The sequence below is a fragment of the Miniopterus natalensis genome, chromosome 1 (genome assembly GCF_054644295.1).
Source record: "Miniopterus natalensis isolate mMinNat1 chromosome 1, mMinNat1.hap1, whole genome shotgun sequence".
Taxonomy (NCBI): Eukaryota; Metazoa; Chordata; class Mammalia; order Chiroptera; family Miniopteridae; genus Miniopterus; species Miniopterus natalensis.
The window spans coordinates 60,812,869-60,884,957 of NC_142081.1; positions in this window are offsets into that span (position 1 = coordinate 60,812,869).

Here is a 72,089-nt window from a genome sequence, read left to right on the forward strand (position 1 = left end):
GAGTAAATATTTTAGGCTTTGTGAACTACAATACCACCTCTGTTGTATATTTATCATCTTTTCCTTTTCACAATCCTTTACTAATGTGAAAACAATTCTTAGCTCTCTGGCAGTACAAAACAACAAGACATGGACTGGATTTAGCCCCATGGTGATAGTTTGCTGATCCTCAGCTAGATTATCCACACAGTAATAGTAAGATTATTTCATTTTTCCATGCATTTGATATTTTCTCATAGCAAATGTAGTTCAGTGGGGAAGGGGGAGGAATCAGTTATTTGTTCCCCACTGAGAATATATCCCCTCCTTTACTACTGATAAGAGAGCCTAAATCCCTAAGTATGAGAAGTAGTGCTTTCTACACTTCAGTCCTTCTGTGGCCATCTAATATTAAAACATGTAAAGGGAGAGTTGAATTTTAATTTGGTTTAGTTAAAATTTATGACAGAGAGCTTAACCTAGACAGGAATCAGGAGGGCCTCTGGGAGGAGCTACCACCCCTATGTCATCGCGAAAGAAAGAACTACAGGAAGAGTTCTATGGTTGCAACAGTCTCTCCCTTTGACTTTCTCTCCCCTCTATAAAAAGGGCTTCCTGTTTCTTCTTGGCCCTTGTTCATGCATGTGGCTTGCCATGTCCACACTACTGGATTATAATCCTTTCTTTTTCCTGAATAAACCCTTTTGATGATGAAATGCCTAGTTGACTTTTGCTTAAGAATTTTAGTCTCATTTGCTCCCTTCGCTGAGCACTCTTGTTCAGGGATATGAACTTGAATAAGAGGAGATGAGTTTGAGAGACAATGTGGAAATATCTTTGGGACTGGGTAGCCAATTAAACCTAGATATCAAGGATTGCTCCTAACTCCTGGCTTTGGTGACTATTGTTTTGTAACAATATCTGATTTATTGAATCCTTCAGAAAAATCACAATAATTAGTATTTACTTTTGAAAATCTTTGGTGTGGTTAAAAAAAACAAAATCTAAGAAAAAGTATTGAAAGAGGGAAGCAGTGGCAATGATAGGAATGGACAGGATGACCACTACAAAGTAGAAACCTGAAGGACTTACCAGTTCCTCTTTGTGTGTGTGTGTGTGTGTGTGTGTGTGTGTGTGTGTGTGTGTGTGTGTGTGTGTGTGTGTTTATTTGGAGGTGTCATAGGCATGAATCCATAGTGCTCCCTACTGCCTCACAGTGGGTCTGTGCCAATATGGAACATCTTGGTCTATTGTCACCTCACAGAGAATGTTTTAATGCCAACTTTATTCTAGGTGGACTTGGAGGATGATGCTGGGAAGCGGGAAGCATGGCTGAGTGAATGTGCAGGGAGATGCTTCTGTGGGCACAGGGGAGTGCGCAGGGAGACCAAGCAGAATTTTGGCCTGGTGACCCCTCTGTCATTTCTCAATAGAAGCAGATAAGGATATTTATTTTGGACTGAATAATTACTAGGTCTTGTAAAATAAAGATGACAGGAATATAAGACAACTAAAGCAATATTCTTCATCCTTAAATGAAGAGAGCTTATGCCAAACTGGGGGGACAGAACACAAATGCAGCACACTGAGAACACTTTAGGATGCAAGCACGGGGAAATTAGTTTATTGCCAACTGGACATTGGGCAGCCTTCCTACAGTGAGAACACATCATTCTGTCTGTAGGAGGAGTGCCAAGTACAGACGAAATCAGAATGTAGGTGGGGGGGTGGGAGTGCACGTGGGCATGTGCGTGTGTGTATGTGGGTTCTGCTGCACTGGAGGGTGGTGAGTATTAGCTTCCAAAGGGACATTACAAGAGGATAAATTAGGTCCATACTTTTGAGTATGGGGAAGAGAGGACAGGGAATGCTTAGTGGAAAGGAGAGAAAATTCAGAGACAAGAATGAACAAGTGGAGTTCAAACATAGCAAGAAGAGAGGTTAACTATATTTCCCAGCTGGCAAAATACTACCACTCTCTTACCAAGTGTTTCCATACCAGAAGCCCCAAAGTACTAAGAGCAAGGTAGTGTACTGGCCCATTAGTGGGGGCTTCCTAAGGTTGAGCCAGGCTTTTGCTTACTTGATGTCTGATTGCTATAATACTTTGTCTAATTCTTTTCATCTTGCTCCCACAGGCTTAGGCAAAGCTGAGCAGCTGGTGTGTATTTTTGTTCTCTTGTGTTGGTGAACACTTTAGCTATTAGTGTTTAAAGCCTAAAAACACATGGCAATAGCTCTCAACCAATGTCCTGGAGCTCTCAATCAAGTCGATGTTTTGTTTGGCTGTATTGCAAAGAGATTTAAGGACACTTTGCATGGCATTCTTTCTCTATAATTGCAGATGTTAAATGCAGCCCTAGACAAAGTGTAAAACATCCTTGGAGACAGTTTAGTGATGAATTGCCAGGTCTGTCTGACATTAATAGGCTTTGGTGGGATTAGGTTAGTAATAGTTATACATATAATGTGTGATTTGTAGCAATGAAAATGCTAAAAGGGCCAATTACTGCTTCATAATGGACACACCTTTAACCTAATGATACATCTATCTCTTTGCAGGGTACATATATATTTAAATGAAGGATACTAATCATCGTGGCAACAGCAAGACTAGCTGTCAGGGATCATGTTGCAGCTCTGCCTCAGCCAGTGAGGACACGAGCAGCGCTGTGTAAGCAAGCCCGTGTGCCTTGGAGTCAGTTTGCCTGTTTTCTTAGTTCTACCACTTGCTGAGCAACCTTGGGCAACACTGGGCAACTTGCTGACTTAACTTTTCTCTAAACCTCAATTTCTTCATTTTAAAATGGGGTCATACTTGTTCGTACCTATTATGATGGGGGTCAATAGAGATAACATGTAAATCACATGCAAGTGTTAGAGATAAAGTAAGTGGAATATTAGTTCAACCTGTTACTCCCTTGCCCTCTGTCTGAAATTTAATGGGGAAATAATGCTTCCCAGAAATGTTTTAAAACTTATAGAGCCGAGTTCTTTCTGGAAGACAGAGTAAAAGGACAATATTTCAGAATAATTAATATATCTTTCTTAGAAACCTCATACCTAAACCCTTCTATTTCTGCTGCCCAACACACATTCTATATGCCTCCAAGCTTTCCTGCTCCGCCTCAAGGAACATCTCTACTTGGGAGCCCTCAGGTGGAGCTGCCTTTATCTTCCTGCCCGGGCCACCACTCCAATTCCAAATTCAATACACAAATTCTTGGTCCAGAATATGTGTTGAAGCCTTCCTAAATGAATGAAGGCCAAATCTAAGACACTTGTGCATGCAGGTTATACTGTCTAAAGTGATAATTATCCTGGATTGTTTAGGACACTTGGTCACATCCCATCCCGTTCATCGCTGGAGCTCAGCACGCCTCTGTACCTGTGGGCAGAGCACACCTTCACCGAAGGGCAGCCAGCTCCTCTGCCTGCACCTGAGCTGACTTGGCATCTTGCTGATTCTGAGTGCTTAAGGAGCTGGACGTTAGCCTCCTGAACCCTCTTGGCCTAGGATCCCCTCTCTGTGAGCCCTGGAGCTCAAATGTTCAGATGCCAGAAAGATGAGGAAGAAGCAGCAAAGGGGATTGAGACGGGTCAGTCAGCTGAAGTAGGACAGCAGTAACCCAAAAGAGCACAGTTCCCAGGGGGCCAAGTGACGAAAGTTTATCAAGAGTGACAGAGGAGCCAGCGCCATCTAAGGCCGTTAGGAGATAAAGTAGGTGAAAACTAAAAGCTGATCAGAGGCTTTGGCAATATTGATTAGGTTGCTTTAGTACATAATTTCATTCTCTTCAATTCTTATAAAATCACTGTGATGATAACTTTTTTATTTTATTTTTTATTTTATTTTTGAAGGGTGCAGCAACTTTAGAATACTGTAGTCGAGAGCAATGGTGATAATCTGTTACCTGTACCCATGAGAGGATTGTTCTAGGGTAGTACCAGAGAGCTCAGGGATCTCCAAAGAAGTCCCCTAACCCCCCACACTGTGGGTTCTGGGTAAGGTTACTAGTTTGTCCCCTCAGTGTGCTGGGCCACTTGCCATCACCTGCCAAAAGGTAGGGCCATAGCCTTTTCCCTTATTGTATTTCTCCAGGTGTCCTGGGGTCAAAGATGAGAATGGAGACAGGGATAGGATGTGTGGGGGTGTCTTATTTATTTATTTTATTTTTTGAGTCTTTTTTATTGAATTTATTGGGGTGACATTGGTTAATAAAATTATATAGGTTTCAGGGGTACAATTCGATAATACATCATATGTATATTGTATTGTATGTTCACCACCCCAAGTCAAGTCTCCTTCCATCCCCATTTATTCCCCTTATTTTTTATTCCTTTGCAAACAATCTAAAATTCAGAATACATAACCTGCCCATATTCACATAGATAAAAAGTAGCAGAATTGAGGCTTGAATCCAGGTCTTCTATCCCTAACTCCCATTATCTCTGATATCAGATATTTACATTTTTGTTTGACTTTAAATCATAGGTTTTTCTTTTCTTACAAAGTTACATTTCAAAACTCATTATACACTGAACATATAAAATTTTGTTCTACTTTTATGAATTCTAAGTATTAGGAATCTTGTGGGATAGTGTTTTTAGGAAAACCCTATTCTACCTGGGAATCGAGCTAGACTGAACATGATCACCTTTAACATTCAGCCCTCTGAGCATCCCAGAATATTCTGTGGAAAGTAGAATAGGAAGAGGAAACTGTAAAGAGTGAGAGTGGATTCATGCAGCTTCAGTGAATCCTTTCCCTAAACAGCCAGCTGGCCTCCCTGAAGGGACTTCTGTGTGGGTCATAGTCATTCAGTGTTCTAGGTAGTACCACAGACAGTAATTCTGGAACAAAGGAGCTTCAAAGATTCTTGAAGACCTGGGCATAGAGTCTGTCTTAATTGCATCTGTTTTGCTGTAAACAAGCACATATATGCAAACTATATTCAAGGTCATCTCAACTCTGTCTACTGCCTCTTTAAGTTTATCCTAAGCATCTTTAAAGAGTCATGTACATGCAAAGAATTGAACATTTGTGAACGATTGAGCACAGCATCAAATTACTATAATTCAGGCGCTAGCATCAAGTAATTCTTTTGCAACTCAATGATTAATGCCATAAAAATGGAACTCTGAGCTGAGAATGTGCCTATGGCTTTGGAACAATGTGAATAGCACTTCTATGCTAAGAGACGAATGAATATTTTTGTCTATTCATGGGCCCAAGTTGTTGGGTGGATTGAACAATGCCATAGATATTAATTTCTTGAGGATAAGAGAAGAATAAGAGGGCAATTGATTGGGCTGACTCATTATTTGTTCTCCATTGCTTTTGTCCAACATAAGGATTTCTAATTATTCATTTTCTATGTGTGAAAAAAAAATCACACATAGTAATATTAAAATATGGTGATGGTGCAAAATGACAGGAAAAACAACCTGCAGATAACTGGAATATGCACGAAAGTGGCTTGCTTCTCACAGATGTCAAATTTACAATTACCCACCAAATAATTTCAGATCGGATGTCCTTTTTTTCCTGCATTTCTTTTGCTTTTTTACAAGCCACAAAAGATAGCTGTCATCATGAGCTTCATCAAATCCTGAAGAAAGTCACACTAAAAATGTGGCACCATAGGCATCAACAGTAACTTTTAGGATACTAAAGACTGGAAAGAATCTCGTAAAACTTAACTTCGTTTTGAGACATAAGGTAACGGAATTCTAGAATTACATAACGCTAACAAACAGGGAATTTGCTAAAAACCCAAGGTTAATTAAAACAACCCCAGTCATGGGCAGTTTCTGTTTTACAGGGCTGTTTTGAATAATTTTAAAGCAGAGACTTCTGCTAAGTCCAAGTGTCTGGTCCATCCAGAACCCCATGAGTGTCCAAGACAGCCACAAAAATGCTGCAGAGAGTCCATAGCCTTGAATTTAAAGCCTTCATGACTGTGCCTATTGTTTGTGAGTGTGGCTGGAAAGTAGAGTTCAAGTCTCAAAGAAATGAAAACTGCCTGATAGAGAAAGTAGCTTCTGAAATGGTAGAACCCCAAACAGATTGTGCAGGGTTGAAAAGGTTCCAGGATATAATATTCAAGAATAGATGTTAGGGTCCTGGCAAGGTAGCTCAGTTGGTTGGAGCGTTGTCCTGATACACCAAGGTTGAGGGTTGGATTCCCAATCAGGGCACATACAAGAAGCAACCAATGAAGGCACAAGTAAGTGAAACAACAAATCAATCTCTCTCTCTCTCTTCCTCTCTCTCTTTAAAAATCAATGAATAAATTAAAAAAAAAAAAATAGATGTTAGGTAGTTTATCTATTAGTGCTTAATGTGTTGGTCTAGGGTAGGTGGGGCAGGTCGTAAAGACATTAGCTCAAGTAGAACCAGGAATTCATCCACCATTCTGCTATTATGTAGCTGCACATAGTCTTGGCTCACTCTGAATCTCCCAGTGGTTTTGTTTCCTTATTGATAAAATGTGGAGAGAGTGATTGTCGCTGCCTCTTCCAGGATTAATGAGGTGGTGTTCACAAAGAGCATTGTACTCTTAGGAAGGAATGCTCTGTGGCAAGACATTATAGGGCAATAACATTAAGCATGTTTAAAACATGTGCCTCCTGTTACCAAATGGATGCTACGGCTGAGCAGTCTTGTATCCCAAATATAAAACAATGCATATGGAACTGCTTATGGGGAACAGATGACAGGCTGAATAAGTGAGATAGCTGATTATTATACAGAAGGTAGTTCATGCTTAAAAAATGCTTTATGCCTGCTATTTCATCCTTAATACACTGAAGACATACTTGAGAAATCTCATTTAGATAATCACTGGCCGTTGATGGAGGAAATTAGAATTGGAGGAAAGGATTGGGTCACTGGGTCTGTTTCCCTGGAGACAACATGGAAGAAACAATTCCAGTAACAATGCTTGGATGCCCCTGCTGTGCACGAACCCAACCTCATAAACTCTGCAACTGTGGCTGCGATAAATACCAGACTGAGCCCAGGATGGTGACCCCTGGACTCTCCCTTCATAGTTGCTTGAAATCTTTTGTGCAAGAACCACATTGGAAACCTCCAGCATCCACAAGTGAATAGCAAGGCTCTTTAATCAGAGTGGCACCTGTGAATGCCCCACTTTGTTTGTGCAAGTTATTCTGACACATTTCCACCCATCAGGACAATCATAATCCAGCTGCTTCCTAAAGAGCACCTTTTTCTGTGTTTGGAGCTTTGGGGATTCATTTTATGATCAACTTGCTGAAATCAGGTAACTCCATTCCCCTAACTAAGACCCTTTAGTGGATTCCCACTGCACTTAGGAAAAAGATCCCATCTTTTTACCACAGCCTCCAACCTGAGATGGCCTCTAATCTCCTCTTCGACCAGCACCCCCTTGTTTGCCATGGTGTGCTTCAGGCTCATCCCTACCCTAAGCCTCCGCCTTGCTGCTCCTCTGGTTAAAGTGCTCTGCCCCAGCTCTCCATGTGCTGGAAGCTTCATATCGTAGCTCAAATGTCACTTTCTCCAAGTGACTAACCATCTGATCTCACATCTGCCCTTCTCCTCTCCACTCTTCATGGTACCTCCTCACCTTGCTTTTCAAGGCACTTGTAGTAACTGCAATTATCTTACTCACTTGTTTATTGTTTCTTACTCATGAAAATAAAGAGCTTGACTGTCTTCATCACTCTTGTAGTCCTGGTGCACGGACGAGCACTTAGATTCTTCCTAGATATGACTTTGGTGGGTGAGTCTATGGGCAACATTTACAACTTAGATTTCCAAATTCTTTCTGAGATATTTACTACTAGTCATTGTGACTAATTCCTCATGGTGATATATTTGCTCTGAGGAAGTCTTTTGTCTAAAGCGTCGTTAAGATAGTCGGGAATCATTCCATTCATCATGGCTTAGCTTTAAGGGCAAGAGAAGACTTGTCAAGTATGAGATCTAGGGATACAGATATTTTTGGAGTGGCCAAACATGATAAGACTTCTTACTAACTTACTTTTAGTGTTCTTGATAGATAGAAGGTGTCAGCAGAGACCCCATCTCTCATCGCATTTCTCATTCTTATTAGCAGAAGGTTGAAAGGAAACTCAACCTTTCTGACTGTGTATGTTCATGCATTGCCTGCCTGACCTATATCTAAAAGGTGTTATAAAGACGAAGTAGAATAACATGACCCGAAAGACTCTGAAACCTTTAAAGGCTCTGAAACCTATTTGGTTGTATGATACTAGTTTTTTTACATATGAGCATCTTGAGTGATACATCTGTTGAGTCCTGTCTTCCTCGCCCAGTGATCACCTTTTACTCCTTTCTGTATCTAGAGTCCCCAGTGTGCTAAGTATTCAATATGTCATGGCATGAGTGAATTCTAATATTATTCTTATCTTTCTCTTCGTCAACTTTTACCTCCTCATTGTAAACATTACTGGCTTTGTATTTGTTTTCCCCTTTCTATCATTTGTAAGCTATTGGCCATTAAATAGAATAGTTTCATAGGAACGTCTCTCACTTATTAACTTCAGTGTGATTTTCTGTTATTATTGTCACTGCATATGATTTGGACTTGGTTTTTAGCACCCTCAGTGACTATAAGGGGGAGAGGGCATCTATCCAATAAACAAAGTAAAAGGAATGGATCGTGCTGGCTATGGCCTTCTGGGGTATAGACTCAGAATATTTGAGACTTTTTACTAATCACAACCCCAACCCGCTTCAACTTATGTCCTGTGGCCATTGAAGAAACTGAATTCAAGGCCTTAGCGAATCATGTCCTAGATGTTGGGCAATGCCTTTATTTTGGGATTTGGGTTATTTGTAGGTTGCCCTTTTTTGGTATAAATGAGCTGCACTGTTTATTTCCATTTTGCAATAAAAAGCTACTGGCTATTTAGTCAGAAACCAAATATTTTCACTTTGAATTGCTTTCTGGACATTTTTCCAACAGTGTTTGATTTGAAGCTGTGAAACACATTACTCCCTTTCCCTCCTCCCCTTCTCCCACCCCATTCCCCCCATGTCCTTTTAGGTGTAGCAAAACCATGCTTCAAAAAATAAAGCCAGTATTGTGTGATTGCTTCTTTACTATATGAAAAGATCAGAGAGGCTGAAATAAATGCCTATTTGGTCTCAAAATGCAGCCAAGGAAATTCTCAAGCCAACCAGGTGTTCCTGAATATTTTGCCTTAGGTCATCCTGCCCAGGGACTGGCATTGAAATATGTCTAGGCTTTGGTATTTTCTGTGTAGCTCAGAATGCTATCTTTGGGCACATTTATTGGGCTGCTTAAGAATATTGTACAATCTGCGTAGTGATGAAGTTATGTATGTCTTAGACATGTTCTCCAGTCATAGAATATTCCTTTTACAGACCTTTGGATCCCTTGGGTTGTTTTTAAATTTAATTTTCAATTTTTCCATCTGGATGCACTCTCCACTTTCCATTTATTTTAATAATATTTTCCAACTTGTTTGTTTCTTTATCCACTGAAAACCTCACCTCCAAACCTATGCCCTTTACACAATTACACACACACACACACACACACACACACACTCCAAAACAAATTTTAAAAACCTTAAATTTAAGAGTTCAATTTCATTTCCAGCTGTGATTTACTATTGGTAGCCTGGCTGTCCTTTATTTTAGTCATTTCCACCTCTGCTTGGTTCAACTCAAGGCACTCAGTTCCCAGTTGACTCATAGTCTAGGTATTTAGCAGATTTGTATCTTTCCTTTTCATTGACACTGCTTAGGTATGCCCTGCCATTCTTGACATAGCTGATAAAAGAAAGCCTTCAAAAGACATTTTTCTTTTTAAAACAGCAAGTGACAACAGTTGAATGAAAAAAGAATGAAAGAAAAAGAAAGATAATTTCAAAAAGAATCAGCATAAACAAAACAGCAATGACTTGTAAATTTTCAGAAATAGCTTGGGTATTAATATTTTAGATTCCTCAAAAGTAGGTGAACTATTTCCTTCACATTTTTCTATAGTGTCCTTTAAGTAGAAGATAAAGGATGCTCTGCAGAGGTGAGTAAAACACTGCTCCATTATTATGGAGGGCTGACTCAAACTTTCAAATATTTTGAGTGGTAGAAAAAAAATAAACACAAGATAATTTTATGAGTTTTTAAAATGTTGTCTGAACCCCAGGGACAGATCCAACTGGACCAAACCTGCTTTATCCCTTCTGGATGCATACTACACATTGGCAAATTAAAGGCTTTGAGAAGTCCCGCATTAATGAATCCTATTTAACTCGATATTTCCTACATTTATTAGACTCTTCTCATGCAGTAAGAATTAATGTCTCATAGAAAGTGCCCACAGAACACAGTTAAATTCTAAAAGCAGAGGGTGGGCGTTTTGGGGGCACTGTCCCTGCTGTGTGGTCAGCAGGAGAGACAGAATCAGGAGAAGCAGCAGAGTTCTACGGCTTCCAGCTGGAACCTAGGGTGAAAGCACAAGACTGGTGAGTCTCTGCTCACAGAGAGAGCAAGACTGAGAGAGAGAAGATAAGCAGCGGTGTCTACATGCCCCCGAGCAGCCAAGCAGAAAGCTCATCCTTCAGGTAAGCCATGCTTTTCCAACTTGGTTGGATACCCGAATCACACAGTTACTTTATCTTGCCTTGAAGATAATTGACTGAATTTCTATTATTCAACATATATGGAGAAAAACAAACATTCTGCTGTCACTAATTCAATAATTATTCAGCATATCTCTGGTGAGTATTTATAATCATATTTTTGAAACAGGTTCAAATTATTTGTGATTGTTTTCAATTTAAGCCACATCAATTAGATTTCCTACAAGTTTGACACACACATACACACCCCACTCACACTCACGTATCTGTTTCTCATTCTGTGTAATGAAGGATTATTGAGAACCTGGTCTACATAAGACAGCTGCCCTGCAGATGTTCCAGAATTATATTAAATGCTCTACACACTAACGTTGGCTTATAGGAGTCTGAAGCTCTCACCCCAACCCCAAGCACTTTAACTCCTGATTCCTCTTTGATTTACCTTCAGACCAAGTGACTAAGCGGCAATATGAAAAACACATGTAAAATGCCCACTGAATTTTCTTTTCTTTTCCTTTTTTCCCTTTTCATACATTAATACAATGGGGGAAAGCCAATGTAGAGATACCGGGCCAACCAGTGGTTTACTTTGAAGCTTACCAGGGACACTAGGGAAGTCTGCCAGTACATGAATCAAGTTTGAAGAGTCAGATCAAAGAAAGAAATATAGAGTGTCAGAGCCTGGCACCTCCTGGCTTTGGATGTCCAAAATTCAGTGTCCAAAGCAATTTTCATTCCTTGTCCATTTTGCATTTTGTGTCACTCTCTTCTCTTCCAAAGAGTCCTCAAAATAGAAAGGCATGTGCTCTGTGCGACCAAAGTTGTAAACTATCACATTTTAAAAATGGAATTGTCAAGTCGCCTTGAATTTAGATTTCATTTGGGGCTTCGCTGATCCCTGGAAAGGTTTAAATCACTGGTAGTGGAGAATTTTATGCCCTCCACTCTTTCTAAGATGTCCTCTAATTTCATTTCACTTAGAATTCTTTTTCAACCTAAACTTTCAGGGTCCCTATAAGAATACTTGCCTATAATTTTACCCTTCCTGGAGGCTTTGGAAGAAAGGCCAAAAAGACCTCTCTGGTGACAGTGAGTCTGAGAAATGGACAGATGCACAGGTGGCCTCGACTTTCTACCGCTAAGATGTTACACTTTTCAGGGTGATACAGGGGCTTGTGGCAAACCCGTGATCTTCTGAAGTTCAGCGTGGACGCTCATGAAGGGCTCCTGATGGCAGTACAGTAATCCTCCCTTATTCACGCTTTCACTTTGTGTGGTTTCAGTTATCCAAGGTCAACCATAGTCCAAAGATATTAAATGGAAAATTCCAGAAGTAAATAGTTTGTAAGTTTTAAATTGTGCGCTTTTCTGAATAACGTGATGAAATCTCACACTGCCTTATCCTGCTTTATCCTGCCACCCAGGTCGTGAGTTACCCTTTTGTCCAGCATCTCCACGCTGTACATGCTACTTAACCACTTAGTGGCCTGCTCGGTTGTCATAGCCACTGTCTCGGTACCGCAGTGCTTGTGTTCAGGTAACCCTTATGTTACTTAATAATGGCCCCAAAGCACAAGAGGAGTCATGCTGGCAATATGGATAGGCCAGGGAGAAGCTGTCAAGTGCTTCCTTTCAATGAGAAGGTATAAGATGCAATACAGTAAGATATTTTGAAAGAAACTCCATCTAACTTTTTTTACAGCATATTGTTGTACTCTATTTTATTATTAATTATAAATATCTTAATTAGCCTAATATGTAAATTAAACTTTATTATAGCTGGATATGTATAGGAAAACACATAGTACAGCAGGTCCTTGAATAATGTCCTTTCATTCAACATTGTTTTGTTATCACGTTAAAGAGAAAAATCGATGCCAGGCTCGGGCCAGTGTCTGTGTGGCATTTGCGAGTTCTCCTCATGTCTGCATGGGTTGTCTCTGGGTATGCAGGTTTCTCCACATGCTAAGGGTGTGCGTGAGGGGCCAACAGGCCCGGCCAAAGGGTCCTGGGCTGAGCGTGGGTGTGAGCGTGAGGGCGCCGTCTAGGGTGGGTCCAGCTGGTGCTCTGAGCTGCTGGGATAGGCTGTGGCCGCCTGCAGCCCTGAAATGGAATAAGCTGGTTAGAAAATAATTATCTCACTTGATTTTATTAAGCTTCAACGTATGTATAGTTTATATTTATTTTAGTTTAATATTAGAAGTGTTTGCAGGTCTTTATTTAGAAGTTTGGTGACACCAGAAATATGCTGTAGAAAATTAACTCTTGTTTGTATCGATTAGCTTGTGGTAAATTTGGTTTAATTACACATGGTTTTGCTTGAAGCCACAGCTTCCAAGAACCTATTGACGAAGTCAAGTGAGGGAATGTTGTATATATAGGGGTTGATACTACAATTTCAGGCATCCACTGAGGATCTTGAAACATACCCCCCATGGATAAGGCGACTACTGAATTTCATGGAGAGTGTGATTAATGTTCATACTCCAAACTCAAACCTAGCAAGGCATTTGAGTGTGGTAAGACAGGGACAAACATCTGTGCCATGATCATCCATGATTTTCTGCCCTTCTGACAGACCTCAGATCTGTGAAAGAGTAGATCCACTTTATTTTGCCCTCTTTAAAGATTCTGGAAGGAGTTTCTAACTCTAGTTAAGTAAAAAGGGGGGTGGATAGTACATGTGCTTCTCTGTCTTTGATTCTTATGATGTTATCCTCCAAGATTTCCAAAAGGCCAACACCTTGGAACAGTATGTCATATAGCTTCGTTTTTGTTTTCTGAATGTTTTAAATGCTGAATGCAGCTTTGGTTGGTTCAGGAAGTATGTTTAGCATTTCATTAGAAACCAGTGCAGTGATTCTTTCCCACTTTATTTTCTAGAAGAAAGTTTAGCATTAGACAACCATGTTTGCAGAGCTGGGGTGACTTTCAAAAAGGAAGCATAGGGCCAGGCTTTGTTTCTATTTAAGTACCAGGGCAAAGCTCTGGCCTCACTCAAATAAGTTGTGACAAGCCCATTTCTGGCTGTGTATTTGGACCCCGGAGTATCATTTCCCCTTGTATTTCTTGATCTGTCACTGCGGGGTTGAACCACTCATTCTAGTACCGTCTTAGATGTCAGTTTCCATAATGGGGCCATCTGAATTCCAGCATCAGTTTTCTTTTCCCTGGGGGTAAAAACACAAAATCATTTGTTTGACCCCTTTGAGTTGTCAGTTCATCAATAGTCCAGGCTCTGTGCTTTGGGATAGTTCAGCAAACAGTTTTGCCACTGAGCACAGAGTTGGACAAAATGACCCCTTTCTGCAGAGAGCACAGGGGAGGATGCAAGTCAGGGCATATGGGGAATCATTTCTCTTGCCATATGCATTTTACATAGGATCGTGTAACCACCGGACCCATAGGCCCAGTCAGTTACCTTGTCAGCTCCAAATAGAGCAGATTTCAGAAAAAAATATGTAGTTAAACCCAAACAAAGCAAATAGCATATGTTTTCTCTAGTCTTCACATCCTTGGATCTTAGGCTTTAAAATATTTTATTTTAGTAAAAACCTCCTTAGATCTTTTCACTTTGAAAATTTCCAAAGCTCACAGTGTGGCAGCAGAATCTCCTTGTATGTTGTTCTTTTTTAAGAACTAAAAAACAAACAAATGAAAAAACCTTCCCCTTCACCCAGTTTAAATTCCTTATATTGCCAAGCTTGTGTTTTTACCCTTTTCACTAGGGTTCATTTAAATTAATCCTCAAAGGTTTGGAATAAAATGAACATGTGTATGTTAAATGTCATGCCTATGCACAAATCTGTTTGACTGTTTTGACTAAATATATGAAACTACCTGGTAAATGAAATGAAAGTTTGCCACTCTTTTAAACAGTTATTTGGGGGTATATATCTTGTTCAATTATTTGGGTGAAACTTCTACTTTTCTGCTAGGTATTTTGTTCCGTAAATAAATGAACTAAATATAGAACTAAGAAAGAAATTCAGCCCGGCTGGGCGTGGCTCAGCAGTTGAGCTTCGACCTGGGATCCAGGAGATGAGGGTTCGATTCCTGGTCAGGGCTATGTCCGGGTTGCGGGCTCGATCAATGACTCTCTCATCATTGATGTTTCTGTCTCTCTCTCTCCCTCTCCTTTCCTCTCTCTGAGATCAATAAAGATATATTTTTTTTAAAAAAAGAGAGAAATTCAACTAAGAATAATTGCAGATTTGTTTCCCCAATGACTAAGAAACATGATGTGGTGAGAATTATTTGCTGAACTCAGTTCTTCTCATTTGTGTTTTGTTCTTTCAGGATGCTTAATACATTGCTCTGGTAGGTGTTCTACTCATTAATACTTCACTTGGTACTCATAGGTTCCTTCGAAATGCATTCTCATTGTGACAAAGCTGACTTCTGGTGGTGGTTGACAGTGAGAGAATGAGTCATACATATAGTCTTTAGCTTCAACCTTCATGTATTCTAATGTGTCAAAGTACAGAAGAGCCATAGGAAACAAGAGTGAGTGGGAAAGATTATTGGAAAGATTTTGCCTGCTGCTGCTCTGTAGTGTCACACAGGTGGCCCTTCTGGCCTGGGGTTTTAACTGAGGCTTCACTTATCAGTGTGGGAAACCTCAGGATGCGCATCTTCTCAGAAATTGCTGAACAGCATCTTTTTTACTTGCGGTTCCCTTGGTAAGTTCTAGAAGCAAGTATAGGAGAGCATGCTGATTTTGAAGTAGAAAAGAAGCCAGTCTTATATCAGCACCTCAGGAATCCTCCTGTGTAGTCTGTCCCCTGTAATCTCGGGAGCTCAGCAGCCACATGCTTGATAATACAGCGGCCCCTCGGTTTTCTGCTGTGATCGGTTCCGGGAGACCGGGCTCTGAAACGCCGGAAACCCGAGGGACCGGCAGCCGGCGGCTGGGCCTGGGGCCCTGCCCTCAGCCGCAGCCGCGGGCGCGTCTGCCTCCCGGGGCGGGTTCGGGAACCGAGGCGTTTCCTTCCAGCTTTACGGCGTTTTGTAAACCGAGATGTTCACCAACAGAGACGGTCGAAAACCGAGGTAGCACTGTATTAGGACCTCTGTGAGTTACGAAGCTAAAGGCAGATCTGGAGTCAGTGTGTGTCCATCCTTTCCTGGAGTATAAGACTCTTGGGGAAGGGATTTGTGCTCTGTTACCTCCGAATGCTGCAGGGGGCTTAGTGAGAAAACGACAGTGCCGTTAACATCAGCAGCTGACAAGTATTGTTTACCATAAACCGAGTGATATACCAAGCACTTTATATACATTACCTTATTTAATCTTGATTATAATTCTACCATTATTATTAGTATTTCCACATTATAGATAAAGAAATTGAGGCTTAAAGGTGATATAACTTGCCCAAAGTCGCACAGCTGGTGTATAGGGAGAATAGTGGTCCCAAAAAGGTATGTCCAAGTTCTAATTTTTGGCACTTGTAAATGTGACTTTATTTAGAAATAGGGCATTTGTAGATGTAACAAAGTTAAGAATCTTGAGATGAGGTCATCCTGGATTTATGGTCTGCCTTAAATCCAGTGACTGGTCTCCTTACAGAAGAAAGGAGGGGGAGACTTATGACATGCAGGGAAGGCCATGTTAGGATGGAGGCAGTGATTGGAGTGATGCATCTATAAGCCAAGGAATGACAAAGGCTGCTGGCCGCCGCCAGAAGATAGAAGAGCGGTCTGGAATGGATTCTCCCTCAGAGGCTCCAGAACGACCATCCCTGCCAACACTTTGATTTCAAACTTCTGGCCTTCAGAACTGTGAGAAAATAATTTATGTTGTTTTAACTTACTCTGTTTGTGGTCACTTGTTACAGCAATCCTAGGAATCTAATACATCTAGTAAATGATGGAGCTAGTGTCCAAAACCAAACTGCAAAGCCCACGCTTTGAGCCCTGTTCTTTATATATCCCTCTTGTTGACTAGGCCAGAGCTGCATGGATAATAAATGTGGCTGCGTTTAACTTATTTGAAAGAAGCAGATGGGTGGATTTTGATTCTTCTCATTTCCTTGGAAAAATGGTAGTGAAAGAATGCATGTGGAGTAGGGGTAACTGTATTTTTTGGTGATAGCCATTCAGAACAACAATTAGCCTGATCTCATAAAATTTCCCTTTTAGTTCACATAGATAGCAGGCAATTTTAACCCCAGCGATTTAGTATTTTAGATGAACTGATCAAACATATGCTAACAACCTCCTAGGGTGACAAGGTGTGAATTTAATGAATACATCCTAGAGCCTCCAGTTGGCCACTGGCTCAGGCCCAACACAGGAAGCTCGGGGCTCATCTCCCTAGCGACACTCCTCCTCCTCACTTATTTTCTTCCGTGGAGTTTTTATTTTAGTTTATAATTCTCATTTTAACTGAACCTATAGCTAACTCTGCAGAAATATGAAGGTGTGCAGTGAGTCAATAGTGAATGAGCAGGGGGAGGAAAGAGGGAGGGCAGAATCGCAGGAGAGAAGGCAAGTGTAGGAGGAGGGAGACCTACCAGGAATGTGACTGAAGGAGAAACACAACATTTTGCTGGTGGCACATTTGAATAACACAGTTGAACTGTTTTCCTGCCATGAATGATTACTCTGGAATAGTGAACTTTAAAGGGCTTAGAACAGAGACATGGTTTTTCTTCTCAATTTACATTAGATCTTGTTATCTGTAAGAAGCATTCTTTTCTTATGCCCTTTGTCACTACCATCCACTGTCTGCAAATGTCAAGGAGAAGTCACTCCCAGCTCTCTAACCCGTGAGGGTGCTGGTGACACCTTGCTGGAACGAAGACTCTCAAATCTTATTCTTCTAACACCAGTGGCTTTTCAGAGTCACATTAATGAAATGGAAGGACACTGTATGGCTTTTCCCCACAGAAGCATTTTGCATCCTTTTTGTAAAATTTATTCCTCATCAGAACCTCCGAAGTTGGCACTATTATCTCTGTTTCTCAGATGAAAAATTGCAGCAAGGGGGATTTAAGTGGCCTGCCCAAGGTGACATGGCTCTCAAAGAAGCCTGGGGGTCTCTGGGGGTATTTCCTGATCTTTTCCAATGTGGATGAGTAGTAGGGAGTTGAGAGCCTCTGCTTTACTCCCCTACAGGCCATTCCATTCCAGTCTAAGTCTGGTGCCATTGCTGACAACTAGCTTTAGAAATGCTTCCAGGGCTGAATACTGCAGTAGACTAAAAGCACGGGGAAGGAAAATGGATTAAATACCCATTTCATGCCAGGAGAGTTATATGTGTCTAGTTATAGAAAATGCCCTGGAGCCACCACAGTTTAGCAGCCCCCTCCAGTCTCCTTTGGGGAAGATAAATTAGAGAATTAAAAAAAAATACTGTTGACATTGTTAAATTCTAAACCTTCCTCTGCTCATACCAACAATGTTCCAATAGCTAAATATGAGCGATTTAGGCACAGACTCATAAGACAAAGTGAATCCACTGATATACAGTTGTCTGTTTTCCCAGCTGTTAAAGTGCAGATTTCCAGGAACTGAATTAAAATCAAAGATTGCCAGCAACTATTTCCAACCAACTGCATTTTAGTGCTCAAACTTAAGAAGGATTTGGTTAAAGAATTGTAGGAACATTTTTTATCCTTGCAGAAAGATGCCTCTTTAGAGTAAAGATAACTTGATTCATTTTAATTACCTTCCTCTTTGTCATCATTATTCTAATAACATTTTCTTCAATTAAAAAGTTGAGTCATTTTAAATTTATATAAAATCATTTCGCTTTTATTAACACAAAAAAGCCTAAGGAAGAGAATAAAAATTACTTGGAACCCTACCCACCATTCAAAGATAACAACGGGTAGCATTCTGAGGTATATCCTTCTAGTTTCTAGTTTGTGTGTGTATGTGTGTGCACATGTGCACAGTGTGTGTGTGTGTGTGTGTGTACGTGTGTGTGTGATTCTACAAAATCAAAACCATACTATTTTAAAATATGCTTTCTGTGCTCAACCATATATTATGTACATTTTTCCACATCACTATTAGTCTATGGCGTCATTTTAAGTGGTTTTATAATATGGACTTATTTTTTAGTATTGTTTTCCTTTTTTTTTTAAATCCTTAATAAAGGATATGTCTTTATTGATTTTTTGAGAAAGAGAGACATTGATCAGTTGTCTCCTGTACACGCCCTAACCGGGGATTCAATCCTGCCCTGACTGAGAATGGAACCCACAACTTTCTTTATTTTTTGGTGCATGGAACAATGCTCCGACCAACTGAGCCACCCAGCCAGGGCTGTTTTCCATTTTTTGAAGTATAAATAACATGTGATTAATATCCACTATATAAATCTTAGAAAATATCACTGAATAATTTTTTAGAGGTTTGTGGTAAAAAGAGTATGCACATTGTTAAGGCTTGGGATATATATGTTGTCATTCTAGCCTTCTAGAAAGTAGGAAACACTTGCATTTTTTTCCAGTAGCGATTAAAGCCCCCATTTCCCTGCACCTGTCAGCATACTTTGTTTCAATCATGGCCAATTTGGTAGGTAAATATGGTACTTTATTGTTTAAATTCATATCTATTATTAGGAAGGATAAGAATTCATCTGTTACTTGGTCCCTTTTAATTTTCTGTGTTATTTATTAAATTCAGCAGATTTTTAGGTCTTTTTTTCTGTTGGCTTTGTTGCTGATTGCTAAGTGCTATATAATTAAATAACTCAATCCTTTTTTTTTGCCATGAATTTCTTCTACATTACACTTTTTGCATGTGTGAATTTTCCATTTGTTTTTAACTTTGTTGATGGAATTTTTGACTTTCAGAATTTTGCCTTTTAGGTTGTCAAACCTATTGGTATGATTTTTACTGACTCTACCCTCAAATATTTGCTTTGTCAGAACTTCCATGCCCCATGATCAGAAATGTGTGGATAATACTTTCTACCAGATTTTAAAAATGGTGCTATTATTCATATTTCCTTCTTGAGTACTCATGGAATTTAATTTGGTAAATATTATCAGGGAAGAAATTAACATTCTCCTTTCTATTTTGCAAGTACCTACATAATGCATTATTCCTTTAATAATTTGGCATAAGACTCTTTTATATACCATATCTTCTATGCATTTACATTTGTTTCTGAACTTTATATTCTGTTCTGTTTGTCTGTTTTACTATTATTTTTGTTTTATAATATGCCTTAATGACATGAATGAATTCTCTCTACTTGCTATTACTTTCATCTTTATTTTGTTATTTTAAAAAAATTGGAAATGCTATATAGTTCATTCTCCCAGGCAAATTTTAGAATAATTTTGTCAAGTCAAATATTAAAAACAACAAAGAAATTTCCTTTGGTATTTTGATTGAAATCACATTTACTGTGTTAAATTAATTTTGGGTGATCTGACATCTTTTCAGTATTTAGTCCCATTCAGATGTGCTCTTTACCTGTGAAGTGATTTACCCTCTACAAACATTTTTCTCAGGTTCTAGCAGACATTTGTAATCCTCCACAGGGTATACATGTCAAATGTTCCATATTTACCCTAGAGTTGGCCTTAGAGGATGTCTCAACATTGGCATTAGTCAGTGGTGTGGCCAGTTTTAAAACAAGCTCCATTGCAAAGCCAGTCGAACCTGGGCTTGCAATGTAATACAGACACACACACACACACCCCTTCTCTTTGAAGCAGGAAACTTGAATTTGACTAAACAAAGAGGAGGAAAATCTCCATTAAGGACAAGAAAGAGCAGGTGATTTTTTGTCCCTTCTGTAAGTGGAGAGATAAATTACCATAGAGTAGGAGGTAAATTTCCTGGAACTATGAGTAATGTGATGGGGATCATAAAGACCATGGAGATGACAAAGGCTGTTGCAGAACAGGACTTGTGTCTCAAGGTAACCAGCACTCTGCTCTCAAAGACGGGAGTGGGGTATGAGCTGAGCCTGATGGCCCGGGCCCTCCCAGACCCCTTCCCCAGTCCCTTCTCTCTCCCTCTCCCTTTCTGAGCGCCATCCTGCAGTGTGTGCTTAGGAGGCTTCATTGTAATCAACGATTTTGACTATAACAAATCTATTTGTTAACCTTACTCCTAATCAATCATGGACTCATCCAGTAAGATAAATGTTAAGAGGTGCTTTGGAATGGGGGTTACATAAACCACTCAGACATTGAAATAAATAATTTGTTATTTCAGTGATCTATGTTGATCTCTGCTTTAGTCTCTCTGTCTCTCTCTCCCTCTCTCTGTCTCCCTCTCTCTCTCCCTCTCTCTCTCTCTCTCTCTCTCTCTCTCTCACACACACACACACACGATACTATGGGTTCCCCTGGCTATTTTCTGATCTTCTGGCACAATAATTGTTATCTTGTATTAAGTGACTATTTAAAGAATAGATATTAATTTCTTCTGCTATTTAGTGGAAGCTATAAATATATTCTTAAGTAATCAGAAGATTTCTCCCCTTGACCTATCCCCCGTGCCATCTGAAGCCTCAGGTTTTCTAGCTCCTCATTTCTTTCTTCTCTGGCCTTCAACTGCCCTCAAAGGGGATATTCAGAACACCACTCTGTGTGTCTTGTACTGTCCCTAAGTCATTCACTCCTGACTGATTTGCCTACATAAAAAATGCAGCTGTTGTTCTACCACATGGCTTTTTAAAGGGGAAGGGACCTTTACGCTTCTGATCATTGCAAGCACTTCTGACAACAAAACAGATAATGAAGTGAAACATGTTCTTCATGTGTTCTTAAGGACTTCAGAAAAAAAGAAGAAACTTAGTATAGTTTGCAGGATGGCAGATTCTCCCTGCACTGCATTCTCAGTTCTTTCTGGCCGTGTCCTGACACACAGTTAAGCCTCTGAAACAGGAGGCGATGGGAGGGAAGCAGTAGGAAGTGAAACAGGCCAAGTTGCTCAGACTGTGAGCCTTACAGTTTGCATTCCCCGTGCCCCAGTCCCCTTTCCGAGTGAGACAGCTCTCCTCAGGATCCCTGTTTATTAAAGACTCCTCCTCTCTCGCCCATCACACCGGGCCCCGCAGCCTCGGCATTACCTGGTCATAGGCCTTGTCCCTTCAGAAGGCAGCTGTGCTGGCAGGTAACAAAGGACCCCAAGTCTCCTGTGCTTTTCTCATGCATCCTTGCCTAGGGTTGCAGGTTTCAGGTATTTGAATAATTCTAAACAGTGCACCACATCGGGGATTTTTTTCCTGAATGGTCTCAAGAATTAACTCATCCTTTGCTTTTCTCTTTCCCATTATCCTAGAAAACTGGACTGTGTAAGCAGGACTGGAAAAGAGAGTTTCGGTTTTCTACCTGGGCAAAGTCCAAATACCGCCTCACTGCTACCAAATTAGCCATCTCATCACCTTTATCTTGAGGACAAAAGCACTGAAGGTTAAGAGTTGAATTAAAACTGTGTAATGTGCTAAAAACAATTTTAAGAAAAATAATGTATTTTGTCTCTAGGGAAGGTGCATCTCAGCTTGGGTCTTCGGCCCTGATGTATCCTCGACTCACCCACTTGCCATAGGATAACTATAGAGCCAGTGACCACACAAATAAGAATAACACCTCTCATGAACCAATTCCATGGAAAATGTCTTAATCTTCACTTTTAGGATTACCAATGAATTAGCTGTTTGAGAACATTTGGGGAAAAGTAAGAATCTTGGGGACATGAGTGAGGGGGAGATGGTGGCAGGTTGGCCTCTGCTCCTTTTTGCGCCCTAAGTTTTGCACGGCCCTACATTTGTTATATTCAAAGTAAAGCAAGTACTGTTTGTGGTGTGTTTATCCTCTGGGCACTGTTTCTTTTAGGTGGATCGGAGCCTGCTTTTATGAGGAATTGATTTGGGAGCAAGAGTTGATCTGATACTTGTAGGAAGAGTTCATTGTGGGGGTGTGGGGTGTAGGATACTTTTCTCCGTGGTAGCCAGGGGACTGGAATAAAACAAGCATCCCTAAATCAATGTCCTTCTGGGATGGTCTTGCCTCTGCCTTTCCGAGATGTATAGTGGAATCTGTTTGATTTCCTGAGCTATGGGCTATTCTCAGCGCTTTATATTTTTGACCTCTGCAACATCCCTGGTACAGCATGAGGACAAAACAAGCTCAGGAGACATGAAAACAAAAATGTTTCCCTGTAAAATTCTGGATGTGAAATCAAAAGAGAGGTGCTGGACTAGAGGTGTTTTTTTAAAAATCTTCTTGGACAAAACATAGCTTAGCTATCAGAGCCAAAATAATTTGGTTTAAACCAAGTCTTACTTCAGTTTATCCCACTTTATCTGGGACACTCAGAAGCACTCAGGCATTTCTGTTGGAGACAAGGAAACATAGATGAGATTAACTAACTATAAGAAAAGGAAGGATAGACGGGTGCAAAATAGAGGGACAAATAGTACATCGCAGTGAGCGCAGAGAAACAAACAGTTCAGCCTGATTGTGGGGAATGAGGGAGAAGCCTAGAGAGGAGGTGGCATTTGAAGGGGACAAAGTATTTGAATACACTGAGAACTACAGGAGGAAGAGCAAACATTTCACCGGAGGCAACAGCCTAAACACCCGCCCAGGAGCGGGGAAGAATTTCCTGCCCTAGAATGCTCATTTCCCAGAGACATCAACTACTGGCGGAGTAACTCCAAGGTGCCCTCACCACATCTTACCTAACAGCAAAATATGCTGGCGTGCGTCGGATCAGCTTCTGAAATGCAGGGCCGGGCGCAGATCACCGTCTCAGGGCGATGCCTTTAATTCCTCAGACATCACAAACCATAAGCATTGACTGAAAATGAGCAGAGCCCTGGGAGGGGAACAAAGCTTCCATCATTCTTTATGCTGTCACATAAACAGACTTTTCAGATTACTGGGAATCTTAGAATGTTCGTTTTCTTTTATTCTAAGTATAATTCATAGAGCTTGAAAATGAAAATGAAAATTTCTTGGAGTCTATTCCATATGGAGAGAAGCGCCCTTTTGTGATTAATGGTGACTATAACTTAATCATTACCCTGAATTTCAGCCCTGGGGATATCAAACCTCCTGCACTTGGTAACATTTCACTGAAAGCAGGTTAAGCATTGATCTAAATCAAACTGAGTTGTTCTGAAGCATGGGTGGGTTTTAACAGCCTCTTTTGCTTTATGGTTCTGCAACAGAAAAATCAGGAATCATTTTAGCAGTAAATGAGAAATCTACCTTATGGAATCCAGATGTCATTCTTGTTTTTCATGGGTCCTCGTGAGGAAGATTTTTGCCTTTTTTGGGTTATGTTCATCATGTCTGTTACCTTTGAGGAGGCGGGATATCTTTCTTAAAGTTCTTCCAAAAATAGCAAATGAATCCAGGGGAGAGGAGGAGGAAGATTGAGAAGTTTTGGGGTTAACCACTTAACTATGTCAACATATGGGTACTGCGTTCTGGATATGGGAGAGATTTGAATGCAGAAGCAAAGACGGGAAATGGAGGAGTATGGACAATGTGTGCCCACACACGTGAATGCAAAAATGTGACCACTTACGTGCAGGTGATAAAATCTGAGGAGGAAAAGCTCAGCTGAAAGGCAAATGAAAATGTGCATATGTCTACAGGTTTGGGCTCTATTTTGCTCCAGAAATCAGTGGCTACAGGAAAATCCTAGCTATCTCATGTGGTAAGGAATGGGATCTTTGGCTTAAATGAAGTTCACATATCTACAGATAATCGTTCTGAAAGAGTTGAAATAATCCAAATATATTTGCCACAATCACAAAGCTATCCTTAATGAATCTTTGGTGATTCAAAAGCAGATAATCGTATCTTGCACTGTTGTAGAGTCATCCTTGGGAACATTAAGATGGTTATATTTTGAAAATAAACACACTTTTTGATAGAGATTTCCAAAGGAGGTGTAGTTTTATCAGCATAAAATGTAAAGACAACTTGAATTTAGTAAATGCTGGCTTTATATGAACTTTAAAGTTCACCAGTCACCTCTCCATTTTTAAATGAATGTCCATCACTGCTTCATGCCTAAGAGAGAAAATGTCATCTCATTGACTCAGAGATGAAAGAAATTTAAAATTTCTTCAGGTGGTGTGCAACAAAGCTAAACAAAAAAGAAAAAGTATCAGAATTCTTTATTTTCTGATTCAGAGAATTAACCACACAAATGCATTATCTCTAAAAATTCTGGTATTGGATTTGTTTAGTGTCGTATAGGATGCAAAACACTGTCATTCATATTTATTTCTTGATTTTTATGTTAACTCTTTGTGCTCCATTTCATAGACAGGGATCGGCGAGATTAATGATGAAACCAGAACGAATCGGCTAGTAAGTGGCCAAGATGTGACAGGAAACAGATCTTCTCACTGCAAGCCCCATCTTTTTCCTACTAAACCAGATGCGTTCGCTTTGAGTGTTCGTTTCTTCAAAGCACTTCAGGCGAGATTTGCAAAATTTCAAAAAAACTTTTCCAACGGAAAAGATCTTGAGGCAAGTCCATGGACTCATGAGGCATCCGTCCTACTTCAGCTATGGCTTTGGTTTTTCTCTCTCTCTCTTTTGTTACCTCCTGCTCCTTCTTTGCTTCACCCCTTTTCACTTCTCCCATCACCATCATCATCATCATCATTGCATCTCATCAAACTCAGTTGGCCAGCGGGGCAGAGGCTGTGGTGTGAGGGAGCAGCCATTCTCTGCTGCCCTCCTCTCCCTTTCTTTGAGTTAAAGTGTGTCTGGTTATTGACCACACAAAGGGAAAATGTAATTATTTCCTTCATTCTTTCTCTCTCTCATTAATCTTCCTCTTTCTTTTTTTCCCTCTTCACTTTATCATGTATATCTTCCTCACTTTATCAGCTTTCCCCCCAAAACCTAACCACAGAAATTCCAAAGCAGCTGTTTTCTGGAAGAAAGCAGCCATCTGCCCGCTGCTTGGGCAGCGGCCTCACATACCAGCGGGACGTTCTGTTCCGACCTCTCCGCCTCGCAGCCCCGCGAGCCGCCCTCCCAGGCTTCGTTCCACAGGCCACACATCAGCCTGTGGCTTCCGTAATATGTAAAGATGTATTTGTTAAATTTCAGTTCAGGAACAGAAACCAGTATATTTTGCCCATAATGGCAATAAACTCAATTTTCCCTCCCCTCCCCGACACACATACAAATCGCTCTCAGCTGTAGCAACAAACAGAGCTTTAATTTAAAATCCAAACCCTGAGATCATAGTTTCTCTACTTCAGGGCCTTATCCTAAACAGGACCATATCAAGCCCAAAGTAGCAGTGTGGGGATCTCTCTGATAGGAAAATGCATTCTCCTTCAGATGCAGGATTGCCCTTCTGGTCCATTCTAAATAGCAACAAGGACCCATGATTTAAAAAAAAAAAAGAAAGAAAAAGCCTAGTTTAGGGAGTGGAAGTTCAAATCTTCCAGAGAGTCAAAGATAAGCTAAAAATAGCAGCAACAAGAACAGCAACAACTGTTGCTTTAATTTAATTTGGTATTTATGTGAAATCGACAGCTGCGGCCATTTAGTCATTGGTCAGCGCCAGGCGAGGCTCTCAGTCTCTGAGGCTGTGGGCGCCGCAGTGATGCTCCACTGGGATCCCACGCAGGGCTCAGGTACTCATTGTCCCAGCTGACGCAAGTGTGGCAGCTGACACTCATAGTCAATTATCCTCCAGGTGTCGCCCTCGGGCATCAGCTCTGCCTGCCCAAGGTCATGCACCCTCCGCAGGGACAGCCCCCTCCCAATGGCTGGTCCTCCTGCTCCAAGGCAGGAGGATTAGCTGAGGCCTCTGTTGTGCACACATCACAGCCAGCCTCTGTCTTGGCCCAATCAGAACAGCCATCCCCCCAAAAAACTCTTGCATGCAATTTCAGTCTCAGAGTCTGTTCCCTGGGGAACCTGCCCTACCACAGATTCTTTTGAAACAGTTAAAATATATCAGGACTTGATAGAGTAAAAAAGCCCCTGGACATCTGCCACAGCTTTTCTCCATGTTCCAGGAATAAAACAACAACAATCTTCTTATAAAGAATCCTTAGAACTCGCCTTGCTATGAAAAATCTAACTTTATCACCAGTCAAACCACAGAGGCGAGCTGTGAACTAACCAGCCAGGTATAGCAGAAGTGCGTATCATTTCCCTCCTGTCATCACCAGTTTCTTTCAAGGTGGGACATAATGACGACCGATTTTTTTAATGAGCAGGAAATGCTCCCTTATGAATAGCTATAGAATGGTAACTGTAAAGGGTAAAAAAGAATGGGTTTACTTTTATCACATGGCTTAGGCATTCTTTTTCTCAGCTAAACATATGACAACTCTATGTATATGATATAAAAAGTACAATAGTTTAAATTCTTTGGGATAAAGACTGAACATTGATAACGTTTTATCCCTAAATTACTTTTTTATTATTTCTGAGAATTATAAAAGGACACCATAATAATAGCTATCATTTACTGAAAAATTATTACTTGTCACTAGCTATTCTAAGTACTTTATATATTAAAAATGATTAAAGAAGACAATTTAGGTGATACAAACTTGACTTAACATTTCCTAGAGCAGCCGTCTCCTTTTGGAAACCTGCAAAATGGAGGCAGAAATGAGGACGCTTTTATAGGATAAAAAATAAAGGGAGAGAAAAATATAAAATATATTTTATATTTTAAAAAATATATATATAATGTGGCTGGGGCCACATAATCAACCTTGCTTGGGTTGAGAGGCCCAGAACTGGCTTCGTGTTTGGGGTAGGGTGACTGAGTACACTATGTTTCTAGTCAAGCAGGGCATTGACAGGGACAGGAAAGTCATCTGAGTTCCTGTTTGCTAACATAGCGCCCTGGGCAGGAGCCTTAATGGTTATTTCAGCACTATATATCATTGCATTTAACATTTGCAATGTTCTTGTGAAATTATTGTTCCTACTTTGCAAATCAGGGAATCCAGAAACAGAAGGCTGAGTAACCTGCATGCATCAGGTCACACAAAGGGCAGACCTAAAATTTGAACCTGGATATATCAGTTTTTTAGCCCATCTTTTTAACCCTGTGCTTAATTTCTCCTACCCCAATCACTGATAATTATTTTATTTTAAAGGTGAAATGTTTTTATCCAGTACACCAAAATTCTCTAGCATTATCTTTTAAAAACTATTGCCGAGAAATAGGCCTGGACTAGAAATTGGTTTTAACAACACAGTAGTCCCCTCTTATCCATGGGGGATGCATTCTGCGGCCCCCAGTGAGTGCCTGAAACTGGATAGTACCAAATCCTATATATAAAATGTTTTTTCCTGTACACACATCACTTCCCACTTAAAGGAAGCACTTCATGGCTTCTCTTTGGCATATCTGAATTGCCAGCATGATTACTCTTGCATTTTGGGACCGTTATTAAGTAAAATAAGGGCTGCTTAAACACAAGTGCAGCCATACCGTGAAAGTCAAGTTGTTAACGGGGGCGGCTGCTAAAGGTTGAATGGCATATACAGTGTGGATATGCTGGACAAAGGGATATGCATGTCTCGGGTGGGAGGGAGCAAGATTTCATCATGCGACTCAGAGTGGTGTGCAATTTAAAACTTCTAAATTGTTTATTTCTGGAATTTTCTCTATAATATTTTTGTACTGCGATTGACTTTAAGCAACTGAAACTGTGGAAAGTGAAACCTTGAGTGAGGGGAGGGAGCTACTACAGGAGGATGGAAGTAAGTAGATGCTCTCCTCACATACTCACTCGTCTTTGTCAGCATCTTACCCAGAATTTTGATTTTGCTCTGAAAACTGTAGGAATTATGATTAATTCACCATAAATTCTCGTCACTTCTGTCCTGGTCCCTGAGTTCTTAACTCTTCAGCAACCACAGATTGCTCAATTCTTTAACAATGTTCTAAGCTTGAACCAGGGTAACTGGTTAATTTCTTAGTTATTTGAATACTTGTAGTTTTAAAATCCTTTTAAGTCACTATGAAGCCCTCGGGCTCTCATGTTCCATAGGTGTCTAGAGGTAAAAGGTTTACAAACATGTTTTTAGGTTTGTTAGGGAAGCTATTAATAGGCAAAACCTCCCCCTCCAAATTCTATGGGTGCCACTCGTAAACATGATTCTTATTTCTCAGTAAGAAAGGAAATCTGTTAATTTGCAATTCGGGGGTTTCAGATTTATGGCTTCCAAGTCCTATGTTATGTACAAATGTCAGGTTTTCCACTAAGATTAGCAGAATATAGATACTTATTTTGTTCCTTCTGGGTACGCAGACACCCACCAACATGTTAGCTTACGGTGGGTTGATCATAAATTTGATTCTTTATTTGTGGTTGGAAAGTCCCCTCATTTTAAATAAGTTTGGGGATAACCACAGCTGAGAACTGTAAAGCATATTCAAGGCCCGAGAGCTGAGCAGAATTTGTGGTATCAAATCTGTACCTTCCCTCTTAAATAGCTTTGAGGGGAAATCATAGGCAGTGAAATACAGCAAGGAAGTAATAACGTATTTTGGTATTTTTATGGAGATGTATGTAGCTAAATCATGGAAATGTAATTACCATAAAATGTACAAATTTTGACAAATTTATATATCTGAGTTAAGACATAGAACATTGCCATCAATCTAGGAAATTTCCTTATGCCCCTTCCGAGTGGAACCTCTGCCCCTATCCGGAAAGTCAGCCTCTGTTCTGATTTACCCTCATGCTCTGCCTGCTTGCCTGTTCTTGAAATTCACATAAATGGACTCACACAGTATGAACTGTTTTGTGTCTGACTTCCCCCCACTCCCTCAACAGCTGGTCCTTGAAACTGAGCCATGTTCTTGCATGCATTCATACTACAGTCTTTTTGGTTGTCATTCAGTTGTGTTCCAGTATATAATGCACCACAACTTATTTATCTATGTTCCTGTTGATGGATATCCTGTTAGATTTAGCTTTTGGCTCTCATGAATAAAGGTGCAATGAACGTTCTTGTAGAATTTACTGTGTGGATGTATGTTTGTATTTCTTTGGGGAGCAGAATTACAGGATCATAAGTAATATTTGACATTTTAGCTTTTTTAAAAATATACTTTTTATTGATTTCAGAGAGAGGAAGGGAGAGAGAGATAGAAACATCAGTGATGAGAGAGTCATTCACCTGCTGCCTCCTGCACACCCTTTGCTGGGAATCGAGCCCACAATCCGGGCATGTGCCCTGACCGGGAATCGAACCGCAGTCTCCTAGATCATAGGTTGATGCTCAACCACTGAGCCACGCCAGCCGGGGTAGGCTTTTTAATTTTAACCATTTAGTGGATGTGTAATGGATCTCCTTGTGGTTTTAATTTGCATTTCCCTGACGACTAACAATGTTGAGCATCTTGATATCTTCTTTTGTGAAATGTCTGTTCAGGTGTTTTGCTCATTTGTGTTGGGTTGTTTGTCTTTTCAAAAATTATAGTTTATTGTTAAGAGTCCTTTGTTTAGCCCAAATCCACATCCTTTGTCAAATACATGTATATTTAATGCTTTATTTTGTGTCCTCTCTTCCTTTTATCTGTATCCTTTCGCTTTATTCTTCAGTAGTTGTTCTAGGGATTATAGTACATGTACCTAATTTACTACAGTATAACTTGAATTAATATAACACCACTCTATGTATGATGTAAGCTGCTTACACTATAATTCCATTTTTTTCCTGTCCTTTTGCTATTGCTGTCATATAATTTGCTACTACATGTTACAAACCCCAAAGTACAATGTTTCCAACTTTTACTTTAAACATAAGGCGTGGGCAAAAATAAGTTTACAGTTGTTCATATGGAAAAAAACATGCAGGTTGTGATTATTACAATAGCTTTACTAACTCAAAAGAATGTCACAATGGCACAGAGCACTTGGACTAAGAAGACAAATAATACCAATAAGCAACACAATCATTAGTAAGTAAATAATACAAAAAAACCTCTGTTTCGCAGATTCATAACTATAAACCTACTTTTGCCAAACCCTGTGTATCTTTCAAAGAAATTAGGGGGAAAATAGTATTATGTATTTACCCACTCATTTACCAGTTCAGGCACTTTTTAAACCTTCCTGTAGAACCAAATTGCCAATTTAAAAACTGGTATCATTTCACTTCAGCCTGAAGAACTTGGTTTAGCATTCCTCACAGGATAGGCCTACTGGTGATGGATTCTCTCAGCTTCATCATGAAAATGTCTTTATTTCATCTTTGTTTTAAAGAATATCACAACTGAATATAAAGACCTCTATGTTGATAGACCCCTTTTTAAAAGCAGGGTTGCATTGTTTTCCTTGAAAAGACAGCCATCGTTTTAATTGTTGTACCTCTATATAGTGTTCACCCATTTACCTTTAGAATAGTCTCTTTATCTTGGTTTTGCAGAATTTGTTACTAAATGCCTATGTGTGGCCCTTATTTCCTCCTACTTTTCCTGCTTCAGTCCTCTTCTGCAGAGACTCTGCTTACATACGTTTGACTGAATGATACTGTCCCACAGGATATTCATGTTCTGTTCAGTTTTTCTGTAGACATTTATTATTTTGCTTTATTTTGGTTAATTTCTTTATGTGCTAAATCCAACATCAGAGCCCATTCAGAGACAGTTCCTATTGACTGATATTTTCCTGAATATAGGTCATACCATGTTATTCATTCGCCTGTCTTGTAGTATTTTGTAGAAAACCTATTGTTTTAGAAAATAAGTCACAGTAAAACTCTCTTCTGATAGTTTCCCCCTGAATGTTGTTGCTATTTTGTTGTTTTTGCCGCTGCTGTTGTTTTAGTAACTTGCCTGGACTTAATCTGCAGAATCTGTCTCCTCCATGATGTCAGAGTTGTTTTTGTAAAATTCTTATTTTCATTTTATGAGTCTGGCTTCCTAGGGGTTGCTCCTGCGTCTGCATCGCTCCGTGGTCAGCCAGCGAGTGGCCCGAGGCTGTGCTCGGCGCGTCCAGCAGCAGAGCTCGGCCCGCTGCTGACAGGCCTGGGTGCGCGGCTGGGGCCTGTTCAAAGCTGGGCAGCTCTCAAGCGGCCCTGGCTTTTCCTTCCTACTAGGCTCGCATGGGTCTCTCTGGTGTGTGTGTGGAGCATCCCACCCAACTTGGAGTCTTATCTGGGTCTTCTATCATGCTCTCATTTCCAGGATCTACCCATTAAATGTCTGGTTAGCCTGCCAGTCTACTCTTCACCCCAACTATGACTGCATCCCCATTGATTTCCTGCCAGGCTTGCTGCTTTTATTGACAGTCCCGCTGGGCACAAATAGGCCTCTCTAGCAGGGAAGCTGCTGGTTTTTATGGCGGGCCCTGCCCTGCCTGAGCTGGAGGGATGGCAAGAACAGCCCCAGGCAAGAATGCCACAGAATGCTTTTGTTCTTACCAGAGTGTGTCCTATTTTATACGTAAATGCTTCTCTCAATTTGTCATTTGTCTTTGCTTCGTTTCCAGAGCCCTGATATGGTTGTTTTTGGCAATTCTACCCAATCTTATAGTTGTTTTTCAGGAGAGGATTTGCTGACTTCTTATTTTATCATAGTCAGAAGTCTTATCCTGATGGATATATTTTGACAAAGGCAGAAGAAGACAAAGGCCCCAGGGTGAGGAAACTTCTGGGAATAGTATTCCCTGGATGTTGTAAACCTGTCACCAAACCAACAGGTCCAAGGATTAAACGTCCCTGAATAGAGCTATTTTTTCCTAACCAAATGACTCAGAGGTGAAATGTGTTTAATGATATACATAATTATTGTGTTAAGGGAATGAATTAAATACCTGTGATAAAGAATTCAGAGCAAAATAGATAATTATTCATAGAAAAATACGTAATTATTAACACCTAGGTTATAGTGAAACTTTCTTATCATGAAATTGACTATAGATTCTAGAAGACTATCAGTATCAACACTTTTTCTTGATATTTCACATAGTGATAACTCACATCATCCTAACTGGTACTTGTTACGTAGTAGTTGTCCTGTCCCTTGCTCTCTCATTTCTGCATATTAGGGACATAGAGAAGTTATTCCTTTCACTTCTGCCCCAGCTCTTTCAGATCTTTCCCAGGACCTCAGGTTCCTTAATTGGAAGCAGAGCCCCTTCCTTCAATATGTGAGGGAAGGTAGTTAACCCTAGGGGTGGTCACCTGTCAGTCATTGCCATGTGGTTGGATCGCAGTCTGCCCACTAGTGTGAAGAAAGGAGTTTGTGGGAAACCCGAAGGCCCTGGCCCTGAGGAGATGGAAAGGAAAGGGGTGTTCCTGGGCATCAGGAAGCTGAAGCTGTTTAGCCAGAGGCTTCTCTGACATCACCCTGCTCACCTTCCTCCAGGCTCTGGCAAACGGGTGCTTGCCAGGAGCCTCTGGGCCAGTGTGGCAATCCCCACCTCTGAAGGAAATCCCCTAGAGCCCTAGGGCACCTGATGACAGCACCCAGTCCTTTAGGGGCTATGGGAAGGGGAGGGAGAGGGGTGCCACTCACACTCAAATGATGGTCCCAGTACATGAAGCAGGAATTGTCTAGTGACCTTACGGGTTTTCACTAAACTGCTAGGTCTCCTGTGACATTTTTTTTTTCTGGGCTGCAGGATTGTACTACTCAGTCTCCACCTTTTGTTATTGTTATTTGTACCTTTTGTCTCCTCACTAGATTTTCTGTTGGGGCTGGGTGGCATTTCTTCTTCCGCTATTTATCTTTAATTGCACCCTTCCCTAGTCTCTGCAGTCCCTCTTTTAACATCTAGCACACACTCATCAAACCACTTTTAATTATTGTCCCGAGTACAAAATAATCTGGCAGTTCACGAGTGCAATGTTTCTCAATCAAAGCTGCTTATTAGAATCACTGTAGGAGTTTTTAAAAGTCGTGGTGCCCAGACTGCACTTGAGACCAATGAAATCAGACTCTCTAGTGATGGGATCCAAGCAGCCCGTGCTAAGAAGCACAGCTTTCCTGGGAAGTAGTACTTTTATGTAGCGTGCTAATATTTGTCTTTGCTTTTTTATCTTAAACCAACATTTACCACATCCTTGAGGGACACATTGGAATATTACTGGCAGAGGCGATAGCCATGCAGAAACTGAATGATATCATAATCTCATTGCAGTGTCAATATTTCTGAGGTCATGTTGGCCAAATGCCCCTCAGTGTCCTTGTATTCAGCAGCAGCTTTGGTGGCTGACAACCTAAGAGAGCAAATAAAAAAAAAAAAAAGAACAACCTGGAGATATGAAACTGGTCAGATTTCAAAGATGGCTGTCCCATTGTGTAAAATGCAATGACACATTAGCACAAATATTTACCTTCACCTTTCTCCCCTGGGGTCTTTGTTCTCATTTAAACACTAAATGACCATTGACTTCTTTTCAAAGGAAAAAGCAAAGTGGTAGATCTTTCACTACCTTTTCGTAAAAACTTTCCTTTTGAGACTGAGACTTCCTATTCCTGCTTCTTGAGGTGACATGATTGCCTCTATTCCACGCCCCTCGTTCATTTCTCTAACCTCAAAGACAGGTGCAGCTCCCTCTAGTCTGTGGATAGAAAGTGGATTGAGGGGAAGAAAACAACCACCAACAACAAATATTTGCCACAGATATTTGCTAGATTCCCAACCTGCACAAACCAGCTTCTGAGTTTTCTCTCTTTAATGAGAAGATGATGGAAGAGTGAGGATACGTGTCAGGGACCTGGAGGAATGTTCAGCACTGAGCCACCTGGTGCCTAGAGAGGCGCTGCAAATGCAAGAGGCCATGGATCCGTGGAAAGCCTGAGATTTTGTGCTTGATAGATTTTGTGCTCCTTTGTTTGTCACAGGGATGGCATTGGAGGGTTAGTGACCAGGAAGAAATTCTTGGCATGAGAAAGGGAGAGGCAAGACTGCATCATTCAATAGAATTTTAGCAATCCCTTTTTAGGATGTGTGTGTGTGTGTGTGGTTGTTTTTTAAAGTAAGACTCAGAGTGAATTCTAGATATGTGAAATGTTATTCTTGAGACAGGACCAGAATATTTCCTGAGGGTTCCTGTTCAGCCTATAGTTCTAGAAGATATTATATTCAGGGCAATTTAAAGCAAAAAATTCAACTTTCCTTATTTCACAACTCCATACCTGCTCCAAGTAAAGTTCCACCTTATTTTACAGGATAGAAAGAATAAATGATAATTTGAAGCAGAATGCTCAAGACCCCCACATAGGACATGTAGGTGGTGCACTGTAAATGCCATGGGGCCCCATTACTGAAGCTACAATGTGAGTAATATTCCTTCGAACTGTGAATTCAGTGGTCCTGGGGAGGAGACTGACCTTCGTGCCAGTCACAGCAGTGTAGAATTACAGTTGGTGGTCCCCATCCCCACCTGCCATTTCCAGCTGACTACGTATTTAAGATTATTAGTGATTTAATTTTCGAATCTGGTCTCTAGAATGCTAATTTAGCCCCCTTTAGAGGAGAGAGCATAGGTGTAGGAGGAGAATCCTCTGATCTAGCGGAAAAAGATGCCCTGATAACACATGCATCATTTCTTTGGACAACGATACTCTTAGGAGGAAAGCTCAGTGGATGTCTTTGGTCATTGTCTCAGATCATTCCTTCCAGCAGACAGCACCACATTCAGGGGGACTACGAAGTATAGCTATTTTCCCAATGGAGGTCAGGAGTATGGTTTGCCTGATGGAACAATCTCAACCTGAAACGATTGTTATTACTGTTATTTTCTCCCAGTTCGTCCTGTCATTCCCATTGTGAAATACTAGCTCAGTACTCTCCCAAGAATCATGAGAAAGTGGAAGAACTGCTTGGTTTGAGGGTCATCTCTTTGCCCAATCACCTGGCCCACATATAGGTCTGAAGTCTGAGTGCCCCTTGGACTCTCCCAAAAGTATCCCTGGAGAGGGGACAGTCCACCCAGTGCACAGCCAGGTGGGATGGTGTAGATATGGAGGGTGCAGGCTTTTAGGAAGTGAGACGAAGTGTCCCAGGCTAATGGGATACTCCAGGGCCCCTTCTGAAAGAGGATTTGCTGATGATTATGCCAACTCAAACTGAGTACTTGAAGACCTTTACTCATATGCTTAATCATTTATAAATCTCTACAATATTCATGGGCGTGGTCTGGGTGCAGAATAGAATGTAAGACAGGAGTTGTCCCTGTTCCCAGAACTTACACAACCTTGTGGAGGAGAAAAGTCTCCATGAAATTATTAAACGTGAGTGTATTGGAGGATGTCCCCAGTGAGGTTTGGAGAGATCAGGGAGATGCTGTGGAAGAAATGGGACCTAAGTTGGGCCTTGAAACTTGTACAGAGAGAGCATGTCTAAGTGGAAGGGAGGGAAAACGACTTGTCTCATAGTAGACTACAATAACTTGGACCAAACCTGAGTTTCAGAGTTTTATTCCAGGAAGCTGGAACCATTGTAGTGACTTTACACATTTGTCCCAGGAGTTAGCTGCTGTTGTACTTTCAGGTCTGGCAAGGTTTTGAACTTTCACTAGAATATGTCCTTGGAGGCACAGTAGACACACTCAACTTGTTGAAACAGCACTGTGCTGAGGGCTAGATGCTCTGGAGCATAAATGACTACAGGCAGAATGGCAGAGCAGGACACAGGAAACTGTTTTCACCGTTACAACTCTTACCAACAAAATCTTGCTTACTGTTTGGCTTGGTCTAATTTCTTTTGAGCTCTGTGCCTATTGATGGGTTAGAGATAACATATGCTGTTGCTGCTTTGTTGAGCTTCTCCTTTTGAGGGAGAAAAGATAATTTAGAATGTGGGATAGCTCTCTGGATTACCCAGGTTATTCTGTAGCTTTAGCTCAGAGGGCCAGGCTGTCTGCTCAACAATGCCCTATAAGGCCCTCTCTAGAGCAGGACATCTCAAATTTTAATGTGCATATGACTCACCTGGGGATCTTGTTACAAAGGTCCTGATTTATTAAGTCTGAGATGCAACCTTATATTCTGCATTTACAATAAGTTCTGAGGTGAGGCTAATGCTGATGGTCCAAGGGCCACGCTTAGTATCCAGACTCAGTACATAGTATGGATGCTTATAGCAACAGAGTGGCGCAGGAAGGTTGAGTGTGGGAAGGAGCAGGATGGAGTGGAAATACTTTTTCTATGAGATTATAGCCACTCAGGCTCCTATAGAGACTTGACAATGAGTCATGGTCACTACCACCCAGACACTCACTTCTCATTAGAAGGCACTCCCCTGAGACATGCCCATGCCAAAGCCTCAGGAATACCATGCTTTTCCCATCAAAAGCCCAATGAAGTTTATGACTTTACAGCAGTGAAAAAGACGAGGTCAAGCTGAATGCTGAGTTCATTTTGCCTTTTCTCCTAATCAACTACAGGGCAAATTAGAAGGTAAAGCTGGTGGTTTGCTCCACTTTGCTCAACTCAGGGGATATTTATTGCATGTCTGCTTTGGGTCTAACACTGTGCTTGCTAAGTATATGGATCTCTGATGAAAGGTGAAAAGTGGTCTCTGCTGTCCAGAGACTTGCTGTATTATTGAAGTTATTGAAGCAATGAAAGAAAAACATGAGAGAGCAGGGTTATAATTATGTGCTAAATTCAATGCAATCAAGTGCCAAACCTATGACACAAGTATTAAGTGCTATGAAAAGTCGGGGGTGGGGGTTGAATGTTGGCTTAGCTCTCTGAAACCAGAGTTACAGTTTTTAAATTGAGAGCTCCATTGTTTGACTTGTATTGGGGTTTTGGAGATCTTGTGGATACAGAATTTGGAGCTACTGGGTGGGAAAGGGAAAGGCAGAGTCCAGCACAGAGACACAATTCACTTGTTTTCAGGTTAAGAGCCCGGCAACGAATGCAAATCACACCTTCACCCCAGAGCTTCCCACCCCTACAGTGAATGAAGCATTTCTTTAAATGAACCCCCCTCTAGATAATGAGATCATTGCTACACTGTGCTGGGTTTGACTGGACACTCCCACAGCTTGTAGGGGATTCAGACCTAAAGTGAGTTCTTTCCATAGAACGTGAATAATAATAGGGCTTTAATGGGAAAGGCCATCTCAGGATCTCAGGGCAGATACCTTATAGTTTATAGATGGGGCAGACAAAAGGCAAAGGGGCTGGGAAAGGCCCTCAAAGGCAGAGAGGGAGCCCCTATCATTTATCTTGTCCATGAAAGCCCTGTGGAAGAACAGTGCCATTCAGTACTTATATAACACTCTAAACTCTTTTATACACATTTCTGGAAAGTCACATGACATCCCTGGAGAGCAAATGCACATTGGTCTTTCCCCATTTCTGAGAATGAATTACAGGCCCAGAGCCTACGTGTGTCTAGTGTAAGACTCATACATCCCTTGGCCTGCCAGACGGAGTGAATAGGCCAAATCCACACGGCCAGTCTATCAGGTGGCTTAACTGTGTTGTGTCATGCCTGAACCAAGCACCACTCCTCCACTCCTTCCAGTGCAAGGAACAAGATCAGGTCCTCTGCGTTGTCCCATGGAAGCCCCTCTCCCAACTAGAATTGAGGGAGAAGATAGCACTCTTCTCCTCCCTGCCAAGTAGCCCAAGAGTTACAAGTCCTTTTATTGAGTGTTTCCTGCATGCATTTCCCATATGGGGTCTGTTTCATGCTCACTTGGGTATCTGAGGCCTATTGTGGTGGTGCCCAGGCTAGACTGAGGCAGGAAGAGTGCTCCTGTAAACTGTGGATCACGCCAGCAGCTGTTTTCTGTTGGTGGGACAAGGCTGATAGGGAACTGCCAGAATTCATCTATGGGCTGAACTTGAAAAAACCTTTTTCAAGTTGTTGGTCTTACCTTCTCTATCAAGAGCATTTGGTGGCCCAATAGTTTCCATATTGGTCTTAGGCCAAAACTGGCTCACAGATGCATTTTCTTTAGGTGTTCTTGCGGTTTGTAAAAATCTGATTTACATTTTAACATTTTTATGAGTGTATTTTTATATAAAAATTGGGATTTCTGGCTCCTCTTCAGAAAACTGAGGAGCTAGCAACTCTGGGCCCACACTCCAGCTTGGAAACATGGAAACATTGATCTAAAGCTGTGGAGAGGCCCCAAGCTCGTCACTTTGTCCCTGCCCCGCTCAGCCCACTGCACCCACTTATTTCTTCACTAGCCCAGCCTCTGGTGTGAACTTTTTAAAAATGTTTTAACCTTGGTGAGTCACAAATACAGCCTGCAATTTTTTAATTTTTTTTTTTTTTATCTTGATACTTTGGGTGGTGTGCCTAAGACAGACAGGAGGTCAAGATAGGTTGGGGTAGGAGTGATTCAGGAAAAGTAGAATGCTGATTTTGGGACAGCTTAGAAATACAGAGAAATAATCTACTGGGGTTTCTCAGAACGTCTGTGGAAGAGGACTGGTTTGTTTGTTTTTTACTTTATAATCCATACATCTGTACTTTTATAAAACACAATCTACACAAATTCCTAGAAAAATAAAGGGAATAAAAGATAAAAAAATACAAGCCAAATTTTATTAGATTCTTTAAACATAAAAATTATTTTAATAATTGTGACCACAATAAACATAACATGGAAAAAAGAAAATAATGACGAAGATTATATTGTTCATTGAACGTATTATAGGCCATAACTATAGAGAATGGTTACAGCTTTCTGACTCTCTACAGCTTTCAATTATAAACTAATGAAGAGTTAAGAATGAAATAGTAATGCACATATTAAGTACCTCTTGGAGCATCTTTAGCGAATGCCAGGCATATTAATATTTAAGGCTGTTCATGCAGTAAGTAAGCCCATGTCCTGCTTATTCATTTAGCTGCAAGTTGAATTGACAATGGCTTTATTCACGGGGGAGATGCTTCTGTGTTTTGTTTCAGTAACATTCAGAGTGGCGAATCCTCTGTGAGATATTGGAATATAGATAGGAAAACAAATTTTAAAGTAACTTCAGTAAACTCAGAATATTCATTTTTAACTTTTCTCCAAAATGAAGCAAATAAAACATTATTTCCAAAATGTATTATTAATTCTTCATCAGTAATAAATTTGGACAATTTATCCTATAAAGTTAACTTTAAAATTAATTTAACTTTCAAAAAAAGAGAACAATTCTAGATCCATGAATTCCCTATTTGTGAATATTCTTTAAAAAATTTTTTTTCAATTACAGTTTACATTCAATATTATTTTTATTAGTTTCAGGTGTACAGCATAGTGGTTAGATAATCATATACTTTACAAAGTGTTCCTACTGATATTTCCAGCACCCACTGGCATTATACATAGTTATCATAATATTATTGACTATATTCCCTATGCTGCACTTTACATCCCCATGACTATTTTGTAACTACCAGTTTTTACTTCTCAATCCCTTCACCTTTTCATTCAGTCCCCCTATCAAGCGTCAGTTTGTCTTCTGTATCTATGAGTATGTTTGTTTATATTGTTCTTTAGATTCCACATATAAGTGAAATCATATGGTATTTGTCTTTCTCTGACTGACTTATTTCACTAAGCATAATACCTTCTAGGTCCACCCATGCTGTTGCAAAGGGTAAGATTTCATTCTTTTTTAGGGCTGAGCAATAGTCCTTTGTGTAGATGTACCACAGCTTTTTATCCACTCTCCTATTGATGGGCACTTGAGTTGCTTCAATAGTTTGGCTATTGTAAATAATGCTTCAGTGAACACAGGGGTGCATATATTCTTTCGAAATAGTGTTTTGGGTTTCTTTCAGTATATGATGTATATCCAGCCTATTTGTGAATATTCTTATAATAGAAAGTAAAGTTCAAAACTTTCTACAAAATTTCTAAGAGATATGGCAGTAACTTTGCAGATGTGTAATTTAAGGTCATATCATCACCTACTTTATTATTTATTATTAAATTATGTAACTATCAGCACTGCAGAAACTGTTCAAGCTTCTTTCATTTTTGCCCTTTGATCTTATCTGCCATTGAAAACACGTCATAAGTATTAAGATCTTTAAAATTACAAAAGATATCAAACAAATTAGCATGACAGACCATCCAATTCATATCTTCGAAATGTTGAAAGTGTTTTTTGCAGAAAGAACAAACAATAGGTTTACTCAATAGTCTGGAGAGGAATGGATGCTGGGGGTAATCTAGTAGTCTTTGAAGGACGGGTGCCTTCAGAACATTACAATATCAAGTAGAAATGAATGTCGGGATTCCTTTAGGCAGCACAAACTTCTATAAGCTTTGAGCATGAGAAAGTGTAATTTGTCCCTTCAGTGACAGGGCATGCTCAGGGCCTATAAAAGTTTATCCAGTTAAAAATTTTTATAACTGACTTGCATTTTTGAGCAACCATTGTGTGCAGATTTCCAGTTCAGATGCTAGATTGATACAAATGTTTGCCAAATAAAAAAATAAACAACTGTAAAAGATGGCTAGCAGGAACCTTTATAGCCAGGGTCAAAACTTAACTGTCTGTGAGAGGTGCTGGGGATAGGGAGGTGGATAAGGCAAAGTCTGTCATCAGGGAGCTTACAGTCTCGCAGAGTAGGCAATAAGTAAACAGATAACGGCAGTGTGATATGAAATGGGCTTTGTAGGATACTGTCAGAGTGATTTTAAAACAAAAGACTTCCAATTGGAATCAGAATCAGTCCATTGTTGTGAAATTATTATGTCCTGCAGAAGTTCTGCTGTTTGGCTAAAAATTACCTGGAGCCAGATGGACTGCCATTAGACCTGTTAAAATAAAATTGCCAGTTTGTTTCCCCTAAATGCACCTCATCAAGTCTAGATAGGAATACCCATTATTGGAGAAGTCCCAGGTCTTAGATATCCTTAGAAGCAAGTAAACAAGATGGTTCTAGATAGTGTTAAATTCTCCCTAAATCTAAAACCACACTCTTTACCTCCAAGGTATTGGTAGAAGCCACCAGGTTAGGTTTCATAGATTCTAAGGGAACCCAAAAGTCTAGTGAGTGGTCCCTGGGCTCTTGCTTGTGACTGACACCATTTAAAAAATTTTAACACTTCATCCTTTTGGTTAAAATATATATCTCATTTACTTAAGTGACAGGTATCTGGGATGCTGCTTTCTATAGGGAGGAATGTCAGCTCACATGATCTAAAGGAGAGATCTTAAAAATAAGTCCTATTTCCTTAAGAAAGGAGGTATGTACTCTTGGACAGCAACATGGTTAAAAATGAAATGAAATGAAAATCACATGGTTTGAAGTTTAAAGATTGCTAGTACTTTTCACTGGATTCATGACAAAAGTTAGATGATAAAAATTCTTAGTAGAATGCATGGAGTTGACAGGTTAAGGACTTGATCTCAGATTGTGAATTTAGTAGTCAAGTTTGAGCTCCAATAACACATTCATTGCCACCACACTGCTTTGCCTGCTGGTCAGGTTCAGGGAATGAGATGCACACGCTCCTGTCCTGATTCTATTACTCAAGAACAACATATATAGAAGTGAAGGGATGTAACAATGATAAGTTTAGAGAAACACACTCTCCAGCATTTGGTAATTTCCCTACTCCCTGCCAAATATACATTCAAGCAACCGAGTACTGTCGTCTTTTCCCCTAAATCAAATGATCTGGGCAGCTGCAGAGCGAAGGTGACTCAGTGGGAACAGTGCATGCGATGTGTCTGGGAAACCCACTTAGGGAAGCAGCGCACCTGCTATGGCAGCATCTGTGGCCATTCCCAGGGAGAGGAAAAGGCAGGACAGGCACTTAAGTGTCAGCGACAGATGTTGCTCCACACCCCAAACCACAGGGGTCATGCCCATTGTCCGGTACAGGACCTTTGCACCCCTCCCCTGGGTTTGCTTATTTTTGATTTCCTGATGCTGTTGGAATAGTCGGCGATGGCATCGCCGTGGGAAAGCATCTGATATACCACACTGGTTAATGCTATAAACTAGGATTGGGCAGGTTAACCTCTGGAATAACCAACTTAACTGTATGTCCTAACGACTCTTTTGAATTTCAGACGCAGTTCTTATAAAAATGGTCCTAACTGCTTTCTTAGACTGGTTGGGCTGCCACAACAACAACAACAACAACCCACACTGTAGACTGGGTGGCTTAACAATAGAACTTAACTTTTCCACACTTCTGGAGGCTTGAAGTCTGAGACTGGGGTGCCAGCATGGTCAGTTTCTGGTGAGAGCTCTCTTCCTGGCTTGTAGATGGTCATCTTCTTTCTGTGTCCTAAAATAGTGGAGAGAAAGTGATCTCTCTTCTTCAGAAAAAAAATGTATACACTTATCTCCACGTTCTTTAAGACTGAGCTCAGCCAAGATCTCTACAAAGTCTAATCTGAGCCCTTGACTTGAGCTAAGTGTTCTGGCAATTCTAACATGTAAACACATAATACAACTGTTAAAATTATGTCGAAGAGTCCTTGAAGCTAGGGAAAATATTTCATCGATTATTGTATTCCCGGTGCCTAGCATTGTGCCTGGCATATAGAAAGTTTTCAGTAAAATCTGGGCTGTTGCTAGAATACAATTAAATCAGAAATAGACAGGATTGAATTGGTGATTTGATTTTTTTAATTGTATTATTGGCCTGCCCACATGGACAATAAAAACAACGTCAACAAAAATATCCTGCCAATATCCTGGCTGTTTTACTTGATGCCTTGTAAATATTAGTGAGCATGTTTCCTATTCCAGCGTGTGGGCCAAAAAACTAAACTCAGTAACTTTGTTTGAGGGGCTTGCAGTCCCTTTATTTTCAGAACCATTAGAGTGAAACATGTTAAACAATTCAAATGAGAAATTTCTAGTTTCTACCTTTGCGTGTCTCCTGGGTTTTCCTTTGTTCACCCAGTCACCTGCAAAAATCATCAAATGTTCAAATTCACAGCCTGCGACTCGGTGACCCTGAACCTCTTGGTGGCCTGGAATAAGCGTGGAATGCTCTTTCTTAGCACTTGGAGCCCCGTCAGATATTAGTTTTCCTGCAGAGAAATCCTCTGATGCCAGTGAGGAGGGAAATCAGAAACAGAGATCAGACAATTCTGGCCCACCCCCTCCCAATGTGAAGCCTGAGCCACTGACAGAAATAGGGTGGATACTGGGTTTCTCTCTCCTAAATCCCTTTATCCCAGTTATTAAAATTTGTTACTCCTTGGAGCTATGAAATTGAAGCCTACTTCGTTGAAATGATGAGCCTGGACTTTAAAATGTCCCCGTATATCTCCTGTCAGGAAGCGTGAGCTCCAACTGGGGCAAGAGTCAATTTTCTGAAGCTCATCCACTGTGCAACTCGGGTTCCACCCAAGAGACTGAGTTTTCCATATAAAGAGCTATGCCAATGCGCTGAAAATCCTTAGGTTGCATGTTTCCTTGTTTATGACTTACCCATCTGTTGGTTCTGCTCCAACTCATTTGAAAGGGGCATCTGTTGGATGATTTGACATATCTGTGTTCCCTGGAAGTCCACTCTGACAGGTCGGTGTGAAAGGACCCGAGGGGGACAGCTCAGTCACGTGCCGACTGACTCTTAAGTGTAGGAACAGTTTTGAGAGGATTATCCAAGACAATGACTTCAAGATCAAACTAAGCCATGGAGTTAGCCACAGGGCTCTGGAAATTCTTTGTGGCTCGGGCCTCTGGGGTGTCCTGTCACTGTGTTTGCCAGTAATGAATTTTACTTTCATGGGGGAGCTTTCAGGTCTTCTTGACACACTCTAAAGCATGTGTGTTTCTGTCATTCCGACGTCATTCTGCTCTTTAACTTGAAGAACAGTCTAAGTCAGTGAGCTCTGCTATGGCATCAGGTCTCCTTTTAAACCCACATCTCTTGAATAATAACTATGACCCTGGATAGCTGACTCATAAATATTTCCTGCTGAGGACAATGGGGTAGTCTGAGGAAATTAAACCCACACAAGTCATTCCCAAACTCTATTTCATTCCATGTTTGAATACTGTCTAACGCTAAATGTTTTTACCAGACTGGTAACATATAGCAAAATCACTGGATATGACTCTCTTTACTTTTTTCCCTTTTTTTCACCCTTCTCATGTGGTGCTAACTTAGAGACGTCACCAAAAGGAGGTGGCAAGAGAAAGTAAAAATCAAAAATCCCAACCATTTTCCTCTCTCCTGGCAATCCTATTTTGAAGGCAGTCTCGACATCTCTGGAAAGTCAAGCCAAACTCAACCAGAAGTGGGGCTAGAAACCTTAGTAACGCTATGATACATGAGAAACCCACGTGAATAGTCAAGTTACGGATAGTTGGCTCTGCATATCTTCATTAAAATGGTCTTATGCTCTTGGCACAATTGCAAGAGTGAGTCCTCAGGAAAGCTTGTCTTTAAGCACCACATGTTTGAGAGTATGATAGTGGCTTGAATAGTTTATTTTTCAATATTATGGAATGATGTAAAAGTATCTGGGTGCGTTCTGAAGTATAGAGGGAGCCAGAGGTATTGTATCATTATAGGAAGAGTGACACCACAGCCCTCCTGAGCCCCCGGAGGCCCCTAAGGTCACGCCCAGCCCAGCTACCCAGGTGATAGCCTGTAAATGATCGGGCTCTGGTCTTAGGATGGTTTCTACATTTGGAAAAATCAATTTTGGAATAGGACTTGCTACCAGAAAACTTTCCCTTTATTAAACACCCACAGGGTGCCAGACTATTAGGTAGACTACAGATACTCTTTCATTTAGTTCTTACCAGGCAACTTTTAAGTCTGGCTCACATTTATAGATGACAAAAACGAAGCATCGGGAGGTTAAGTAACTAGTCCAGGGCAACTCGTTATTAAGTGGTGGCACCTGGAGTCGAGTTTAGGTCTGAATTAAGCTCCTTGTGGTCAAATATTTTTCTCTGCTTTGTTCATTGAAGTATCCCCAAACGCCTGGAAAAGTTCCTGGCAAATTGTAGATATTTCATATACTGTCAGATGACTGCATTAATGGAAGATTCCAGCACATATACTTCTAAGCATCGTCCTATTCCATCTCCCCTCAGTCTCCTCACTCCAGTCCCTGCCTGCCTCTCTCTCCCACCCCCTGGCAGAGGGCAATGGAACCCAGGGGTGCACAGAAAACTGTGTCACTGTATACATCCTGCTGAAAAAATGCAGCGTGGTCAGGAAGTTGGCTCCCTGGGTCTGCTATTTTCCTCCCTCTCCTCCCTTCCTTTATCTCCTCCCGCCCACGAAGATCCTCTGAGTCCCTGCTGTGGGGGCTGAGCACTGGAGATTCACTGTGAGCAAAGCTAACACGATCCCGTCCTCATGCAAGTCATTAAACTACAGGCATAATGGGTGTTTTCACAGAAAGGCAGAGGGTGTTACAGGAGCATGCAAGAGGAGCCAGCCTGTTCTTTGAGGTCAGGGAAGATCTTGTAAATTTGAATTTTCAGATGAGACATAACAAATGCTGGTGAGAATGTGGGAAAAAGGGAACCCTTATGTACTGTTGGTGGGAATGTAAACTGGTACAGCCACTATGGAAAACAGTGTGCAGGTTCCTCTAAAAAATTAAGAAGAGAACTACAGTATGATCCAGGAATCCCATTTCTGGGTATATATATTCAAAAGAAATAGAATAATTATCTTTAAGAGATATCTGTATTCCCATGTTCATTGCATCATTATTCAGAATAGCCGAGATATGGAAACAACCTAAATATCCCTTGACAGGTGAATAAATTAAAAAATGTGGTCTATATACAATGGAATATTATTCACCCTTAAAAAAAGGGAATCTTGCCATTTGTGATATCATGAATGAAATTGGAGGGCATTATGCTAAGTGAGATAAGCCAGAAAGAGTAAGATAAAGGCTGCATGGTATTACTTATAGGCAGAATCTAAAAAAAAAAATTAAAAAGTCAAACTCAAAAAAACCAGAATGGGTTTTTGCAGGAGAGCTTGATAAAAGTGTACAAACATTCAGTTATATAATTAATAAAGTCTGAGGATCTAATGTATAACATGGTGACTATAGATGATAATACTGTATTATATACTTGAAATTATAACACTTATTATACCTATATTTTGTTAAGAGAGAACTTAAGTGTTCTCACCAAAAAAAAAAAAAAAAGTAACTGTGAGGTGATGGAGGTGCTAACTTGATGGCAGGAACCCTTTCATAATGTGTACATGTGTCAGATCATCGTGTTGTATACTTTAAATATATTACAGTTTTATTTGCCAGTTGTACTTTAATAAAGCTAAGGGGGGAAAATAATGCTGATTAGGGGTTCTCAAAGTACAGCCTGGGATTCCTGGAGATTCCTGCCGATGAGGCTTTTAGTGGGTTCAGGAGTCAAGCTTATTTCATAATAATACTAAGAAATAGCCATTTCCATTCTCATTCTCTGCAAGTGTACAGAGGAGTTTTCCAGAGCTACATAACATAAGATTAGAACAGACTGAATATAGAAACAGACATGAGAATCCATCTGTCTTCCATTAAGCCAGATATTAAAGAGATTTGTAAAAATGTAAAACAATGCCATTCTCGCTAATGCATTTTTATTTTTGAAAGATATAGTTGTTTCTCATAAAATATGCTGTTTATGTTAAAGCAGAATCAATTTACTATGTTTTTTTAGTAATTTAAAAAATATATATATCTTTATTGATTTCAGAGAGAGGAAAGGAGAGGAAGAGAGAGATAGAAACATCAATGATGAGAGGGTCATTGATCGAGCCCGCAGCCCGGGCATGTGCCCTGACCGGGAATCGAACCCTGTCACCTGGATCCTAGGTTGAGCCTCAACTGCTGAGCCATGCCCGGCTGGGCTACTATGTATTTTTAATTAATTAAATATTTTGAAAGTTTCCAGTTTTAATTTATAACATGTAGGTATCCATAGATAGAATCCACATTAAAAAAAACAAAACAAAACCTCTTTAGAGTCCTAAATAATTTTTAAGAGTATAGAGGAATTGTAAGACCAAAAAGTTTGAGAATTGCTGAACTAAGCAAAGAAGAGGGAGTGTTCCATGTTAAAGAAACAGCAAATGGGAAAGCACTGACCTAAGGTACAGCTTACAGTTTTTAGGAAATTAAAGGAGTCCAGTGTTGTTGGAGCAAAGACAGCAAGGGGGAGAGGGTGTAAGATGAAGGTCAGGGAGGCAGATTTGGGGGCAAAGACTTACTATCAGGTCAGTGGGAGGTCATGGAAAGTTTTTAAGCAGCCTGGAATTGTTCAGATTTACGTTGAAAGGAAGAAAGAAGGGAGGGAGGAAGAAAGGAGGGAAAGAAAAAGGAAGGAATGCCCACCGGGCGTGTCTCAGGGGTTGAGCATCGACCTAGGATCCAGGAGATTGAGGTTCGATTCCCGGTCAGGGCCCATGCCCGGGTTGCGGGCTCAGTCTCCAGTCGGGGGCATGTAGGAGGCACCCCATCGATGACTCTCTCATCGTTGATGTTTCTATCTCTCTCTCCCTCTCCCTTCCTCTCTCTGAAATCAATAAAAATATATTTAAAGAAAAAAAAAGGAAGGAAGGAGATGGAGGGAAGGAGGGAGGAAGATCAGTTAAGAGGCTTTTGGGGAAAACTTGGTAAGGCATGAGGTGAGGGCAGTAGGACTGGAAAGAAGAAGATGGATTTAAGTGATATTGAGGGGGAATCTAGAGAATTGGATATCAATAGAGAGAGAAGTTATTGCATAAGAAGGAATGAATTCTCTAATGTTTTTTTAGCCAAAGAGATGGTTGTAAATCCTAGTGCTACCCTACTAGTTCCATGACTGTAGGCAAGTCATTTAACCTCCATAAGCTGCAATTTCCTCATCAGAAAAATAAAGATAAGAACTGCGTCTCAAATTATTTTAAAAAGTAATATAATAACTGGAATGCCCTAATTACTTAATCATTATTAGTTTTCCATAACATCGTCTCAAATTCATTTATTTTCCTAACCATTTTTAGATGAAGGGAGGGAGCTGGCAGTGTTCCTCAGGAAACAAAAAAACATTCTTGGGAAGGGAGGGTCCACATAATATGTAAAAGCTCCTTTTGTGATTCCTAGATGCCACTGTCCTTGCAGGACTTCTGGTCCTGTCCAAAACATGCACAGAGATACTATTTGGTCTATGAGTTGTTAAACAACACAAATTATCTAACTTCCAAATGTCTTCATGGATATTTTGGACTGGGTCAAATATCAAGGATCTTTTGACATGGACCAAAAGCCTCAGTGGACATTTTGGACAAGATTAAGTGCCCACTGATCAACCACTGGGGGTGTGCTTTCTTTAAGCACAAGCAAACTTTGTCTTTCTCTCATCTTGAGGGCTGCTTTATCATTTAGACTCAGTTCTTCTTGTCCTGTGGGGTCCCTTGGAACTAGAAGCTTTGTCCCGTTCCTGTCTTTCCACAGTCCGATTCTGCTACTACATTCAATCACCGTTTGCTGCGTTGCCAGCCTTACACTAGCCTTGCTATATTTGCATGCCTTGCCATGTTCCTAACTTTGAAGAGCTCTCTTCCCTGTCAACGACCGTCTACAGATAAAATAATTTGGAGGAGAGTTAGGGCACAGTCTTTAAAATGATTATAAGCAAAACTTAGTAGTCCTTATGGAAAATCACATGACTGGGGCCTGAGCTACCTCCTGTCATTGTTCCTATTATCTTTTGAAAGGCTCTTCTCAAATGCATCGACAGGAGCATTTCAGGTGATATTTCATTGGGGGCCAAGGGCAAAAGGAGGCAGTGAGCTGCAGGGTCACAGGACCATACAAATGTTTTGCGTTTTGTTCAGTGGCCCTGGGAACGGAGGCGCAGAGCCGGGAGGCGAGCGGAGAGCCGGGCTGGCGGCCGGCCCGCAGCAATGGGCTCCGTCTGCACGCAGCTCCCAGCGCCGCACAGCGGACGGCCGAACTGCGCCCGTTGTTTACCACTTGAGCGGAAAACGGAGGAAACAGGCCAATGAGTCAGGCACCCGCTTGTTTTAAAAGAAAATTTTCTAGGGCTTTCAGAGGAGTACAACGGTGCCTCGGTTTTCGAACATCTCAGTTTAGGAAACGCTTCGGTTCCCGAACCCGCCCCGGGAGGCGGACGCGCCCGCGGCTGCGGCTGAGGGCAGGGCCCCAGGCCCAGCCGCCGGCTGCCGGTCCCTCGTTTCCGACGTTTCAGAGCCGGGTCTCCCGGAACCGATCACAGCAGAAAACCGAGGGGCCGCTGTGTAAGCAGAAGCAGGGCCTCCGGGGACGGGAGGGCTCTCGGTCCTGCGCGTGCTCCCCGGGCTCTGCCGCAGGCCTGGCCCCTCGGGCCGCGGCTCCGGGGCGAGCTGAAGCTAGGACGGGCGCGAATTTCACTGCGGGAAGGGTTCTGATTCAGATTTCAGCTGAGGTCACTGGGCTAACTGGTCCACTTAAAGGATACCTGCTCAAACTCGAGTGTGAACTTTACTGGAATTATAGACCATTGAAGTCTTTGAGAGGGTGAAGAGGTCAGTGGACTGCGGGCCAACCTGGCTGTTCGTGGTTCAGGGCAGAGTGAAGGAAGATAAAAGAGAATCGCCGCAGTCAGTGAGCCCTAAAAATTCAACTGAGTAGCTAAGCATTGTTGGAATTTCCCAGCTAGAGTTTTGTCGTTCATAGGCCCTGTGATGGAGACAATAAAGATGGCAAAATAAAAATAAAGGACATTTGCTCAAAATCCCTTGCTCTTCATAGAGGCTGAGGAACAGAGAGAGGGGCATACAGTGTGTGTACATTATTTTTTTAAGTATAGTAACTGATCAGCAAATGACATAAGCTTAGAATCTTACCCCGGTCCTATGCCATGACCTTATTTCCTCAGCTGCAGTTGCTCAGGCTGACATCCCAGGTTCTTAGGACTCAGTGCTCCGTGTAGGGACAGTCTTTCCATTGTGTCATCTCAGCTGGAAAAAATACATGGCAGTGGTGCGAATGCTACCGAAACGAAGAAAATGACTTCGTGTCCATGGCAAAGACTCAACTATGTTCGGCTGAAAGCTCTAGTTTTCAATTCAAACTTGATTCATTTTCTCTCTTTATTTTTAGTAAAAACATTTTTCAAATTTGATTACAAAGAAATAAAATTCAGAATTTTAAACAAAAAGCCCCACAAAGCATCCCAAGGAAGAAAATAGAAACAACCTGTAATCTAACCCCCAGACATAACCAAAATAGTATGCTTCTGTATATCTTTTAATATTTCATAATTAATGAAATATTTTATACTATTTAGTAACCTGCCTTTGTCATTTATAATTCACTTCACAATTTTCATATCACTATATATTACATTCTTGTTCAACATAATTTCAAAGACTGTAGAACACTTAAATAATTTTCTATTTTAAATATTAAGATTAGTTTCAATTTTTCACTTAAAATATTCCTTAATAAAGTGTTGTAATGAGCATTATTCATTTATTATTCAGAAAATATTTCTTGAGCACCTACCATGTTCAAATCATAAAATTAGGCATTAGGCATTATTTGTAGGGGGCAAGATAAATTAAGATATAAATAATCTCATCCTTCAAGGGAGTTACTGAAGAGACTAAACCCCCCTAAATGATGGGTAACTATTCGAGAAATGCCTTTTCTTTTTCCTTCTGTGAGTTTCATGTCCCTTTGCATTCTGTGTAAATTCAGTTCCTAAAACCAACTTCTGGGTTTGATTTGGTCCATGTTTTTTCTCCCAGACAGCATTGTGTAAGAGCCCAATAAAATTATATGGGGTTGATTAGTTAGAGACTTTGTTAGCTCATAAGCTAAATATATGTTAGAAAACATTCAAAATAGTATTGCAATGATTATAGTTGGTATTCTCTTGTAACAATGAATAGAAACTACACAGAAAAATAGCCAAAATTTAATTCCATTGTAATTAGAAAAGCAGCTTAATCATATTTAGCTCAGAAACTCTAGGTTGCACAATATAACTGAAATTGTGGTTTGAGAGCAGTTTAGCTGAGATTCCAACTCAAATGACAGTCACAAATTTACTTTACGGAGTCAATGAGATATTTTAATGGAATTTTTGGCATCTCCTTCTGTCTCTGAAATTGAGGCCTCCTCTATTATCTCTTGCCCAGTGGGGTTGGCTGGTTTGCTCACTTGTGTAGCATACACTTCCTCTGATGTCAAGACCATGGGAGTGGTTCCATTTGAATCAGTGATTCTCTGCTTTAGGACCATAGGTAGCATTTCTGAATTCTAGACATGCCTCATAGAGAATCATATCCTTACTACAGACAAAAAGATGAAAAATGCAGATACATCTGATTAAAATAGCACGTTTGTGGTTGTGGCAGGCAGATTTTAAGATGACTCCCATAGACCCCTAGTGTTACCCCCAGGATTATGTTAAGTTATATGGTAAAAGGGAGGTTGTCCTGGTGGGCCAAACTAATTACACAAGCCCTTTAAAAGCATAGAGTTTTCTCTGGCTGGGAATAGCAGTCAAAAATTTGGCGCATGAGAAAAACTCCACCCACCATAGCTGGCTTGAAGATAGAGTAGCTCTGTGGAAAGAACAGGAAAGAAGCAAATTCTATCAACAACCAATGAGCTTGAAAGAGGATCTTAAGATCCAGATGAGAACTGCAGTTGGCTGACACCTTAGTGTGAGACTTTGAAGAGAGGAATCAGCTGAGCCCACCTGGAGTTCTGACTTACAGAAGTGTCAGGTAGTAAACAGGGATTGTTTCAAGCTGCTAAATTTGTGGTAATTTGTTACTCAGCAATCGAAAATTCATACAGTGGTCATAACAACTCAGATTTTATGCCTCACTAATAGCACATTGGACACATATTCATTGACCAAGGTGAATTTATATAACATTTTATAAAAATTTAAACGAGGCAAGAATAAATTTATAACATGATTAACTACACCACCAAATAATAGAAGATAGTATATTAAAGGAATGATACCTATAATATATGCATATTTTTTATATTAATGAAGAGCTTTGTATAATTTATAATAAACTAATACATAATAGTTCAACAAATGACATAATGGAAATATATTCAAGCTGGTGCTACGGTACAGAGGATGGTCACCTACCTGGGCAGTACCAGGAAGTTCTTCTTAGAGGAAGTGGTGATTGTCAAGGGTTGCAAGAGGCAACTTACCTTATGTTTACAGGCCTAGGGAAAAATCAGATTTCCTGGTGCTGTGTGTGAGAAAATTTGGGGAGATATAAGACAACTGCAGTGAGCCAAGAGGAGGGGATTAGGGAGAGAGATAAGGGAACTAGAGGTTTCACATTCTTTTCTAGGATGATTATCTTAGAGAGGAGTGCTCTTGTCCAGATCCTTCCCCAGAAACCTTCCCTGGGAATAAAGGAGCCTCAGTCACATAAGGCATTTTATTACTAATCTACCATCTGAAAGGCTTTAGACATGAGTTAAGTCTAATGAAAGATACCCCTACGTGGAGCTGGGGTGGGGGTGAGGGTGGTGTCTAAATCACAGGTATCTGAGACAACCGTAGGTAAGGGCTGAATACAAATAATTATAATGCCTAGAACATATAACCTAGAAAGAGCAAGCGAACAAACATACATACAAAGCACACAATCATTATTACTGCTGCTTCTTGAATTCTTTATTTATAAAATCAGGCTAGTAGCCATATCTGTCATATTAAACTAATATGGCAACAAAAAGTTCTCTCAAATAATATCCTTTTTTTAGAAAGAACATTGTATGAAAATATATAAGTTGACCCATTCCTTGTCAGGGCGTCTTTAAGCCCTGGGAGAGCGTGGAAGGCTGTAGAGCTCTGCACGTCCTTTGGACTCTTCTTTGTTTGTAGTGAGCACACCTGCGAGAACGTGTGGCGTTGAATGGGATTGTGGGAAACCCCAGGTGCCTTTTGGAGGATGCCACCCCTGTTAACTTATGATTGTTTACTAGGAGTTAAGAGGGAGTTAGAGTATTTAGATTAATGCCAAGCAAAAGACCGATGGGTCCATGTAGGCTTAAAGAGAGACAAAAGGTGCAAAAATATAACTGAGCTTACAAATCACTTCCTCTCATTATGCTGTTACTCGACAACTGATCACAAAAAGTAGTTCTTTCTGTAATTCTCTGAAGGTCCTACCCATCAGGATTCATATGAATGACTGGTGCCAACTCAAATGTTTGCCTTTATCTTATGCCATCATTGACTCCTTTGCGGAAATCAGGATGTTTTTCTCGGCTCTGAGATGTCCTGTTGAGCAGGTTTCTGTGTGATCAAGGAAATAGCCTTGTCCTCACTCTCTCTGTTCCAGCTGCCCTGGCAGCCCTCCTGGGGCATGCTGAATGAGGTCATATATTGTGCAGGGTGATGTCTTAGCTAAGAGAGCTGAGACAAGGGGCATTTTCATATCCGTCATCCAGCAAATAAGCGACAGGGAAGAGATTTTAGGGTATAATATAATATGCAAGGGATCTAGAGGGAGAAAGACCTGGGCTTACTGATTATGTGACCTTGAGCAAGTTACTTTATCCCTCTGATTCTGCACCTCCTCCGAGTTATATAAGAAGTGCAATGAAGTTTGTTTGGGACAATGCATGACAGAGTATCAGCACAGTAAATGTCAGTTCTTTTCCTTTCCTTCTTGACCATCCAGTTTCAGGGAAATTTGATATAAGGTGTAAGAGCTCAAAGGGATGACAAGCGCCTGTGTCCTGGCTTAGAGTTCTCTCTGCCCTTCCCTTTCAGGGCTAGCGCGCCCAGGACACCAACTGGGGAAGCCTGAGGCAGTGAGATGCACAGCTGGAGACGCATGTCAGAATGAAAGCTTCAAGTTATTCACCTTAGGAGTCTGCATACTGTGTGAAAACAACTTAAACTATTGTTTAAATAATTTTTGCAATCTGTCACTTGAAAGTTTTTACGTGGATATTTGGAAAGCCCTTTCATGGGCAAGGGTGACCGTGTGATACCACCTCTCTAATCTGTCCCCAAAATGGCATTTAGATCAATATAGCTACAGTTACAACTAGTACTCCATCTAACTGCCTACAGCAACTGGAAAGGATACAAGATTTTGGAATCCAAATGCAAATCAAGTAGACACATACAGATTCATTTTCAATTAGAAAAATTCATGTTTCTGTGTGTGAAAACTTCACCTGAGCTTCCGAGTATCTCCCTTCAGAGAGGCTTACACACATGGTTTTTGTTTCTTTGTTTGTTTATTTTACCCTGTTTCCTATGGTTTCTATGAAGGAGCCAGAGGTTTCCTCTTTTTTCTCCCTAAACAATGTTACCAGGACCCACTTGGTCCCTCTGGTCTTGAAGGTCCCATGGAAGACCAGGGAACGTGGTGCTGACCTTCCTGTTAGTTTCTTCTGACCACAGACATTTTTCAGAGGAAGAGAAAGGCCCTTTGAAGTCTGATCTCAGGCCTGGCTGTGTCCAGATTGTGTCGCAGGCTGTGTTCAGATTGTGGTTTCAGGCACTTGTATTTACCAACTTGGTTTTGGCTGCAGAAACAAGGGTGCCTATCGTGAATATACCCAATTGCCTCATGAAGCACGATCTAGTCCATCCTTCCCCAACTTTTATTTCTCTACTCAGGAACAGGAAACATTTAATTTTAGTTCTTTAGTTCTTTCAGGCAGTTAACTTCTTTGCAAACTTATAGGTTTTTAATTTTGTTCATAATTATTTAATATTCTTACCGTTCGTGGATATTTCTAGGATCAAAAGTCTATCAATTTATACAGAAATTGTAACATATAGCTGCACTTTAGCATTTAGGAAGCCATTGGTTTTCACAAAAGAGCTCACACAACGTTAGAGTGTTATATGTATTTTTGCTTAAAAAAACAACTTGTGATAAATTCTAAACCACAGCATTGAAAGTAAATGTTAGCCCTTTGTGAACCCTTATATGTTTCAGGTACCACAGTAGCTTTTTTAAAATTATTCACTTATTTTAATCCTCACTCGAGGTTATTTTTTCCATTGCTTTTCAGAGAGAGTGGAAGGAAGGGAGAGAGAGAGAGAGAGAGAGAGAGAGAGAAACTGATGTGAAAGAGAGACATTGATTGGTTGCCTCCTGCACCCGGCCCAACCAGGGCATCGAGCCTGCAATTGAGGTACATGCCCTTGGAGGGAATTGAACCTGGGACCCTTCAGTCCACAGGCTGATGCTCTAACCACTGAGCCAAACTGGCTAGGGCCATGCTAGCTTTTTATGTTAATTATTTAATCCTCACAAAGGCCTATAAAGTGGGTAATTTATTTTATCTATTTTTTCAGGTGAGGAAACTGAGGCTTAGAGAGATTAAAGACCTACTCAAGATCACAGAAGACATAAGTGGTAGAGCTGGATTTTGAGCCCAGGCAGTCTCCTTGCAACTTAATGGCTATCCAAGAGTCAATACCACTCAGAATCACTAATCATTAGGGAAATACAAATCAAAACTACAGTGTAATAACACTCCACATTCATTACGATGGCTATTATAAAAAAACATAAAATAACAAGTGTTGATGAAGATGTGGAGAATTTCTATTGGAACTCCTTATGCACTGCTGGTGGGAATATAAAATGATACAGTCACAGTGGAAAACAGTATGACAGTTCCTCAAAAAGTTAAACATAGAATTACCATTTGATCTAGCAATTGTACTTCATTTCAAAAGAAGTAAAAGCAGGGACTCCAACAGATATTTATCCACTCATATTCAGAGCAGCATTATTCACAGTAGCCAAAAGGTGGGAACAACCCAATATCCACGAACAAAGAAACAGAGCAACACATACATACAATGATGTAATAAATGTAAATATTTAAACAAACTCTATATACATACAATGGAGTATTATTCATCCGTAAAAAGGAATGAAATTCTGGCATATGCTATAGGATGGATGATCGGGAGGACATTATTACGCTAGGTGAAATAAGCCAGACAGAAGGACAAATACTGTATGATTCCACTTATGTGAGTATCCTAGAATAGTCAAATTCACAGAGACAGAAAATAGAATGGTGGCTCCCAGGGCTGGAAGCAGGGGTAAATGGGAAGTTAGTGTTTAATGGGTACAAAGTTTCAGTTTGGGAAGATGGTTGCACAAAATGTGAATGTACCTAATGTCACTTAACCGTACACTTAAAAATAGTTAAAACTGTAAATTTTATGTGAGACATATTTTACCACAATATAAAAATAACTACTTGGAAAAATAAAATTTAAAAAAGAGTGACTGTTGACCAAAGTGTTTTCAAATGATAGCGTCATCCTGTTTTAACTTAAATCAGTGAATCCTGTTTGTAAGTGATGAGTAACAAAAAGACTAGCTTCAGATGACCTCTTTCCTTAATCCTTTGGTCATGTTCTCCTCGAGTCTTGAGGAGCAAGACAAAGACAAGGCAAGGCACTCATTCCTGTGCCTTTATTAGTAATATCACTTCCTCATGCTCTCACTTCAGCTAAATCATTTACTGTTCACATCTCTGAGAGGATTGTTGTCGAAGTTTTTAACCTTTGTTGTCTTATTTCTGTCAACTCTCTCCCCACCTCCTCGTCTGACAGCAGCTTATATGACAGATGACACATGATTCAGTTTTCATTGGCCCACTAGTCAGTCACTAACACCTCACCTCCCGCCCAGTCACTCAGGGAGTGTCTCCAGCCTTGGGATCTGACAGTCAGTCACCGTGTGGTTAAGGTCAACCAAAATCACCTGAACTCTTTCCCTACTGGCCCACACGATACAGATGTTAGCTTTAGCTTTCTACTGTTTTGTTCTTGTTGTTTTTTAATGTGGTCAATTCCTGCATATAAAATACCCAATTAAAGGTAATGTTTGACATAGAAAGAAAAGAAGTGAAATTGAGGTGTTTTAGATTTATCAATAGTCACAATAAGCTTCAGGCAAGGCCTTCAACTGGACCATGGCTTTGTTATTTTTGCGGGTCTCCCACTAGATCACAGCTAACAGTCTCCTAAGCTAACATGGGAGCCTGAAGCGCTGGACCACTGGACACGTCCTGCCTCTGCTTGATGCAGTTTTTAAAAAGCTGTAAGTATGTGGACATGTTCAACTTATTTTTAAATATGTATTTATTTGGGGAGGGAAAGATTGAATTTGGAAATTTTTAATCTCCAGAACTAGGAAATGTTATATACTTACTTAGATAAGATAAATATTCAGTTCTTTGAAAAAACACGAAACAGTTGCAGTGTTATTTTGCTCTAAGTTTGTTACTACAATCTGCATTTGTGTAAATATGCTTTACTGAGAAACATTTGGAAAAATTATGCCTCATCAGAACTCGTCATTGTTAGGAATTTATCAACCATGAAAAGCTGGTGACTGGTATAATAACAGTACATGTGGCTTCTTAAGGAATGTAGATTCATTGAAGAAGTACATTATCCATGTGTGATAAATAAGCAGATAAAACCTGTTGTAAAATGTCAGGAAGGGAACGTATTTTGGTAAAAAATTAATTAGATTACATTTATAAAAAACAAGACAAACATGGCCACCTGTGGAGGTCACAACTTTTCCGGTGATGGTTCCATTTAGACATCATTTGGTCGAGGCAATGGTCTGTTGGACGTTCTTTTCTGCGCTGCTTAAAACATCATTGGCCACTCCAGTCACATGTCTGAGGGGTGTGACTCTTTCCCTCACAAATTCAATGTGAGAGAGGACCTTTGGACTAGCTGCACTTACAAGGACTGAGTTGTTTCTTCTCTTAGGCAAGACACTGCCACCGTCTCTCCCATGTGACTGCCCAGGGAACAATCTGCTTGTCTCACTCTGGCTCTTCCCTTTGTACCCCACGTGCGAAATTCATCCCATCTCTCCCTTCTCATTCTTTGCTTTTCCTTTCTCTCCAGTCATATCTTCTTGAGGTTCAATGGTGGAAAAATAATAAAAGATCCTGTTTTTAGGTACATTCCCAGGAGACTCCTGAAAGCCCTACCTAGAGATCTTGGGAATGGAAGGCACACGTTTGTACAGAGCTTAGGTCTGTGTGGTTTAGTGCAAAAATCGTGGATTTCTTATAGGCTTGATCACCTCAGGTAAGTGACTTCACTAGGGCTTTTGTTTTTAATTTGCACAATGGGAGGAATAAGTCTTTTCAACAAATAGAGTTATGAAAACTGGATAATTATATGCAGACAAATGAAATTGGATCCCTATCTTCCACCACTCACAAAAGTTAACTTGAAATGGATTAAAGACTTAAAACATAACACTTGAGAGCAGGACCACTCCTAAACACGACTGGTTTGGCACTACCTGATTCGAATTGATTTTTGTTCAAATAAACTCTTTAAATTTTTAGTATGCCTCAGTTTATCTGTTAACAGTTCTGGTGTGAGAAGAAAGAAACAAAGGAGACCCCTGATGGACCCCAGGAGCAATGAGCAACCAGGCAGAGGTACCTGTTTTGCCCTTTGAGCTCCCTGCCTTTTTGTTGCCTCTGGAGGTCATGGGGAAGTCCCTTTGGATCCTGAATCCTAGCTTTGCAGCTTTTGTGTTATAAGCTTTCAGACTTTATTTTGAGTATTTATTTTTCCAGACTGGGTCCGGAAACTAGCCAGAGCAAGACTGGTTCTGACTTTAAAACTGGACTGGGTCCTACTTAAACTGGACTGGGTTCATTGTGAGGGCTCAGGTGATAAAATTTTATAAGGCTGAATAAGTAGGTTAACTTTACCAAGGACAATCTTGAGTTACAGTGGCCACAGTGGAGAACTTTTAACCACCTTACACAACTTTATCCATTTAGGAGGTACCCTAGAGAAAAAGGGGTTTAACCAGGCATTCCTCATAAAGGGTGGAGGGAAAATGATTTTTCCTCCTCTACAGTCTGGTGACTAGAATGAGACCTGCTGATATGCCCCCTCACTCCAGAGCCTGCAGATGCCATCCTGGGAAAACTGGCAGAAGCAGACAAGTCCTGAGAACTTGGCTTGGCAACTGTCAGGTTGGAGACTTCAAAAATATGGCTGGAGAGAAATGTGGGTTGTGCTCCTTTGTGGCGAGGGTCCCACTGACTGCTGTCAGTTTCCAGCAGAATTGTCTAAGTCTTTCTCTCTTTTGGTTATCTTTGGGAGTGGTTATCTCTTTTGGTTATCTTTGGTTATCTCTGGGAGTGGCTCTGAGTCTTGGAAGGGTAGTATCTTTTGAACCCTTTTGGGGGGATTCCTTTCGTGCTGTTCAATACTGCCAGGAATATTTACTGTTTGTCCCACCTCAAACCTGACAAGATATTTTAAAAGACTTTTGTACAGCATCTCTGTGTTCAGGAGTTGGCCAAATTGGAAGCTGATAGAGTACAATAGAAAAAAAATTTTAGACCTTCTCACCTAAGCTAAAATAAAACTATGTACGCAGAGGTTAAAAAAACATTCTGAAGCCATTGTGGAAGGATTTATTTCCTAAAGTGTTCCAAAGAAATACATCTCTAAATCTAGGGCATAGAAATCTTTTGATTTCCAATCTTCTGATTTCCATATTAATTAAATATCTTCTCCCTGATATAATGAAGATAATGTAGTTGGAAGGCTTGATGTCATTCAGGTTGCAATCCATTTTCTTTTAGGAATTAAAAACTGTACTTGTCTTACAAATTGAGTCTTTACCAGAACAGAAATGCAGCTCTAGAAACAATTCAAAGCCCACCAATCTTGTTTACAGTCCCCAAGTCTTGAGTTGTTAGAAACAATGTCTGTTTGTTCAGGTTGTTTAGTGTGTGTACGTGGAGGGGTGGAGGAGCGTGGATGAAATTATTTGTGCTGAGAGTGTAGCTTTTACAGGCCAAGGTTGAAGTCTAGTTGAGAAGAGGGCTTAGAGGAGCCTGACTAGAATTTGATCAAGAAGAGAGTCTTTGCCGCCTCTCCCATTGGGTCATGTCAGTGTTCCAGAATCATCAATGCCAAAGCATCAGGTATCAAGCCATGACCAGAGTTGGGGAGGAAAACTGTACTCATTTTACTGCCATTCTGAATATTCTCCCTATTGACGTGACCTTCTGCAGCAACAGGTCTTCGTTGCTCCTTGCCACAGTCAACACAGAGGAATGTCCCCCAAAGCAGGAAATCCCAGTGGCCATTGACTCATCCCCCTGGAGACAACGGGAAATCAATTCTGGAATATTGCCACAAAGCAGGCTTGGCTCCTGCACACCTGCCCCCAGCAGGGGAGTTTCTCTCTTCTAGTTTAGGGGCACAACTCCTTTGTCAAATCTGTTTTTTTTCAAGCCTCTATGCTTTTTTCCATCAAACTCTCTCCTCCTCAATGAGCTTAAGCTTTTGAAGATATATTTCAGGAAGTTTTTCATGATACTTTTATTTCTGCTCAGTCATATATCTCCCTGAGACATTGAAACACAGAGACTGTTCTTGAATTGACCAAGGGAAAGGGAAAAATTCAGAGAAAGAAAAACAGCAACAAATATCTTAGAATATTTCCCAGCTACACATGCCAGCTGTTATAAAAGAGAACCTAGGTTTAAAAGTTTACTCCTAGACATGATAAACTATAAGAAGGCTTAGTTTTATGCCATTGATAATTCACTTAGGTGAGTGTAATAGGACACACACTGGGCTGAGTTGGAAGATAAATTATTCTGGTCTCTTTCTTGTCTATTGTCACCTCACTGCAAGTTCCTTAACTGTGAAATGTATATGTTGGATAGTTAGCTCCTCCAGCAGTTATAGTTTTAACACATCCAACTGGTACATAAATTACCAGATCAATTATTACCTAAACACTGCTAATAGCTGATTTGCATTTATTTAGAGAGCTTACTTGAGGCCCCCTACCATATCGCATGGTCATTTTAATCGATTCCGAAAAAGTCCATCAAATATTACCCTTTTCTGATTGAGTTTTTGGCTTTCATTATATAATACAGATATTGTAATTTCTGACATAAATGGTATATCATCTTGCCTCTGGGATTAGTAATGGACGTGTGCCCTCAGAGCTGCTTTCCCTTTTCTCCTGGAACCACTTTCCAGGATGACAATAATTTTCTGCCTTTTACAAGTATGATTTTTTTTTTTTAAAAGAGGAAGATAGAGCCACAATGTCTGCTAATGTACTCTCCCTCCCCGCCTTTTTTTACCAAGTGTCCTGGACAGTGGCTGAGAAAAAAATTGTAATCAATAGTGTTTCCATTTTAAATGGAAATCTATTGATGCTTATTTTGCAGGTAAAAAGACAGGCAGAAAAAGGTGCTTTGAAACACCTATTCTGATACATGTCTGTAGACCTGTTATTAGCGCTCTTCAAACATTGTCTTTACCACAGTCCCTTCCCTCTTTCTGTGTTATGTAGCACTAACAGTCTAAGAGGTCTTCTATTGCACTAAAATACTTCATTCCTTTTGCATTTTTTCTCCTTTGTCTCATTTGGCACATTACTGCTTTCCCAAGCTGTTTATAATGTAGACCATTCATGTCTTTCACGGGTGTGTTCCTACTTTCTCCCCCCGAGTTGCATATAAATATTGGCATCTGATGGAATTTATTGTACACAAATGGATGTCAGAGTCCCAGGCTGATTTCTCGCCTTTCCCCTTCCCTGTGGCTTCCTCACCCGTGTGCATTATGTGTTTTGTGGAGTGTCTTTACTCAAGGCCAGATGTTCTTGGCTGAGCTTCAGGACACATCCTGATTCTGTTTACAGGTGAGGAAGGAAAAAAGTCTAGTGCCCTGGACAGAATGGGGGGCATAGAGTTAATCATCATAGGCATGTTTCAGACCAAAGCAAACAAGAAACTAGTTGGCTTCCTCTGGAGTCTGATGTCACAATCAGACTTGTTTCCTGATTTTGTCAGAACCTGAAGCCAGGATAACTCTATATCATGTTTATTTCCATCTACTGAATTACAATTGCCTCCTGCAAAAAAAACAATGACTACTTAAGATGCAGAATTGTTCCTGGCCACAAATTCTCTCTGCCCACTTACTTCTAATACGGACGTGAGCAATTTATCTCAAATGCTATTCTGTCTCCTGAACTACCTCTTTATAAACATTTCCTAAGGGCTTTCATTTAATCGGGCCATTTCCCAGGGTTTGTGGGCAGGGGAGCCCAGAAAGGGTAAAATCATTTTTTGAAAAATGAATACTCATGCCCGGCCGGGCGTGGCTCACTGGTTGAGCATCAACCCAGGATCCAGGCAACTGGGGTTCGATTCCCGGTCAGGGCACATGCCCGGGTTGCGGGCTCGATCCCCAACAGGGGGCATGCAGGAGGCAGCCCATCAATGACTCTCTCATCATTGATGTTTCTCTCTTCTCCCTCTCCTTTCCTCTCTGAAATCAATAAAGATATATTTTAAAAAAGAAAAGAAAAATGAATACTCAAAATCTTGTACTTTAAAATATAAATACTATGGACAAATGAGATGTGTTCTGTTATTTTATAGGAGAAATGTCTTAAGTTTATTAACAGTAAAGTGACTTTGATATGACAAAAATAATAACTACATCATTGACTATTTTAGGTTCCAATCCCCCATTTACTTAGTTATCATCTAAACAGAGAATAATGCTTGAGTATCTGCTGTCAGTCACTGTGGTCAGTGTTGGAGAAAATCAGGACTGCCAAGTAATATCTAGCAAACATAATTTGATTTAACTTTGTGTTTCACGGCTCTTCACTGACATTTTTTAAAAGCCTTTTAATAAAATAATGTAACAAATGGGTCATTGGAAAAAATAAAAAGAGAATTATATGAAGTAAAAAGTAAAAGAGGCTCTTCTCTTCCCTAGAGATAGCCTTATTGATACATGCAGACTATTCCCTTGTCCCAATATATTTACAGTAAGCAGCATTTTTTAACACAAATCAAATCACATTATACTATACAATTTTTTAGAAAATTTTTTACTACCAGTGTTTTCTGGATTTTTTTTGGTGCTAGCACATTGTGATTTTTTATTGTTTTTAGTGCTGATATAATAAATAGTATAAATGCACTGAAATTTATTAAACCTGTCCCCTATTAGAAGCCCCTTAGGTTTGCTTTGTCTCTGTTGCTTTTACTTTTTTTGCTTTTCAAATAATACCACAATAAACTTCCTTGCAAAAATTTATCTTTATACACATTTTTTAAATTGTGCAGTTGCTGTGTAATATGAATATTTAAAAGATATCATCCTCCAAAAATTTGTATTGAGCATGGTATATGACAATTCTTATTTTTCTGTAGGCTTGCTATTATAATTTTATATTGCCAATCAGTAATTTCATAATTGCAACAAATATAATTTTTTTAAATCTTTGCCTCCTAGGTCAGCGATTTTCAACCAGTGTGTCACAAGAATTTTTAAAACATGCAATACCTGACCATTTAGTCAGGGGCACTGAACTCTTTTTCCCTTAGATTGTTAAGTAAAAAAACGACAACAGCCAACATAGGAATAGCTGTCTGGTGTGAATGAATCAAAATTATACCTTTAAAAAAATTTCTTTTTGTTAGATTGTCAAAATAATATTTTTCGGTGTGCTGCAGAATTTTAGTAATTATTTGATGTGTGCCATGAGATAAAAAAGGTTGAAAATCACTGTCCTAGGTATACAAGACCATATTTGCATTTCTTTAATTATGAGTGAGGTTAAGCATATTTTCATGGGTTAATAGCCAATTGTGGTCTGTAATGTAATTTGCTTATCCTATCTTTAACCTACTTTTTTATTGAATAAATAATATTTTTCTCATTGATTTTAAACTTTCTTATTTTTAGTAATAGTCCTTTTCAAAACACTTCAATATATTATAAAATTAATATATACATAAGAAAATAAAATGAAAATGTTTAGAACATATAATTAAAATACATGTAATTTGAACCACCTTGTACCTTTACCCCAAGTCCCTTTCCCTGAGGGTTACTATGTTTAAACATGATTCTAAAAAATAAGTATTCATTTCCATGTCATGACTTACTCACGTTTAGTAATACCATCAGTTTCAGCTGTGAAAGATTAAGACTTTAGCTTATTTAAGTAACCTTTCTCCCCACACCTCTTCCCAATTAAAAAGTATTTTATTAATTTAAAAAATATTGTTATTCTATTACTTAACTTTATCAAGTAATTTACATCTTATTAACTTTTCTGAACTTTTATTTCTCAAGTTATTTATATTAAGTACTGTATTTTAAACCCCAGTATGTAGGTAGAAGAAATTAGCATTTATATACTTTCATCAATCTAGTGACACTTGTATTCTCTCAAAGTCCTATTTTTGCACCTAAGCGTTCCATGCTTTCCCTTAGATTGGTCCTAAAAATTGAAAACTAATGCATGTAATTTATATTTTAACTATGTAAGTATTGCTCAAAGCTGAGACCATCAAAACTATAGATTGGGGAATGTAATCCTATAATATTAAACCTATGCCATACAAAGGAGAGTGTTGCAAGTTTCAACATCACAAAGATCCTCTTTTTTTCTTTTTCATTTTATAAACATGACTCCACCGTTTTCCTGAAGTTTATCTAGGGCTCGTTTACTGTTAAGCAGTAGTTCCCCCTAGCTGAGGTTTCAGCGTCCACAGCTTTAGATACCTGCAGTCGACTCTGGTTCTAAAATATTAAATGAAAAATTCAGAAATAAACAACGCTTCGGGTTTCAATCGCACGTGGCTGCGAGGAGCCCGGGAAATCTCGCGATGTCCTGCGGCATCCCGCCCGGGACGCGCACCCTCCCTGGGTCCCGCGTTTCCAGCTGGGGCGCTCCCTGCTCCAGTCGCTCAGCAGCCATCTTGGCTACCGGGTCGCCGTCGCGGGTTCGCAGTGTTTGCCCTCAAGTAATTCTTATCCTACTTCATAATAGCAAAGAGCAAGAGTGGTGGTCCTGGCAATTCGGCTGTGCCAGAGAGGAGCCTTCAAGTGCTTTCTTTAAGTAAAGAGGCGAAAGTGCTTGGCCTAATGAGAAGGGAAAAGTCAGCCGAGGTCGCTCAGCTGTGTGGTAAAAACGCATCTTCTACCTGTGAAGTTGTGAAGGAGGAAGAAAAAAATTTGGCCAGCTTTTGCCGTTGTGCCTCAAATTGAAGAAGTTGCTGCGGCGGGGAGTGATAAGTGTTTAGTCAGAGCCCCTCGCCGACCCGTCCCGGGGACTCGGGTGGAAAAGCAGCTGGCGGCGCGGGCGAGCTCGGCTTTGAAGAGCTGGCGGAAAAGGCGTGAAGTTGGTGGGTGGAGGACGCGAACCGAGATGCGCTGGGGCTGGCGGCGCGTGGGTGCCACAGAGCGTCGGGCCATCGCGAGGACTTGAGCAAGGGTAAGTGTGTACAGGACGAAACAGTGTAATGGGGCGCGGTGCTAGCTGGGGTTTCGGGCCCTCACGGGGGGTCAGGAGGGACTACGGTATTCAGGTTTCTCACATCCAATGGGGTCTCTTTTTTCCTAAGTTACATACTGTATCTTCAATTTATGTGAATCGAGTTGAACAAAGTAATCGCTTATATATTCTCTCTCTTTGATTATGCGCTTCGCAATTTTACGTGTAGGTATTTATTTTCTCTTTTTTATGTTCTTGCTTAAGCAGTCTGGTGTTTATTATCAATGTATGTGTTTCAAAGCACTGTCTTGGCTTTAGTTTTCAGTTCTATTTGTTCCTGTTTTCCTATTCCGTTCCTTCACCTCTGCCTTTATCTTTATTATCTCTTGTATTTTTCTTGGGATTTTGTTGTTTTTCATTTTGAATCGATATGAAGTTTTCTATACTTACATCTATTACCCCAGATTGGTCTGCAGACCTAGGAAAAATAATTATGCATGGAATCCTATGTGACATGATAAAGAGTTACTTTTTGGAAGGTTGGTTCTCAACAGGAAGCTTATTGATAATTTATAGGCACAATGGACACCCATAACTAGAGACACAGGGCTTCTTTTCACCCAAAGCACCCTTCCCTCTGAGGCGGGAGGGATGTTGAGAAAGCAGGGCCACATTAGAAATGCTCACTCTGCAGTGCGTTGCCTTCTAAGCTAGCCCTTGCCATTCTGTTCTCACTCCTCTCTGGTCTGCGGCCTCTGATTTGAAAATTATTTACTATTGAATACTTCTTCATGAAGGAAACCTAAAAAATCTAATGTTAGACATTACTTATGTCTTTGGGTTAACTCTTAATCTCTTTCAGCTGTATTAATTAGGATTCTATCCAGAAATACATGATGTGCTGAAAGCAGGTAATGCAAATTTAATAAAGGGACTATTTACAAAGGTCCAGTAGTAGGAAATAAAGCGAGGAGGAATAGTTTAGAGGCTTGGAGCTCTTAACAGTGGGTGATACTGTTCCTAGCTCTAAGCCTGAGGGGGTGAGGGTGGCAGAGGTTTCTGGAACCTAGAGGCAGGGATAACTGTGTGGGGAGGGCCAGCTGATAGGAATTTCACTCTCTGATCAAGGGAAGCAGCCAGCCTAACTTGGCCCCACAGGGAGGGAGCTAGTGGAATGAATATCCTGACTTCACTCTCCCCCTTCCTTTCAGACTCCTACCAGGGCTTCCCATGGTTCCAAACCAATGAGAAGCAAGAGGGTACTCGTACCTGTTGATGTAATCTATCAGTAAAATATTGTGGGGCTGAGAGCAAGGTGGAGGTTGAAGAATGGATATCAAAGGGAATATAGAAGATACTCAGTACACCCACCCCCCCAGGTACTACCCATTCTAAACCTCCTTAGAGAGTCTGAGGAATCCATATCCCCAACTTGTTCAGATTAACTGTGGAACTCACCACTTGGTGTCTTTGCTAATTACTTTCTTCGTGGACAGGTTTTTAGTAACAAATTCAAGCTTTTTATGGAGGTGTTTAGACCTTTTATTTCTTTTGTCTGCTTGGGTAAGTTGTAGTTTTCAAGACACTTATTCATCTAAGTCATACAACTTATTTCCATAAAGTTGTTGATAATGATCCTCTGTTTTCCCTTTTTCATATGTGCAGACTTATAGTGGTGTAATTAATTCCCTTTCATTTCTGACATTGGTAAGGTGTATTATTTCCTTTTTTTTGGCCAGACTTGCTACGTGTTTATCAATATTAATATCTTTGAAGAACCAACTTTTGGTTTTGTTGATTTTTTTATATTATATGTTTTCTCTTTTATTAATAACTTTTCTATCTTTACCATTTCCTTTTTTCTATGTAATAAACCATGAACTTTCCTCTCTAAACTTTGACTGCATCACACATATTTTTATATATTGCGTTTTCACTATTGTTCAGTTTGAAATGTTTTCTAATTTTTCTTGTGATTTCTTCTTTGGCCTATGGGTTATGTAGAAATGTATTATTTAATTTCCAAATGCTTAGGGATTCAATATGAATTTTGTTGATATCAATTTCTAATTTAATTCAATTGTGATTAGTGAATATATGCAGCAATATTTCAATTATTTGAAATTTATGGATCATAATATTTTTATGAAGCAGCATATTTTTTATCTTGACTAACATTACACATGCTCTTGAAAACAATAGTATTCTGCCCCATTGGGTGCAGTATATTATAAATATCAATTAGATCACGAGGATTGATAATACTGTTAGTAACTATATCCTTACAAATATTGTGTCAACTTGTTTTATCAATCATTGATAAGTGGGTGCAAAATGAAAAATTGTGGGTTTACCTAATTATCCCTTTAGTTGTGTTTGTTTTTGCTTCATTTATTTTGAAGCTCTATTATTGGATGTACGAACATTTTGGATTGCTGTGTTTTCTTGATTAATGACTCTATTACCATTATTAAATTCTCTTCTTCATCCATGGCAATACTGTTCATCTGGAAGTTCTCTGCTTTGTTCACACAGTACTGCTTGTGTGGATATTATTAAAGCTACATCATCATGCTTTTGCTTATTGTTTGAATGGTATAACCTTTACCATCCTGCTTCTTTAAACCTATTTTTTTCTTTATATGTAAAATTAAGCTCTTGTAAACTATTGAGGCGTGATTCTTTTAAAGTTCAATCTAACAATCTCTGCCTTTAAATTGAAGTGTTTGGTTTATTTTTATTAAGTGTAGTTAAAGATATGGTTGTGTTTAAGTCTGTCATCTTGCTATTTGTTTTCTATTTGTCCCATATGTTTACACTGCTGTTCTTCTGTTCTTCCTTTCCTGTCTCTTTGATTTAATCAGATGTCTTTTACAATTCTATCTTCTCTATTGACTCTTTAGTTATAACTCCTTGTGTTTATGTTTTTAGTAGTTATTCTAGGATTTAAACTACCCATCCTTAACATATTACTTCCAACTTGGAGGTCATGGTGTAACACTTCAAATAAATTCAAGAAAATTATAGCAGTATAATCCATCCTCAATCCTTTGGGCTACTGTTGTCACTTATGTTCCTTCTAAATACAATGTCATTACTTTTGCTTTACCTAATAAGTTGAATTTGAAAGAAATTAATGAACCCTGGCTGATGAGGTTCAGTTGATTGAATCATTAGTTTGATTCCCTGTTAAGGAACATAGCTGGGTTGCAGGTCCGATCTCTGGTTGGTGTGCATGCAAGGGGAAACCAGTTGTTTATCTCTCACATCAGTGTTTCTCTCTCTCTCCCCCCCCTTCCTCTCTCTCTAAAATCAATAAACAAACATTTAAACAAAAATAAACAAAAACAAACAAACATACCCTTGAGTGAGGATTAAAAAAAATGAAATTAATGAAAGAAAAAATGTTTTTATAGTTCTAATTTCTCATGTCTTTACTGTCCCATAAGTTTGAGTCTCCAAATGGAATCATTTTTCATCTAAAAAAATTACTTAGTTGTTTGTTTGTTTTTCTGGTAGTTCTGGTCTGCTGGTGAGGAAGTTTCTGTAGTTTTCAATGACCTGACCTATTTCACCTTTGTTTATGAGGAAATTTTTGCTATATGTAGAATTTGGGGCTAAAAGATTTTTTCTTTTGGAACTTTAAAGATGTTATGACACGGTCTGCTGGCCTCCATTGTTTCTGATGTAAATTAGATGTACTCTATTGTATAAGGTGTCATTTTTCTCTGCTTAAAAAATTTGTCTGCATTTTAAAGTTTAAGCAGTTCGATTATAATATGCTGTGTGATTTCTTAGAGTTAGTTCACTGATATTTTTGGTTGTGTAAATTGTTTTTTATCAAATTTTGGAAATTTTCATCTCTATATGTCATATCTTTCTCATATCCGTTTAGTATTCTAATTACAGCTATGTTAGATTGTTAAATGTTTTTATATAGGTCAGTGAGTCTCTTCCCCTTTTTCAAATGTTTTCTTTTTCTCTGTATTAAGAGTGGGTCATGTCTATTGATCTATCCTCAAGTATACTAACCTTTTGTTCTTTAGTGTTCAGTCTGATATTGAGCCCATACCATTACATTTTCATTTCATTTCAGAAATTTTACTTTTCAGTTTTGGAATTTTCTTATTTTTTAACAAGTTGCGTTTCTCTTCTGATATTCAGTCTTTTAAATCAATTATAGAAGGATGTACGGCTGCCTTCCCTACATGCCCTGACCTGGGATCACACCTGAAACCTAGGTACGTGCTGTGACAGGTAATAGAACCCTGTGCATGGGATGACATTCCAACCAACTGAGCCACCCAAGCCAGGGCTGGGTTTTACCTTTTGCCTTGAGTATGGTCCCAATCTAGGTCCTTACTCCTACAGCATGGAGTCTCAAATGAATGCTTGATGTGCTCAGTGAGGTCTCTCCACTCTTTCTGTACCCAAACACAGATATCTCTCAGTACTGTGTAACCTCCAGTATCTGTCTTCTACTCTCAGCTGCATGGCAGGCCGTGCCTAGCAGGCCTTGCGGAGTCTAGCCTTACGCATGCACATCCCAACCGTCATCCCAAGAGCCAGGCTTAGCCCTCACGTTGCTTCTGGCGACCCTCTCACTGGTGTAGGTTAATCCTCTTCAGTACTCGGCTTTACAATTTCCAGCTGTTTCGGCAGCCTCGAAATTCCATCTCTGCCTCTTTAGCTCAGTGAGATTGGCATCTCCTCTTGAGTGTTGCTTCCCTAAAGCGTGGTTCCATGCGCCTCAAGTCAGAAAGCCAGAAAGTACATGCGACTCACACGTGTTTTTCTTCTCTCAAGAATGACTGTCTCCTAATACCTCTGGCCTGATGCCTGAAGACTGTTGCTTCAGGTTTTTTTGTTTGTTTTTTCTTTTTTCCATTTTTATAATTATTTATGGAGAATGGGCAAGTTCAGTACCAATTTGGCTTTCATGGCCAAATGTGAGAGTCTGCCTGCCAGTTACTCATAGAATGATTTTTCCAGGCTAGTTGTTTGTCATTTGCTTACAGAGGCACTTTATCTTTCTAACCCAATAAAGTTTGTATCATTTCACTTTGTACTTGATGGAAAAACTCTGTAACGTATTGCATTTTTCTCAAAGCAGTACTAATTCTAACCCCTATCTGCCCATATTCCTTTCTAAGACCAGAGGAAATGATTAATTAAAAATTATAAACTACCTACTCTTTGATTCCAACTATATAATATTCTGGAAAAGGCAAAACTATGGAGACAATAAAATGATGAGTGGTTATCATGGGTGGCGGTGGGGAGATAAATAGGCAGAGCACAGAGGATTTTTAGGGCAGTGAAAATATGTCTGTATGACATAATAATGATGGCCCTATGTTGTTATACATTTTTTCCAAACCCATAGAATGTACACCACCAAGAATAAACCCTAAGGTAAATCATGAGCTTTGGGTGATTATGATGTGTCAGTATAAGTTTATCCTTGGTTAAAAAAAAAAGCAAACCATTTTTTTGGTGAGTGATGTTGGTAATGAAGGATTCTATGCATGTGTGAGGGCAGGGAATATATGAGAAATCTCTGTACCTCCCACTCAATTTTATTGTAAACTTAAAACTGCTCTAAAAATAGTATTTGAAAAGTTAACTGATTAATAGTAGTGTTTTAGGATAAAACTATAACCTATATAATTAATAGTTTTATGTGTTCACTTAATATTTTTCTTACATTTAGTTTTCATTTCTTAATAGAATTGTATGATTTTTAAAAAAATGATTTTTATTAGGCTGATTTATTTATCATGTATTTACTCTATTTACTTTGTGTTCCCCATGTCTTAAGAAATAGCAAATTTTTTTAAAGTTTAGATTATTGCCCTGCCGGGCGTGGCTCAGCGGTTGAGCGTCGAACTAGGATCCAGGCGATCGGGGTTCGATTCCCGGTCAGGGCACATGCCCAGGTTGCGGGCTCGATCAGTGACTCTCTCATCATTGATGTTTCTAGCTCTCTCTCTCCCTCTCCTTTCCTCTCTCTAAAATCAATAAAGATATATTTAAAAAAAAAATAAAAAATAAAGTTTAGATTATTAACTTTTATGACCTCTTCTCTTTCCTTTTTTAAACAGGAATTGCTGACCCCGTTTTCAGTAAATATCTGTCTAGTAAGGGGAGCATGATAGTATATGACATAAATATGTGGGTCTTATATTAAGGTGGCCTGGGTGTGAATCACATTCTGGCATTTAACAGCTATGCAATCTTCAGAAACTCTCTTATTCTCTTTAAGCTTCACCCATAAAATAGGGATAATAATTATACTAT